This window comes from Bufo bufo, chromosome 2 (assembly GCF_905171765.1).
Source record: "Bufo bufo chromosome 2, aBufBuf1.1, whole genome shotgun sequence".
Classification (NCBI taxonomy): domain Eukaryota; kingdom Metazoa; phylum Chordata; class Amphibia; order Anura; family Bufonidae; genus Bufo; species Bufo bufo.
Window position 1 is genome coordinate 307,646,384 of NC_053390.1, and position 72,089 is coordinate 307,718,472.

General features: G+C 41.0%; 2 protein-coding genes across 5 annotated transcripts; one reads left to right on the top strand and one right to left on the bottom strand.

Annotated features, from left to right (window-relative positions):
- Positions 1–4,753: 4,753 nt before the first annotated feature.
- Positions 4,754–20,161, top strand: THTPA (thiamine triphosphatase). Of its 4 annotated transcripts, XM_040420286.1 has the most exons (5): positions 4,754–4,849; positions 9,628–9,762; positions 10,921–11,144; positions 18,051–18,596; positions 19,777–20,161. In XM_040420286.1, the coding sequence occupies exons 3-5, from the start codon at positions 11,114–11,116 to the stop codon at positions 19,875–19,877; spliced, it is 678 nt and encodes a 225-aa protein (XP_040276220.1). In that variant the 5' UTR covers positions 4,754–4,849; positions 9,628–9,762; positions 10,921–11,113; the 3' UTR covers positions 19,878–20,161. The 4 variants fall into 4 exon arrangements, with proteins under 4 accessions (XP_040276220.1, XP_040276223.1, XP_040276222.1 ...); XM_040420289.1 differs by lacking the exon at positions 10,921–11,144; XM_040420287.1 differs by lacking the exon at positions 9,628–9,762 and having other exon boundaries at positions 4,764–4,849.
- Positions 20,162–43,930: 23,769 nt separating this feature from the next.
- Positions 43,931–58,824, bottom strand: NGDN (neuroguidin). The gene is made up of 10 exons (XM_040416889.1): positions 58,715–58,824; positions 53,202–53,261; positions 52,659–52,730; positions 47,658–47,795; positions 46,398–46,535; positions 46,174–46,288; positions 45,924–46,092; positions 45,657–45,810; positions 44,707–44,767; positions 43,931–44,211 (listed from the first exon to the last, which is right to left on the bottom strand). Exons 1-10 carry the CDS (start codon positions 58,727–58,729, stop codon positions 44,192–44,194), a joined length of 942 nt encoding a protein of 313 aa, XP_040272823.1. The 5' UTR covers positions 58,730–58,824; the 3' UTR covers positions 43,931–44,191.
- Between the last annotated feature and the right edge of the window lie 13,265 nt (positions 58,825–72,089).

The following is a 72,089-nucleotide window of genomic DNA, read 5'->3' on the forward strand; positions in this document are numbered from 1 at the left end:
AATAATGAATGATCATAAAATCATATGTATCCAAAAATGGTACCAATAAAAACGTAAACATTTCCTGCAAAAAACAAGCCACTGCACAAGACGATCGAAAGAAAAAAAGAAAAAAAATTACATATATATTTTTTCAAAAATGCTTTATTATGTAAAACTGAAACAAAAAAACAAAGTAGACATATTTGATATCATTGCATCCGTAACAACCTGCTCTATAAAAATAGCACATGATTTACCCTGTCAGATGAATGTTGTAAAAAATAAAAAATAAACAGTGCCAAAACAGCCATTTTTTGGTTACCTTGCCTCACAAAAAACTTAATATAGAGCAATTAAAAATCATATGTAGCCCAAAATAGTACCAATAAAACTGGCACCTTATCCCCTAGTTTCCAAAATGGGGTAACTTTTTGGGAGTTTCTACTGTAAGGGTGCATCAGAGGGGCTTCAAATGGGACATGGCATCTAAAAACCAGTTCAGCAAAATCTGCCTTCCAAAAACCATACGGCACTCTTTTTCTTCTGCGCCCTGCCGTGTGCCCTTACATTAGTTTACGTCCACATGTGGGGTGTTTCTGTAAACTGCAGAATCAGGGTGATAAATATTAAGCCTTCTAACGTCCTAAAAAAGGAAAATGACATTTACAAAATGATGCCAACATAAAGTAGACATATGGGGAATGTTAAGTAATAAATATTTTATGAGGTATCACTTTCTGTTTTAGGCTCCATTCACACGTCCGCAAATGGGTCCGCATCCGTTCCGCAATTTTGCAGAACGGGTGCGGACCCATTTATTTTCTATGGGGACGGAATGGATGTGGACAGCACACAGTGTGCTGTTAGCACTCGCATTTGCGGAGCGCGGCCCCGATCTTCAGGTCTGCAGCTCCGCAAAAGATAGAACATGTCCTATTCTTGTCCGCAGCTTGCGGACAAGAATAGGCATTTCTATAGGGGTGCTGGGCGGGTGTGTTGCGGATCCGCAACACACCACGGACGTGTGAATGGAGCCTTAAAAGCAGAGAAATAGAAATTTAGAAAATTGTGAATTTTTCAAAATCTTTAGTAAATTTTGTATTATTTCATAAATAAAGGTGAAATATATAGATTCAAATTTGCCACTGTCATGAAGTACAATGTGTCACGAGAAAACAATATCAGAATGGCTTGGATAAGTAAAAGCGTTCCAAAGTTATTACCACATAAAGTGACACATGTCAGATTTGCTAAATTAGGCCTGGTCGGGAAAGAGGGCAAATGAAGATGTGAAGTGGTTAAACAAAAAGCATAAAATTCTACAGTTTTTACACTGGCTATTAAGCCTAATAATAGGCGCCTCTTCTTGGTCTTTACAAATCACTTTACCGGTTAGGCTACTTTCACACCTGCGTTAGGTGCGGATCCGTCTGGTATCTGCACAGACAGATCCGCACCTACAGGGAGTGCAGAATTATTAGGCAAGTTGTATTTTTGAGGATTAATTTTATTATTGAACAACAACCATGTTCTCAATGAACCCAAAAAACTCATTAATATCAAAGCTGAATATTTTTGGAAGTAGTTTTTAGTTTGTTTTTAGTTTTAGCTATTTTAGGGGGATATCTGTGTGTGCAGGTGACTATTACTGTGCATAATTATTAGGCAACTTAACAAAAAACAAATATATACCCATTTCAATTATTTATTTTTACCAGTGAAACCAATATAACATCTCAACATTCACAAATATACATTTCTGACATTCAAAAACAAATCAGTGACCAATATAGCCACCTTTCTTTGCAAGGACACTCAAAAGCCTGCCATCCATGGATTCTGTCAGTGTTTTGATCTGTTCACCATCAACATTGCGTGCAGCAGCAACCACAGCCTCCCAGACACTGTTCAGAGAGGTGTACTGTTTTCCCTCCTTGTAAATCTCACATTTGATGATGGACCACAGGTTCTCAATAGGGTTCAGATCAGGTGAACAAGGAGGCCATGTCATTAGATTTTCTTCTTTTATACCCTTTCTTGCCAGCCACGCTGTGGAGTACTTGGACGCGTGTGATGGAGCATTGTCCTGCATGAAAATCATGTTTTTCTTGAAGGATGCAGACTTCTTCCTGTACCACTGCTTGAAGAAGGTGTCTTCCAGAAACTGGCAGTAGGACTGGGAGTTAGCTTGACTCCATCCTCAACCCGAAAAGGCCCCACAAGCTCATCTTTGATGATACCAGCCCAAACCAGTACTCCACCTCCACCTTGCTGGCGTCTGAGTCGGACTGGAGCTCTCTGCCCTTTACCAATCCAGCCATGGGCCCTTCCATCTGGCCCATCAAGACTCACTCTCATTTCATCAGTCCATAAAACCTTAGAAAAATCAGTCTTGAGATATTTCTTGGCCCAGTCTTGACGTTTCAGCTTGTGTGTCTTGTTCAGTGGTGGTCGTCTTTCAGCCTTTCTTACCTTGGCCATGTCTCTGAGGATTGCACACCTTGTGCTTTTGGGCACTCCAGTGATGTTGCAGCTCTGAAATATGGCCAAACTGGTGGCAAGTGGCATCTTGGCAGCTGCACGCTTGACTTTTCTCAGTTCATGGGCAGTTATTTTGCGCCTTGGTTTTTCCACACGCTTCTTGCGACCCTGTTGACTATTTTGAATGAAACGCTTGATTGTTCGATGATCATGCTTCAGAAGCTTTGCAATTTTAAGAGTGCTGCATCCCTCTGCAAGATATCTCACTATTTTTGACTTTTCTGAGCCTGTCAAGTCCTTCTTTTGACCCATTTTGCCAAAGGAAAGGAAGTTGCCTAATAATTATGCACACCTAATATCGGGTGTTGATGTCATTAGACCACACCCCTTCTCATTACAGAGATGCACATCACCTAATATGCTTAATTGGTAGTAGGCTTTCGAGCCTATACAGCTTGGAGTAAGACAACATGCATAAAGAGGATGATGTGGTCAAAATCCTCATTTGCCTAATAATTCTGCACGCAGTGTATAATGCAAATGCTTGTATCTGTTCAGAATGGATCTGTTTGCATTATTCTTTTTAAAAAAAAGTCTAAGGCCCCTTTCACACGGGCGAGTATTCCGCGCGGATGCGATGCGTGAGTTGAACGCATTGCACCCGCACTGAATACCGACCCATTCATTTCTATGGGGCTGTTCACATGAGCGGTGATTTTCACGCATCACTTGTGCGTTGCGTGAAAATCGCAGCATGCTCTATATTCTGCGTTTTTCACGCAACGCATGCCCCATAGAAGTGAATGGGGTTGCGTGAAAATCGCAAGCATCCGCAAGCAAGTGCGGATGCGGTGCGATTTTCACGCACGGTTGCTAGGAGACGATCGGGGTGGAGACCCGATCATTATTATTTTCCCTTATAACATGGTTATAAGGGAAAATAATAGCATTCTGAATACAGAATGCATAGTAAAATAGCGCTTGGAGGGGTTAAAAAATAAAAAATAAAAATTTAACTCACCTTAATCCACTTGCTGGCGCTGCCGGCATCTCGTCTGTCTGCTTCTTTGCTGAACAGGACCTGTGGTGAGCATTCATTCCAGGACCTGTGGTGACGTCACTCCGGTCATCACATGATCCATCACATGACCCATCACCATGGTAAAAGATCATGAAGAAGTTCGGGTTTGGGTACCAAACATGCGTGATTTTTCTCACGCGAGTGCAAAACGCATTACAATGTTTTGCACTCGCTCAGAAAAATCGCGGGTGTTCCCGTAACGCACCCGCACCTTTTCCCGCAACGCCCGTCTGAAAGAGGCCTAAGTCAAAACGGATCCGTCCTGACTTACATTGAAAGTCAATGGGGGACGGATCCGTTTTCAACTGCACCATATTGGGTCAGTGAAAATGGATCCATCCCCATTGACTTACATTGTAAGTCAGGACGGATCCGTTTGGCTCCGCATCGCCAGACGGACACCAAAACGCTGCAAGCAGCGTTTTGGTGTCCGCATCCAGAGCGGAATGGAGGCGGAACGGAGCCAAACTGATGCATTCTGAACGGATCCTTATCCATTCAGAATGCATTGGGGCTGAACTGATCCGTTTTGAACCGTTTGTGAGAGCCCTGAAACGGATCTCACAAACGGAATTCAAAACGCCAGTGTGAAAGTAGCCTTACCTGCTTATGTCATTCTAATCCTGCATGTTATGATATCACCTCTGTGTATATACCATTCACAATAAGTGATTGTCAGAGCTTATCTATTCTTTCCTTGTACAATGGCCTCTGCAGAGGGCACAGAACATGCCTAGAAAACTCTCCCATAGAAGTCAATGTGGTCCCCTCCTGACCATTCTGTCTATAGACCATGTTGCTGCCGTAAAGCAATTCTCTCAATGCTTTCTAAAAGCTGTTAAGAGCAGCTCAGGCAAGATGGCCGCCCCTATAATAATATTCATGTGAATAAAGAAATCTGTAATCAGGAAATAACAAGAGATTTAAAAAAAAAGGATTTGTGTTACTATCTGGTTTTAACTGGCAGAGAGAATTTTTGGTGACACGTTTCCTTTAAGTCAAGTATGTGTGTATCCCTTTAAACTGATCAGTGTCTTGCACTAATTGTCAGCGGTTTCCTTTAACAAGCATGTTCCTATTTAAACAGACTTCTGGCGCTTGTAGTTTTCATCTCTATCACAGTATATTCATGTTTGGTTGGGAAAAACTACAAATCCCATCAGACATTGCACAGCAGGGAAGTCTCTAACTCCCACCAACAGGAGCAGAGCGGCACCATATTCCCTCCCCCAGCAACTGAACACACTGCTGTATTCTTCGTGAGCAATGTCCTTTGGCTGCAGATTCCCTGCATTATGAACTCAGGTTTGATTTCTACATTTTCAGAAGCAAAAACAAACAAAAAAAAACAAGTACTGTTTTTACTTAACTGGGGGAAGCATACACGCACTGCGTTCTCATCATTTCATAGTAATACAACTACACTCTATATGCAATATAAAAACAAAATTCAATGGACAGCTTGCACATAGCGTTTGATTCTTGCATGGTCACGACGTGATTCTACAATTATTTTTGTTCTATCTTTATAACAATCTTCTACATAAACAAGGGCAGATTTATACAGTATTTTAGTCAAGGTCAGAATTGCTGCCATCAGAAGAAGAGCATATCTGGGATATCCCTACTCCAAATATTCCACCCAAAAGAGTATGTGTTAACATGAAAAGCACAAGTCCTGTATTTCAGCACAAGTCTACTGGAGATACAGTATTTCACCAGAGAGCGGAATTTGTCTGCAGTATGTATACACTGCAGGAACATGCAGGGGGAATGTCTGCTCAGCTTTGAGGATAATGACATGAACCTACCCCCATTGTCTTGTTTCTGATCAAAGCTGATTTCAGGTATGCTCATTTCCAAGAAGGTTTCCTTGGTGTGTTTTTGCCACCATACCAACCTAGGAGTGAACCTATAGAGTTCCTGATATATAAATGCTGTTTTCTCCAGTTGGTTATTGATATACGACAATGTTTTCATTCAGGAAAAATCTAGAATCTAGGTAGGGGCTTTCTGCATAACTAGCGGACTCCACATTTCAGGTCTCCCTTTGTGCACTAAAAGTAGCAACAACCCAAGTAGATGCCAATAACGGCAATTTAGCTACTGGGGCAGATTTATCATGGCGAACATTTTGAAAGCCGGTTCGGCGGGGGTCTACGTTGCTGTAGTCTGCACCAAATTTATCAAAAGGTCGCACAAATTTCATGCATCTTTAAGTCTTCTGTCTTGAGATGTGACTAGTTTCTACATCACACCTTTACTGGAGTAAATCTGTAAAGAATAAATCAAGGCAACTGGACTTACTGTAGATTTCTTGAAAACGTTTCACTCGTCCTTCCAACGAGCTTTTCTCAGTTCTTCCAACGAGCTTTCTCAGTTCTTCCAACGAGCTTTCTCAGAATTGAGAAAGCTCGTTAAAAGAAGAACGAGTGAAATGTTTTCAAGAAATCTACAGTAAGTCCAGTTGCCTTGATTTATTCTTTACAGAAATACAGATATTCTTTACAGATATACCATGACCTGGATAAATGAGAACCTTCACAGACACTTTACTGGAGTAAGTTTACAACAATTTTTGTGACTTTTTAAAAGCAGTTGATAAATGTGGCTGACACCAGCTTGACAGGATAACCCATTACCCCCCTGTCATATGACCCGGGTGCAACTCCCAAGGGTTGATCTATTTCACACATGCAGTTCTGCATGCCCTCGGAACACAACCCAAATGGAATGTCCAGAGGGTGGAGACAAGAGGGATCCCCCTCACATTTTTTGGCCCAGCCTGCTAGGAATGCACTCATTAAACATGTGTACTCCACCTCCTTACCCCACCATGAAATATTAAAAACTATGGGGGTCATTAACTATCAGACAGACAGCAGTTTTCTGGCTTATATCTGCCGCAGATTCCGGCACAAAGGTTATTTGCGCAGAAGTCTGTCACTTTTCTCCGCTCACACCAGGTCTGGGGAGGAAGGGGGGATTGGGCAGGGAAGGGCTGGCAGCCCTGTCTCATTTATCATTTTCTATGCCTGTTTTAGGCGTAGAAAATGGTCTAAATTTAAGCCAGCAACGAATCAGTATAAGGGCTGTTTCACACGAGCGAGTCCATTGCGGGAATCACGCTCCGTGTGTGAGTGTGATCCTCCGTTCTGGACTTGCAGGAGCGCACGGCATTATCATGATTTATAATGCTGTGTGTCTCTGCTTGACCTTATTTCTACAAAATCATACTGACAGCTTTATGTTGCTATGATTCTGTGGAAAAAAGGCCATGCAGAGACACACAGCATTATAAATCATGATAATGCCGTGTGCTCCTGCAATCCAGAGCGGAGGATCACACTCGCGCACGGAGCGTGATTCCCGCAATGGACTCGCTCGTGTGAAACAGCCCTTACATTTAGACTGGTGGTGGATTCGCCAAAGTTATGTAGAGGCCGGCGTCTAAAACACCTGTCTTAATTAATGACCTTCCATGTCTCCCCATTTACTATTGCGGACATACGGGTGCTATCATGTTTTTATATCTTATATTTTATCCTGCCGACCATTTCGCGACCAAATATGACATGTGTATGGGTCCCAGAATGTCAGATCCTCATTAAGTGGTAATGCCAGCCAGAAGGTAATGTTTAGTCCTGCTCCCAGTAACACAGGTACCAGTCTCATCATGCCAGATTTATTGTTAATCTGATTACAACAGGAATTTTTACTGCCACAGTGGCATTGAGTCTAATTGAATTATCACAGTGGATGTATGTTACCCACACTAGGTTCAGACTGAACGGCACTAAGAGCCCTATTACACCTGCAGGCAATTGTGGGGAGTGAAGCGTTCATTGCCTGGCAATCGCCTGCTCGTTAGTGGAGGAGACTGCTGCTATTACATGCAGCAATCTCCTCCTCAGTATGGGGACAATCGATCGCTAATGTCATCGCTCGTACCCATAATGAAGCACTATTTGCCAATAACAGATCGTGATTACACAGCACAATCAGCCACTAACAAACAAGGATTTTTAAGAATGTTAAGATTACCCAATACAAACGATGATCTGAAAGATTATCTTCAGATGTAATAGGGCCTGAAGTTTTTTTTTGTAACAGATAATGTTACACAATGGTGGCATCAAAGTATACAGACTCACACAATATATTTATAACATTACGCAACATATATGTTACTAGATAGTGGAGGGTCTCTAGGACATGATCTTAATATTGCTATTGTGGATATGGCCCACCATCTTCTGAAGCCAAAAGGTATATCTGGCGCTTTACGAAGTGCTGTTATTGCTCGTATTCATTTCTTTCATGTGAAGGAAGAACTAATGCAAAAATCAAGACGGGCTAAACATCTGCCTGAACCATATGAAAATATAATGCTCTTTACTGACCTCTCTCAAGCTACAATTGCAGCCAGGAAGAAACAAGTCACACAAATCCTATGGGACAAAGTCGCACACATAGCAACATAGTATATAAGGCCGAAAAAAGACATCTGTCCATCCAGTTCGGCCTGTTATCCTGCAAGTTGATCCAGAGGAAGGCAAAAAAAAAAAAAACTGTGAGGTAGAAGCCAATTTTCCCCACTTTAGGGGAATAAAAAATTCCTTCCCGACTACAATCAGAATAACTCCCTGGATCAACGACCCCTCTCTAGTAGCTATAGCCTGTAATATTATTACACTCCAGAAATACATCCAGGCCCCTCTTGAATTCCTTTATTGTACTCACCATCACCACCTCCTCAGGCAGAGAGTTCCATAGTCTCACTGCTCTTACCGTAAAGAATCCTCTTCTATGTTTGTGTACAAACCTTCTTTCCTCCAGACGCAGAGGATGTCCCCTCGTCACAGTCACAGTCCTGGGGATAAATAGATGATGGGATAGATCTCTGTACTGACCCCTGATATATTTATACATAGTAATTAGATCTCCCCTCAGTCGTCTTCTTTCTAAAGTTAATAACCCTAATGTTGATAATCTTTCAGGGTACTGTAGTTGCCCCATTCCAGTTATTATGTTAGTTACCCTCCTCTGAACCCTCTCTAGCTCTGCTATGTCTGCCTTGTTTACAGGAGCCCAGAACTGTACACAGTACTCCATGTGTGGTCTGACTAATGATTTGTAAAGTGGTAGGACTATGTTCTTATCACGGGAATCTATGCCCCTTTTGATGCAACCCATTATCTTATTGGCCTTGGCAGCAGCTGCCTGACACTGGTTTTTACTGCTTAGTTTGCTGTTTATTAAAATTCCTAGATCCTTTTCCATGTCAGTGTTACCGAGTGTTTTACCATTTAGTATGTACGGGTGACTTGCATTATTCCTTAACCTTACATTTGTCAGTGTTAAACCTCATCTGCCACTTCTCTGCCCAAGCCTCCAATCTATCCAGATCCCTCTGTAGTAGTATACTGTCCTCGTCAGTGTTTATTACTTTACACAGTTTAGTGTAATATGCAAAAATTCATATTTTACTGTGCAAGCCTTCTACAAGATCATTAATAAATATATTGTAGAGAATAGGGCCCAATACTGACCCCTGAGGTACCCCACTAGTGACAGTGACCCAACCTGAGTGTGTACCGTTAATAACCACCCTCTGTTTTCTATCATTGAGCCAGTTACTTACCCACTTACAGACATTTTCTCCCAGTCCAAGCATTCTCATTTTATATACTAACCTTTTATGTGGTACAGTGTCAAATGCTTTGGAGAAGTCCAGATATACGACATCCATTGATTCACCACTGTCAAGTCTAGAACTTACCTCCTCATAGAAACTGATTAAATTAGTTTGGCATGGCCGATCCCTCACGAAGCCATGCTGATATGGCGTTATTTGCTTATTTTCATTGAGATCCTCCAAGGTAGCATCTCTTAGAAAACCTTCAAACAGTTTACCCACAACAGATGTTAAACTTACCGGCCTATAGTTTCCGGGCTCTGTTTTTGGCACCCTTTTTGAATATTGGCACCATATTTGCTATGCGCTAATCCTGTACAAGTAGGTGTTTCCTACAAAACCTATTATACAAAAAATGACTCATCCACATTTTTTTTTACTATAGATCAAAGCCTTTATGTGCTGCACCTGTGGGGTCTAGAAGTCAATTCACCCTCAATTACTCAAAGAAGCCCCAGATCTTCAACTTCTCCAGCCAAGTCCACCTCAGAATTGACCTTAGTCTAGAAGAAATACTGAGGTACTTTCCTTTTCGTTTACATGAAGCAGATCATTTAATGTGACTCTTTGCATATTACAAACTGATTCCCGAGTTTGAGCAGCATTCTTTACTGATCAGAATGTTTTTCCTATACCAGGAGGATGTATAACGACAAAATGGGTGACCTTGTTAAAGCTTAGCGTTTAATCAACAATAAATATAAGATAATAAAAATATGTGCTGCAGGAGTGTGCCTTGATTACCAGTGCTTAGTAAAAAAGAAACAGTCTTACCACAGGGTCTCAAAGTGGTGCCACCATTGGGGTCTCCAGGATCCAAATGCTGGGTCTCTGACCCTATCTCGCCTTACTTGGCCTGGACTTTTACCTATCAGAGGAGCACCACGATCACCCTATTGAGCGTGACCCCAGAGGACAAAAATAACTCCCCTACCAATTCCCATACGCAGCCTAGTGACTGCCCAGCTTCGTCAGTAGAGGTGGAGGGAAACCCCAGTGCCGGACCTGCCCAACATTTATCATTATTGACCCATTAACTTAGGGTTTTGTTTTCATCATTATATCAGGAGGATAGAACACTATAGAACCCTTGTACTTCAATTTTTTGTACATTTTATTAATATGTTTACCACTGTTTATGGATGGCACCCTTGACTCAACTCAGGCCTTTTTCTTGTCATCCAATTTATACAGAAGTGTATGAGTTGAATCCTGTATATACCATCCTTACCTCCACAGAATCCCGATGTCAGTAAAGTTCTTGTGTATGAGTGTTAGAGGCCTTAAGTGCCCCTACAAAAATCCCTTTTTGGAGAGGGACTCACAGATCTAAAGCAGATGTATTGTGTTTACCAGAATCCCATTTTCAGAAAGAATCCCCTCCAAAATTAACCAATAAACTTCCTTTACATCTACTCCAGTGCCGATAAGAAAAAGGGGTGTTCATTCCTGTCAAAAACTGAGCTTCCTTCCAAATATTAGAGGTCTACATGGATGACAAGGGGAAGTATATTACCCTCATATGCACCATTAACAATACAAGCTTTACAGTCATAAATGTCTATGCTCTGAGTTCCTCTTAGGCTTACTTCCTTAAAGGGAATGTGTCACCAAAACTTTTTCCTGCCATTTATAACAACTCCTTTTTTTATAATCAATTTTTATTTTTTGATTGCAGATTTAGTTATTCAATTTCCTGAACATTATTATGGGGCGGCCATCTTGCCTGAGCTGTTCTTAATAGCATTCATGAAGCCCTTGGTCAGGAGGGGACTTTATTGTCTTCTATGGGAGAATTTTCTAGGCATGATCTGTGCACAGGTCATTGTACAAGAAAGAAGTAGACAAGCTTTGACAGTCACCTATTGTGAATGGTGGATCCTGTGTTATCTATACACACAGGTAATATTATTACAGGCAGGATTAGAATGACAGGTAAGCAGGTAAATGCAGTAAAGTGATCTGTACAGACCAAGAAGTGGCACCTATTATTAGGCTTAGGCCAGGTTTACATCTGCGTTTGGAAAAAAATGCTACACACCAAATTTTTTGTCTGGCCGAAAGTCAGCACATATGCCAGAAAGCAGCTGGATTACCGCTGGGTCCCAGTGAATGGGGATCCGGTGATGCACTGTGGTATCCGACTATGCTGGATATGGTCAACACCGTCAGTCTGTTCTTTCACCGAAACAGACTGCTGGAATTCACAGTGCAGATGTGAACCCAGCCTTAGTGGTCAGTGCAAAAACTGCAAGATTGTATGGATTTTGTTTAAATATGGATATTGACATGGAAAATGAAATATAACATCACCAAAAATTCTTTAAAAATGTGTTTAACATAAAAACATGACTTATACAATAGGTCATTTTCTGTTGACACATTACCTTTAATGTCGCAAAAAAAAAAGGCTTCAGAGAAAAACTAAAGATAACCTTATCATATGTACAAATTGATTCCACAAACAAAGGTAGCAGACCTCCCCCACAACTAAACTGGCGATGCTTACATGCTTCCAAAGGGGACCACAGGCACTATACCTAAACCTGTATAGACATGTTTCTTACTACTAAATAGTCCGTACATAATATTACAAAATGTAAAACAGGATACTTAACTTGGTTGGATCATGCCCCAATGCAACAACTCCTACCTCTATTCTCTTTAATATATACATTATACCCTTTCCTCTGAAATAGAAGAATTTTTTCGTTTTAACACACCTTCCCCCCAAGACCACTCTCATAAAGCGTATATCTGCTTGTTAATTCAACACACTACTAGATTTAAAAATCAACTGCTCACATACCCAACTCCTCTCAGAGAAAATTGCTTCCCCAGAAAGCTTAAACCAAACCAATTCTTCTGCTTTTATACTTAAATATTTGCCTGTTGCCAGACTAGCTCTCAGAACTCTCACACTCGGTTTTAGACTTTGATAAAGACTTTAAGCCTTTGAAAATGTTGTATAATGCTGCTTGCAGCACAATCCAGATATAGAATTTCTGTTATACTCTCGGCTTCTTATTCCAAAATCATGCACCATGATATAGATGACGATTTTAGCTCGTATTATAAAAAAACTTACAACCTTAATTCTGAACCATCCATATTTCAACCTACAACTTTTCCAAATTGAAGATTTATTAAAATCTCTTCATCTTCCTGCTATTACTTCTGAACAACCTCACATCAGCCTCTATCACTTACTGAGATTTCCAGGGCCATACGTGGCCTAAAGTTGGGAGAAGCTCCAGGCCCTGATGGCTTCTCCAATGAATTTATTAAAACATTCAAACACCTTCTCCAGCATATTCATAACTTCTTCAGTCAAGCAATGGAGACCAAGTCCTTTCTGACTGAAATGCTAGAAGCAACTATTCTTACTCTTCCCAAACCTTGGCAAACAGATTTCTTCTTATTCTACTGACTATTGTAAAAAATCACAGCCCCAGAAATCTCACTGACTCATGTTAAAAAAATCCTTAGTCCCATATTTGTCCATGTTCCTTAATATAAGGTTAACGATATAAATGCTAGGGATCAACATTCCTCAAACCCTTAAACAGTGGTTGATATCTTATTTTCCATATCAATTGTCCTCCAACTCTATTACATATTTGGGGATACAAATCACCACCTCTGTCACCAAACTGGTAGGAGCAAACTTTCCAACTCTATTATCCAAAATACAAATAGAATTAAATCATCTTCTACCTTTTGAACCAATCTGGAGTTGACCTATATACAATATTGATACTACCACATATCATGTACTATTTCAGCAAAACTCACAATTCTGATATCTCAATCAACATTTTCAACTTTACATAAACAAATGACAACCTTTATATAGAACCGTCCGAGACAACATATCTCACTTGCCACTATGACCAAACATATGATGCATGAAGGTATGAGCCTTCTTGATCTCTATCACCACCATATTTACATTACATTGACATTAGTCTAGACTAGAAAAGTATTCTCAGATTCCTCCGACAAATCATGAGTTTCCCTGAAATCCATTTTATTGCACGTATCAGATTAGAAAAGCTTTTTTTTTTTACTCTCCCCGACACAACAAAAACTTTCTTCTGTCATCTCCCCAGCAGTTCAAGTTTCTTTCCTGAACATTAGGATGCTCCGTGAACTTGGCATCTAGCCTCACTATGACTCTCCCTATATCATTCTACTCTCTATCCTTCTATATACCTATTATTAGTATTAGCTCCTGGTTAAATAAGGGCATTCACTACATTTCACATCCTTTTTTTTTTTTTTTTTTACAATAGGTGTGCTTTTTCTCATACCTACAAGAGAAATACAATTTACTGGATTCTGATCTCTCTAAATACATTCATGTTAAGAATTTTCTCTCCCAAATCTCTTACTTCCACAAATCCCTTCCTTCTTTATTAGGAGACTTTCCTCAATCTACATCTTCCCTTAAAAGAAAATATACTAGTCAATATTACAAGCTATACGCAGGAGATTTGATTTTCCAATTAAATCTCCTTTACTTAAATGGGAGGGAGACTTTGATAAACAATTCAGCTGTAAGAAATGGGAACTGGCTGCTTGTTGGGCTCGCAGATCCATGTTGTGTGCTTCACACTGGGAGCAATACCAGAAATAACTTTTACGCTAGTAATATACGACTTTGAGATTGTCTACTGTATACCCGATCACCTCCCAGAGGTGTTGGCGAGGCTGCAAAGACATGGCCTCTTTATATCATGTTTTGGAAATGTCCACCTTTTTCTACCTTCTGTATTTAATACATTTTCTCAAGTAAACTCACATTCATATGAGCGATCATCCGAATTTGCACTCCTGCAGCCCTGCTCATTGTTATAGGCGCACAGTACAGTGCTATGCCATATCTTACACTCAGCACATCTCTCCATTGCTAGGAACTGATCTCCACATATCCCATTCACCTTGGAAAAGTTTCCACAAACTGTTTGAACGAGAGGATGTTAGCCAGCCGGAAAGGTAGGTTGGCGCCTTTGCACTGCCTGGGAATCCTGGCTCTCTTTTCATCTTTGGTGGATGGGATATGTGACCTGCATAGGTGGAGCCATACTATCTTTACATTTTCGAAGGGTGCTTTCCTTCATTCATTTATGTTTCTATATTATCCTCTTTACCTTTTCTATACCTTAATGTTGGTTTTCTTTTTCTTATATAAAAAATAACAAATTGGTACTCATGACCGTTTATGAATATCTCATTAGTGTACCATTATCTCTGATGTCACTCGATTATATGTTTATTAAATCAAAACGTGAAACTTCTTGCTTATGATATTTTCTATGTTAACTTCCAATCCTTAAAGGGGTTATGCCATGATTGATGTAAAAAAGCTAGAACCAGCCCTGTACCTGGCATGGATCCAGAGATCTCCACATTCACTGCTCCAATTGCTCTGCTAGATTATCTTCAGCTTGGCAGCTCAGGGGGCGTGTCCTTTCTGCTGCAGCTCTCTCCCTGTAACTGCCCCAGCTTCTAACAGAACATATGGCTGGTGGCAGATAAAGATTTCAACTGAGCGCGTTCGATCAGCTCAGTGAGACGGACAAAAAATAAGCAAAAGCAACAAACAGCAGGTGGCGCTATACAGATACATTTTATTGAATAGGTCACTGGCTATACTAAATTTTTAATTACATGCTATTACAAACATATGCAGATCCAGGTGCTGGTTTGTAAAATGTAGAATATGATTAGTGACACAACCCCCTTTAAATTAAAACTTATTGAAAGTCTTAGAGAAATCCTCTGCACCTAGCTCAAGGGGGAGTGGCTTAATTGAAAAGAGGATGATTGAGTGGGAAAGGGGTGTGGCCTAAAATTTTATTTTTTTTTGTGCTGAAATTGAACCACAATTTTGGCATAAAATTCTGTTGCAAAATAAGTCAACAAATAGCTGGTATAAAGTTAGACACATGTGTCTAGCCTGAAACACTGTGACAAATGTACTCTGAACACACTAAGTTTACATCATTTATGGGATCAGTAAATCTGCCCCACTGTATGACATTCCTGATTTTTGTGCAAAACCAAGAACGCTGTTCATTTTTGTAGGTTTAATTTGCGGTATTTGTCCAGCCGATTCTCTGCATATTTTCTGGGTTGTGGCCGAATCTCCTCTTTTATTTTTTTAATAGTCTTTATTTAAAGCTTTCTTTTTTTTCAAAAAAGACATGAAAAACCGACTTACAACACGGTTTCAAGACTAGAGTTGACAGCATCACTTGTACATGCTCAATATTTGTGTACATCATAACGATACTTCGTTACATACTCTTATTTAACAACATTAGTACATATCAGTTTACGGATTGTTATTCAGCTTCATCAACTCCAGAAGTGATACCCCATCCACTCACACACCACAGCGCTGCAGTTCCTCTTCCTTCAACTAGTTATTGTAAATGGTCAATCATTGAAGGCTCTGTCTATTTTCCGCTCCCAACGGCGGTCTATTGCTAATGGGATCGGCCTAGCAACTACCATATGTTGAGAGGTCTGGCCTACACCTCCCACCCCTGGCCATTGACTGATTGTCTCCCTCAATCCTAAATGATCACTGAACTGGCTCTCAACCAAGGTCCCCAGATTTTTTCAAATTTTTCGGCATTCCCCCTCTCTATAAAGGTCAATTTGTACATTGGTAGAGCCGCATTTATAATCTGAGTCCAGTGTTGAACTGACGGGACTGCCGGAGGCTTCCAATGCAGCAGAATGGATTTCCTGGCATAAAACATCAAGAGTCGATAAAGTATCCTAGCGTATTTTGTTTGGATCAGATCATTTATCAATCCTAACAGACTATTCTCTGGGGAGCAGACTGCTGGTAGACCCAATTTCTCATTGAGGAACCCATGAATTTCCAACCAATACTCTGCTATCACTGGGCAATTCCAAATCATATGAATCAGGGTTTCCCTATCATGGTCACATCTAGTACATTGAGCACTGTCTAACCTACGCATCTGTTCCAGTCTGACAGGTGTCAGATATGTGCGATGTAGCCATTTAGTCTGAATTAATTGATCTCTGGCACTAATTACCGTATTTCTCCAATTATATGTTAGTTCTTTTTCATGTCTATCCTCTAGTTGCGGAATGTCTACCTTCCATCTAGTCAAAGATTTGGATAACGGTGATAGGGCCTGCAACGTAAGCTCCATGTAAAAAGAAGACACTGGTTTACACACCTCTTTTTGTCTTGCAATCTTTTCAATAGAGCTATATTCAAGCTGAATCGGATCCTTGCCAAATTGTGTTTTACATGCGTGCCTGAGTTGGAAGTATCTAAATAGGCCAGATTGTGGGATCTGAAACTCCTCTCTGGCCGGATCTCCTCTGGTCCCCATTATAATTAATGGGGTTAGCGGGCATTCAGATAGCGTCCAGCAATGCCAGATCTCTTTACCGCTAGTGTGAAACTAGCCTTAGGCTAGTTTCACACTAGCGTTAAAGTTGTCTGGTATTGAGTTCCGTCATAGGGGCTCAATACCGGAAAAAAAACGCTTCCGTTTTGTCCCCATTCATTGTCAATGGGGACAAAACTGAACTGAAGGGAACGGAATCCTCCAAAATGCATTCCGTTCCGTTCCCAGAACGAAGAGAAAACCGCAGCATGCTGCAGTTGTCTTTCCGCCCTGGGATGTGGAGCAAAAAGGATCCGTCATGACCCCCAATGCAAGTCAATGGGGATGGATGCGTTTTCTCTGCCACAATAGAAAACAATCTGTCCTCCATTGACTTTCAATAGAGTTCAAAACTGATCTGTTTTGGCAATGTTAAATAAATGTTAAAGATAATACAACCGGATCCGTTCAGGCGGTTGTATTATCTGTAACGGAAGCGTTTTTGCTGGACCAAAAAAACGCTAGTGTGAAAGTACCCTTACAGAGATGTGAATAAGGACTTAATTATGTACTATATAATCACCTAGAAGCAACACTTTCATTAGTATCATAACAGAAAGGCCAAAACGATGAATGGATCCTACAGACAGGAGAACTATAAAGAAATACATTTACAGGAAAAAATCCCTCCCAAACTTGCTCTCACTATTCTATTCATAAGTACAAGCAAGTAAACCTAATAACATAAAAAGTGAACTGCATCAATTAAAGGAAATAATGGGGCTGTATGATAAGTTTGGTGCATCTTTGGACACTTCTAAAACGTTATGCCACCTCTGAGCTTGATTTTACCCCAGTTTGTTTTGCTCCAAAATTTTAGCGCAATGTGGCACATTATAAGCCATACTCTTTCCTCTAAGCCTAACCCCAACATCTAAAACCTATGAATACATTTAAGGTTCAAGGGATGTACTCCAGGATTTGACGCAAACTGAGCTGGAATTCAGGTGCATTTAGCCTAGTAAATCTTCCCCACTGTATATATAATCTTCCTAAACTGTAAATGTATATAAACCAATGCTATTTTCCAATCCTTCATTTCACATTGGGTTATGAGTTATGGCAGAAAACTGATTATTTGGTACAAATATACCATGAAGAACAATTTCTAGGTACACTTCATAAGCATATACTATTATGTAGAAGGTTTTTTTCTTACATATGATTGGACATGGGTGAAAAGATAAAGCTGTATTTGAGCTGTGAAATTTGTCTAGTACAGAACTTTTTTTTGTACAGACCTTGTGACCATGTTCCTTCTCACTATAAATGCGATCGTATGCCTTTATACACAGTTGTACAATTCAGTTTCCTTCTTGGCCCATTCGTTTTCTAGCTGGGCATCATTCTACATTTCTTTTCACAGAAATGTCTCCCTCTTCACAATTACCTGGCCTCATCGAGGTGGAACGCAAGTTTGTCCCAGGACCAGATGTAGAAATAAAACTGTGCGCACTAGGGGCAAAGCTGCTTGAAGAGATAACGTTTCGAGACTCTTACTATGATAGCCCTGATCTACGCCTGACACTGAATGACATGTGGCTGAGAAGGAGGGGAGACAGTTGGGAATTAAAGCACCCACCACAACGAGGAGCCAAAGGCCTTAAAGGAGCTTCCACACAATACATGGAGCTTACTTCTGAAGATGATATTATTCGCAGAGTTAGTGAAGAGCTGGGTGTCCCTTGTCCACTCAACATAGAATCTTTTGGATTAAATGAATTTGCCAGTTTTGTGACACGCAGGCGCAGGTTCCTGTTGCCTCTTGCTGAAAACTCAGATCCTAAAGTTGTTGTTGACCTCGATGAGGCGGATTTTGGTTTTACAGTAGGTGAAGTGGAAGTCCTTGTAAAAACGCAGGAAGAAGTTGAAAATGCTTTCAAGAAGGTGGAAGAAATCTGTAGACTACTAGGTAAGATAAAATGGGAATAGATATATAAATGCACATTAAAGTGGTTGCCTATTGTTGCTGTTACTAAGGCATGATGGGACTAAGTCCTGACCACCAGGTGGTTCCATTTATGTACAATAACTGTCCAGAGTAAATGCACAAAGGATAAATGAGAAGATACAGTATATGTGAACTTTTATTACCTATACATCAAAACTATTAATGTTTCCTAAATTGTAGCTTGTAAGTGACCATCCTCAGGTCTGTTCTACTGTACTGTGCAATCCAATGTATGAACCAAATCATTCATAGTACTTACCGTAGTTGTAACGGTGTGAACAACTTGAGATTGTAACAAATCATTATCTTTAGATACAAAAGTTGTATCTTCTGAATGACACATAAATCTCTTTCCTGCCCAGTCTTCTTTGCAAAATTCACAATGCCTACAAAAATAGAATATAAAAGTGAGGAAAAAAATAATTTCACATTTCTTGCTAAAATCATTGTAAAATCTGTATTATGTCCAAAACATGAAAGTAGATTCTTATCTATAGTGCTGTAGGCTCGGTACACAATGCATGACAGCCTTGTGCTCAGCATATCGTCTGGGAGGGCTCCCAGCATATACTGTATGTTAAACATATCCACAGGGCTCCATTTACCCGACACAGCCCAAGAGTTCTTTTGACCTCCGACCGGTGGTATTCCTTGTCACATCTGTTTTCAGCTGTATAGGATAGCCAAGCAGAAGGATGAATTGTATGTTAAAATGTCAAAATCTTTGAGTACATATAATGTATTGTATAACTTTTATCAGTTTTTGGGTGGGAGATGGGTGTTAGTCCCCAAGCTACTGTAGCAACCCATCAGAACTTCAGAGGGTCTGATGGAATGAGAGATGGAGCTTCCTCCCTCTAACCACGTAGTTGCCATCATCTTCAACCCTGGCAGGGAAAGCCGGGTGCCAGCTGCATAACACTGCAATGTAATAGTACAGCGGCTTGTGCTTACTAGCCGCTTGCCATGATGCCACAAGGTAGAACAATATTAACTAGAGAGTCTAAATACACTAATGAAAATTAAAAAGGGAAACAGCATGCATTTAATTTTCAAAATGTTTATGTTAATGGATCCGTTACTTGCTTATGTGCTAGTTCTGATTTTATTACTGTAGCTAACGTATCTTTCCCTATTGCAGGAGTATTCCGGGAGACACCAGTCCAGGGCAAAGTGTCTACGTTTCTCCAGATGAATCGTGCTGATCTTTACAGACAACTGTTGGAAGCCCATGTGATTTGATCTTTGTATGGACTGAATACAGGAAAAGTCTACTGGACACTCCATTGTACTGTAATAAATAAAGCTGTGTGTGTTGTCTAGAATAAATGCCATGTATGTCAAGCAAGATAACAAGCCTTTCCACTACAAATCACCTTTAAATAATCCTTGTAACAGCCTTACACTGTGAAGTTGCTAGATGTGTAATTCAGCCATACCTTTTTGTCTGGAATGATACTGACAAAGGAAAAAATTTCACTCCATTCCTTAATTGAGCATATGTCTAATAAAGGTGAGAACATCTCTTTGCCTAATTCACTATTTTGTGGCATAAGTCTGCACAATATAATGGGACAATGGAGTTGAAGGGGTTGTCCTACTTTTTTTTTATATTAATGACCTATCCTAAGAATAGGTCATCAATATCACACCAGTGGATGGCCGACTCCCAGCACCGCTGCCGATCAGCTGTTTAAAGAGACCGCAGCGCTTGTATGAGCCTTAGGCCTCTTTCACACTGGCAAGTTTTCTGCGCGGGTGCAATGCGTGAGGTGAACGCATTGCACCCGCACTGAATCCTGACCCTTTCATTTCTATGGGGTTGTGCACATGAGCGGTGATTTTCACGCATCACTTGTGCGTACCGTGAAAATCGCAGCATGCTCGATACATGGATCGGATCCGCAAAACACATAAGGGACATCTGAATGGAGCCTTATAGGGGGGTGATCAATGACAGGGGGGTGATCACCCCATATAGACTCCCTGATCACCCCCCTGTCATTGATCACCCCCCTGTAAGGCTCCATTCAGACATTTTTTTGGCCCAAGTTAGCGGAAATATTTTATTTTTTTCTTACAAAGTCTCATATTCCACTAACTTGTGTCAAAAAATAAAATCTCACATGAACTCACCATACCCCTCACGGAATCCAAATGCGGAAAATTTTTTAGACATTTATATTCCAGACTTCTTCTCACGCTTTAGGGCCCCTAGAATGCCAGGGCAGTATAAATACCCCACATGTGACCCCATTTCGGAAAGAAGACACCCCAAGGTATTCTGTGAGGGGCATATTGAGTCCATGAAAGATTGAAATTTTTGTCCCAAGTTAGCGGAAAGGGAGACTTTGTGAGAAAAAAAAATAAAAATCCATTTCTGCTAACTTGTGCCAAAAAAAAAAAAATTCTATGAACTCGCCATGCCCCTCATTGAATACCTTGGGGTGTCTTCTTTCCAAAATGGGGTCACATGTGGGGTATTTATACTGCCCTGGCATTTTAGGGGCCCTAAAGCGTGAGATGAAGTCTGGGATCCAAATGTCTAAAAATGCCCTCATAAAAGGAATGTGGGCCCCTTTGCCCACCTAGGCTGCAGAAAAGTGTCACACATGTGGTATCGCTGTACTCAGGAGAAGTTGGGCAATGTGTTTTGGGGTGTCATTTTACATATACCCATGCTGGGTGAGAGAAATATCTTGGTCAAATGCCAACTTTGTATAAAAAAATGGGAAAAGTTGTCTTTTGCCAAGATATTTCTCTCACCCTGCATGGGTATATGTAAAATGACACCCCAAAACACATTGCCCAACTTCTCCTGAGTACGGCAATACCACATGTGTGACACTTTTTTGCAGCCAAAATGTGTGACACTTTTTTGCAAAGGGGCCCACATTCCAAAGAGCACCTTTCGGATTTCACCGGCCATTTTTTTACAGATTTTGATTTCAAACTACTTCGCACGCATTTGGGCCCCTAAAATGCCAGGGCAGTATAACTACCCCACAAGTGACTCCATTTTGGAAAGAAGACACCCCAAGGTATTTCGTGATGGGCATAGTGAGTTCATGGAAGTTTTTATTTTTTGTCACAAGTTAGTGGAATATGAGACTTTGTAAGAAAAAAAAATAATAAAAATAAAAAAATAAAAAAAAATAAAAAATAAATCATCATTTTCCGCTAACTTGTGACAAAAAATAAAAAGTTCTATGAACTCACTATGCCCATCAGCGAATACCTTAGGGTGTGTACTTTCCGAAATGGGGTCATTTGTGGGGTGTTTGTACTGTCTGGGCATTGTAGAACCTCAGGAAACATGACAGGTGCTCAGAAAGTCAGAGCTGCTTCAAAAAGCGGAAATTCAAATTTTTGTACCATAGTTTGTAAACGCTATAACTTTTACCCAAACCATTTTTTTTTTTACCCAAACATTTTTTTTATCAAAGACATGTAGAACAATAAATTTAGAGAGAAATTTATATATGGATGTCGTTTTTTTTGCAAAATTTTACAACTGAAAGTGAAAAATGTCATTTTTTTGCAAAGAAATAGTTAAATTTCGATTAATAACAAAAAAAGTAAAAATGTCAGCAGCAATGAAATACCACCAAATGAAAGCTCTATTAGTGAGAAGAAAAGGAGGTAAAATTAATTTGGGTGGTAAGTTGCATGACCGAGCAATAAACTGTTAAAGTAGTGTAGGTCAGAAGTGTAAAAAGTGGCCTGGTCATTAAGGGTGTTTAAGCCCTGGGGGCTGAGGTGGTTAACTATCCTAATTCATTGCCAAAAGTGAATCTCAATAAAATTGACTTGTCAGAGTATTATAATGACTAGAGAACTGCTCAATCAATTACCAATACTTTTTAACTGATAAGCTATGCTCTGGCTTGGTCATCAGTATCTGATAGGTGACGATCTGAAACCAGGGACCTCCGACGATCAGTTCTTTGGGAAGGCACCGACGCTCCTTTGAGCACTGTGGCCTTCTCGCAACTTACCATGCACAGCGCCATACATTGTATAGCAGCTGTGCTTGGTATTGCAGCTCAGATGAATGGGGTTGAGCTGTGCCTAGGTCATGTCACTGATGAACTTGACGTCATGTGCCTAGGGAAAGCTGTGAGAAGGCCATGGTGAGATCAAACAGCTGATCAGCAGGGGTCCCACTTGTTTGAACCCCACTGATCAGACACTGATGACCTACCCCATTGGATAGGTCATAAGCAGGGCCGGTTTTAGACAAAGTGTGACCCGGGGCAAAATTTATAAGTGGGGCCCAAAATCCTGAAATATTGGACCTGACATGATTTTGAAGGCACAAACAGCGGTTGCAACCACAGCAGCTGATTGTAGACTGCCACATTGTATCTCTTTTCCACTGTAAGCAGAATCTGCATCAGGCTTTTTTGGATGTGTTTTTTCTGATGCATTTTATAACACACTTTTTGATGCAGTTTTGCTGTGGATTTTCATTAATGCCCATTTTCAAAGGGAATTCTGGACATGGAACCCACATGAAGAATGGCCAGGTCAGTTCATTTTTTTTTCATGGTGCAGTTTATAAAACCACAGGCAGAAAAAAAAGGGGTTGTCCTATTCAGGAGGGAGAGCACAATGTGCATGCATGGTCATCCTCCATTATGCTATAAGTGTTCTGTAAATAGCTGATCACTGGCAATTCCATAGCAGTGAATGAAGATAATGCTGCGCATGCACACTGTTATGGGGGAATCTATGGATGACACACTGTTATGGGGGGGGGGGGATCTGTGGATGACACTGTTATGGGGGGATCTGTGGATGACACTCTGTTATGGGGGGGGAATCTGTGGATGACACACTGTTATGGGGGGGATCTGTGGATGACACTCTGTTATGGGGGGGATCTGTGGATGACACTCTGTTATGGGGGGGATCTGTGGATGACACTCTGTTATGGGGGAATCTGTGGATGACACACTGTTATGGCCACAATGTGTGACATAGCTTTACAGATGCTTTTATTAGCAGTCCTGGTCTGCTCCCCCCAAGTACTGTGGGGGGGGGGGGGGGGGGGAGACACTGCTAATTTGGACGTCAAGTTCTTAATCTATACTCCAATGCCCCCCCCCCCCCCAAAAAAAAATACCGTAAATAAAAAAATTAACAATGCAGACCACCTAAACAATGCTTCAATAGTTTAACTAGAGCCCTCTATGGCCCAGACAGCCTGCGGTAATTGAATGCAGCACGGCCACATCACAAGCACACTGTTTGGTGGTGTACTAAAAGTGCTGCAGACCTAGCTCTAACTGGAGTCACAGGGAGCACACACTGGGGGCACAGGAAGCTCACAGAAGGGACACACGCCGGGAGCAGAGGGGACACAGAGAGTAAATATGAGGGACAGAGGAGGCACAGGGAGCACACACAACTCACACAGGAAGCTCCCACTGGGAGCACAGAGTGCACAGGGAGTACACACAGGAAGCGCACACAGGAGGCACAGGTAATGCGCGCAGGGAGCTCACAGAGGAAACTGACAGGTAAGTGACCATCAGTACTTGAGGGCAGTGCAGGGCTGTTACAATGAGAGTGTGACCCCAGCAGCTCTGCACCCCCTCCTCCAGAGACACTGCTGCATGCCTTTTACTGGATGGACTAACCAGCTGGAGAGGGAACAGGCCAGGTGTTTTGGTAAGAGGGTCCTGGGAGCCCCCTGCAGTCCAGGAGCTGAGGTCAGAGCATGGGGGTCGAATGCACCAGAAGGCCCAGTCATCCCAGTCTGGTTTGGGCCTTGCAGCCTGGAGCTAGTGTAGGCAAAGGATGCTTGCGGAGCTATGTTATCTCCGCCCACACCGAACGTCCGATCTCTGTGGCAGCAGGATGCTAATGCTGTGCAATTACCAAGGTCTGGGGAGACTGTGGGGGGTGGACAGCAGCATGTTAGAGAGGCAGTCAGGGAGCAGGGGGAGGAAAAAGGGCTCCCACCGTCGGCCCACTTAAGTTTTAAACAGTAGGGGGCACCAGGCAATTGCCCTGTTTGCCCCACCCTAACGCCGACCCTGGTCATCAGTTAAAAAGTCCCGGAAAACCCCTTTAAACTTGAGACAGTGCAAACCTAAAATTGCTGTTCTCTAGTGTCTAGCTGTACAGTTAATACATCCTTCCTTCCTCTGCTCATTGCTTGGCTAAACATGTCATCAAGAAGCCATAGAAATCTTGGTAACAACCCCTAGCAGAATTACAATTAGGCTATACTATTAGTTGCCTGGTATTCCCAGAAAAAGATACAGGGGGAATTTCTCATTAGGGAAATTTTTGAAGTCAGTTTTGCTTGAGTCTGCAATACTTTTACGCCAAGTTTATCAAATGTCACAAGTTGTGTGATAAGTTTGGTGCATCCTTAAATATGTCTAGAGATGTTTTTAAAAAAGTTAAAAATTGTGTGACATTTTGCAGTTTTACACCACTCAGTGCAGTTCTGGGAAGTGGTTTTAGGCCTCTTTCACATGAGCAAGTTTTCCGTCCGGGTGCGATGTATGAAATAAACACACAGCATCCGGACTGAATTCTGATCCATTCATTTCAATGGGTCTGTGCACATGAGGGTCATTTTTCATGCATCATCTCTGCCTTCAGGAAAAATGTCAGCCTGTTCTATATCCTCCATTTTTCACGCAGCCCTCGCTCCATAGAAGTGAAAGGGTTTACAGTGAAAAACGTGCAATCCGTTTTTCACTGATGGTTGCAAGATTGTTTCAATTCAGGTTTTTTTTTCACCTGCCTGAAAACTGCATCAAAAACAAATTGCAGCCGCGCGGAAAAACTGAAACACTGAATGCAATCGCTGACAAAACTGACTGAACTTGCGTGCAAAACCATCCGTTTTTTGCTGAACAGACCCAGAGAGAATCTGTAACGCTCGTGTGAAAGAGGCCTTAATCAGCTCAATAGGCTAAGCACGGCCAGTCAACTACAGCATTATAAAAATTCACAAAAATAAAGCAATGGTATCGAAAGTGGAATAACCTCTTAAGATGGAAGTGTTAAAGTCAAAGATGCACTGAAATGAAAATTGTGCAACATTTCATAAATTTGGTACATATTACGACAATGCAGACTGCTGCAAAACAGACTTAAAAAATTTCCGCTCATGATAAATCTCCCCCAATGACTTTTCAAACACTGATTAATGATGGATGGTTTGGAAGGTTGTTGCCAATGATATAAGGGACACTTCTATCAGTACGATCCTTACTGATGGCGATGCTAAAACTCACCAGTGAGAATGGAGGATCATCTTTGTGTAGAGGCAGCTCTCACAAGATGCCTGTGCACGGCTTATGGTAAATGCCAATACAAGCACTGGCCAATTAATGTTACAATAGCTCAAGCCAATATAAACAGCCTTAAAAGGGATTGCTTGACTTTAAAAAAAAATTCCACCAAGCCAACAATTGTGATAAAACAATAAAAGAATCATACATATCAAATTTTATTCCCCTCTGCTTCCAGCATTGCAGCCCCAATCCTCCCTGCTAGGCTTTTTGATTGTTTTGCTGCGGCGATCATGTGCCTGTAGAGACCACATGACTGCTGCAGTCAATCACTAGCCTGAGTGCTCTTCTGTAGTAGAACAGAGGCCAGTAACTGTGATTATCAGTGCATATAATAAAAAAGATCTTATGGACAAAATATCCACAAAGTATTTATGGATGCATCTATGAAATAATATTGTTATTTTAGGGTAATCCTGAAAAAACTGCTACTTGCTAGTGTTTAAATTGGTGAATAAAACTTTCACATGAGTTTGTCTTCAGTGTCAGACAGAGCTAATCGATTCAATTCAAGATTATTTCTGGAGATTTTCTAATGAATTAATGGCTATAACTCCTCTGTCTATGCACATGAATTAGACATGCAGAAAATCATGGGACAATCATTTGATACTATTACATTTTATAAATACATGGCAAAGACGGGCACATTAGGTTCAGTCCAATGAAATGCTCTGCAGTCTCTACACTGCTAATCATGTACATAATCTATCTTTTGTACCTTGTGTCACTTCATCTCATTTAGTCTCTCCCACACACCATCCCAGTCTCTCCCTCTCACACCCTCCCTCAGTCTCTTTCTCTGCCCTGCATTGATTTCCCGCTTGTGCATATTGACTTTCACTTAGCGCTGATCAGTGTTTAAGTTGTCTGAAATCCGCTGCCTTCTACTCGCTCAATACCTTCGATCCCACTAGTTCCTCCTAATAGCCTAACAAGATTGTTCTTTCACGGGAGGTGTGCAGCCAGGTCCAGGACTAGAAGTTGTGGAAGGAGCAGATATGTTGATATAGACACCGATTCCATTGCCTTAGCCAAAACCAGCAGATTGAAGAGGGGACATCACACTTTCGAAAGAATTGTTGCCTGAATCTCTGCCATTAGCATAGACACATAATTATTCAATTCCCTCATAGATATGTATAGGATCACCAAAGGCTAAAAAAAACGGAGCTCAGGTATAAAACACGAAGAGCACATACATACATCTTCTGCAACAGCAGCTTTTCTGGGAGAACCTACAGTACAATTCACAACTCATTTTTGTTATATCTCTAATACAGTTAGAAAAAATACAAAGCAAGTAGTCTTGATGTGTCTACAGCTCCCGTGCAGACCTATCTGTCTCTAAGACCACAAGAAACACTAAGTAGATCCTGAAGTCATGCTTCGTCTGTCAATATGCAAGAAATGACAGCACGCACCTTCCAAATGCCAATATTAGTGTATCATTTACTCCAGTGATGCAACGTTTCGGCTTGAAGAATGCTTACCAAGCCGAAACATCAAGTCAATGAAGTAAATAGTGCACTAATATTGACATGTTTTTTTCATATTTTTCTGTTTATGTTGGTGGGTGAATCGGACTAAGCTCACTTACAACGAGCACCACATGAACTTATGACTATAGCAGTGCGGTTCCTATGAATTTCTGTTGGCTCTCATCCCTCTGTCTCCTACATTTTGTTAAATATTTGGATTAAATTCTGGAGGTGCCTATATAATTAGGAGAAGAACAAGGATCTTCATCCCAGAGGAAGGAAAACATGACCATTTTCTGACATGCCTTGGACTGTTTGATCCTTTAGAGATTCCAGCTCAGGTGATGTCACTGTGCGCTCTGTATAGAGCCCAAGCTCCTGGCCGACGCACGCTTTAAGCATTATCCAGAAACGCAACATACATAGGACTTCTTCTTTCTCTCCAGTGTCACCAATACTGTTAAGTGCCTGATTGGCTTGTTTATGTGGGAAATATCCTGTGTGTATTATGAAGAACTGTACATACCTGTAGTTACTAACACATAGTAGAATAGGGAGAAGCAGTCGGGCATGTTAGTTGGATTCTGGAGATTTATGGCACAGTCACTATAAATACTCTAGATTTGGCCAATATTTGAAAGGTTAGCATGACGAAGGGATCAGATGGGAGTATGACTGCAAGATTAAACTATATGCCTTGTATATACAGTAGCTGGATTTCTCAAAGATTTTGATTGAACATGATTTGGAAAAATACACCCCTTTCTATATAAGGTTTTACAGCTGACAATGCATGAGAGCAAAAACAAAGCCATGAAGAGAAAAGAACTGCCTGTAGAGCTACAGAGACAGAATTAAGCGGAGCCACAGATCTGGGGAAGGGAGCAAACTGAAAGTTCCCAAGAGTACGGAGACCTCCAAACTTCTTAAATGGAAGAAGTCTGGAATAACTAGGACCCTTCCTAGAGCTGGTCGCCCCATTACACTAAGCACTCAGGGAAGAGGGGCCTTTATACAGTTAGAGAGATGACCAAGAACCCAATGGTCACTCTAGCTAAGCTCCAAAGATCCTGTGTTCAGATGGAAGAAACTTTCAAAAGGTCAACCATCCCTGCAGCACTCCACCAATCTGGGCTTTATGGTAGAGTGGCCAGAAAGAAGCCTCTACTCTGTAAAAGACACATGTCCATCTGGAGTAAAAAAATAATAATATATATATATATATATATATATATATATATGCACCTAAAGGACTCTCAGACTGTGAAAAAAGAGATTTTTCGGTCTGATGAAACCAAATTTTAACTTTTTGGCCTCAACTCTAAGTGTCATATCTGAAGGAAACCAGGCACTGCTCATCACCTGCCCAATACCATCCCTACAGTGAAGCATGTTAGTGGCAGCATTACGCTGTGGGGGTGTTTTTCAATGGATGGGACAGGGAGACTTGTCAGGGTTGAGGAAAAATTGAAATGAGCAAAGTACAGAGATATTCTTGTTAATTCCATCACTCTGTGATTAACCCCTTCAGGACACAGCCTTATTTCACCTTAAAGAGGACCTTTCACTAGAATAAGTTTTTTTTTTTCTCTCAGGCTATGAGCTGAGCGCTGCGATAGGCAGATTCCACTGGGTGGAGCCTAACATATGAAGATACCGGAGCCTATACCGGGCAAACGGAGCGGCGCCCAGGGATAATAGTAAGTGCAGGGAGATCCCTGGGCGCCGCTCTCCATGTCTGTATAGTTAGTTTAGATTTTTTATTCTAGTGAAAGGTCCTCTTTAAGGACCAGGCCATTTTTTGCAAATCTGACCAGTGTCACTTTAAGTGGTGATAACTTTAAAAAATTTGACTTATCCAGGCCATTCTGAGATAGTTGTTTCGTCACATATTGTACTTCATGACACTGGTAAAATGAAGTTAAAAAAAATCATTTTTATTTATAAAAAAATACCAAATTTACCCAAAAAAACTTTTAAATTGCAAATTTCCAAGTTTAAATTTCTCTACTTCTATAATACATAGTAATACCTCCAAAAATAGTTATTACTTTACATTCCCCATATGTGTACTTCATGTTTGGATCATTTTGGGAATGATATTTCATTTTTTGGGGATGTTACAAGGCTTAGAAGTTTAGAAGCAAATCTTGAAATTTTTCAGAAATTTTCAAAAACCCAATTTTTAGGGACCAGTTCAGGTCTGAAGTCGTTTTGTGAGGCTTACATAATAGAAACCACCCAAAAATGACGCCATTCTAGAAACTACACCCCTCAAGGTATTCAAAACGTATTTTACAAAATTTGTTAACCCTTTATGTGTTCCACAAGAATTCATGGAAATAGAGATACAATTTCAAAATTTCACTTTTTTGGCAGATTTTTCATTTTAATAATTTTTTTCCAGTTACAAAGCAAGGGTTAACAGCCAAACCAAACTCATTATTTATGGCCCTGATTCTGTAGTTTACAGAAACACCCCATATGTAGTCGTAAACCGCTGTACGGGCACATGGCAGGGCGTAGAAGGAAAGGAATACCATACGGTTTTTGGAAGGCAGGTTTTGCTAGACTGTTTTTTTTTGACACCATGTCCCATTTGAAGCCCCCCTGATGCACCCCTAGAGTAGAAACTCCATAAAAGTGACTCCATCTAAGAAACTACACCCCTCAAGGTATTCAAAACTGATTTTAAAAACGTTGTTAACCCTTTAGGTGTTCCACAAGAATTCATGGAAAATAGAGATACAATTTCAAAATTTCACTTTCTTGGCAAATTTTCCATTTTAATCAATTTTTCCCAGTAACAAAGCAAGGGTTAACAGCCAAACAAAACTCAATATTTATGGCCTTGATTCTGTAGTTTACAGAAACACCCCATATGTGGTCGTAAACAGCTGTACGGGCACACGGCAGGGTGCAGAAGGAAAGGAATGCCATACGGTTTTTGGAAGGCAGATTTTGCTGGACTGTTTTGTTTTACACCATGCCCCATTTGAAGCCCCCCTGATGCACCCCTAGAGTAGAAACTCCAAAAAAGTGACCCCATTTTAGAAACTACGGGATAGGGTGGCAGTATTGTTGGTACTAGTTTAGGGTACATATGATTTTTGCTTGCTCTATATTACACTTTTTGTGAGGCAAGGTAACAAGAAATAGCTGTTTTGGCACCGTTTTTAATTTTTGTTATTTACAACATTCATCTGACAGGTTAGATCATGTGATATTTTTATAGACCAGGTTGTCACGGATGCGGCGATACCTAATATGTATACTTTTTTTTTATTTATGAAAGTTTTACACAATTTCTTTTTTAAACAAAAAAAATAATGTTTTAGTGTTTCCATGAGTCTTTTCAGTTTTTGGGCAATTACCTTGGGTAGGGTATGATTTTTTCGGGATGAGATGACAGTTTTATTGGCACTATTTTGAGGTGTGTGTGACTTTTTGATCGCTTGCTATTACACTTTTTGTGATGTAAGGCGACAAAAAATAGCTTTTTTTACACCGTTTTTATTTTTTTATTTTTACAGTATTCATCTGAGGGGTTAGGTCATGTGATATTTTTATAGAGCAGGTCAATACGGACGCGGCGATACCTAATATGTATACTTTTTTTTATTTATGTAAGTTTTACACAATAATATCATTTTTGAAACAAAAAAAAATCATGTTTTAGTGTCGCCATATTCTGAGCCATAGTCTTTTTATTTTTTAGGCGATTGTCTCAGGTAGGGGCTCATTGTTTGCGGGATGAGGTGACGGTTAGATTGGTACTATTTTGGTGGGCAAACCCCTTTTTGATCGCTTGCTGTTGTACTTTTTGTGATGTTAGGTGACAAAAAAATGGTTTATTTAGCACAGTTTTTATTTTTTACGGTGTTCATCTGAGGGGTTAGGTCATGTGATATGTTTATAGAGCCGGTCGATACGGACACGGCGATACCTAATATGTATACTTTTTTTTTTTCCCCTATTTTTTACCAATTTTTTTTTTACTTTATTTGGGGAAAATGACGTTTTTGTTTATTTTTACTTGAAACTTTTAATTTTTGGGGGGGAAAACTTTATTTTTTCAACTTTTTTTTTCACTCATACAGCTTCCGGCATGTGAGATCCATGGGGCTGGATCTGACAGGCTCGTCACCGGAAGGCAGTGCGATGCCTTCCTTAGGCATTGCGCTGCCTTTCATGCTATCGGGTCCCCCCTACAGCCGCATGGGGACCCGATGGCACCGCCGATCGCCGCCGCAAACCGCATGTAAAGCCGTAAACCGCAGGTCTGAATTGACCTGCGGTTTGCGGTGATCGTCCACACGGGGGGGTCACGGGACCCCCCCGCGCATTTAGCCAAGGTGCCTGCTCAATGATTTGAGCAGGCACTGGGTTCCGGGCGGCGGTGATCGGAAATACACAGGACGTACCCGTACGCCCTGTGTCCTTAAGTACCTGGACATCAGGGCGTACTGGTGCGCCCTGTGTCCTGAAGAGGTTAAAGGGGTTGTCCGGGTTCAGAGTTGAACCCGGACATACCCTTATTTTCACGCATGCAGCACCCCTGATGTTGGCATCGGAGCATCTCATGCTCCGATGCACTCCCTTGCCCTGCGCTAGATTGTGCAGGGTGCGGTCTCTTTTGTTTATCATAACACACTAAAGCCCGCCCATCAGTGCCGGTAATGTCACCGGGCTTCCTGGCAGCTCCATGGAGAGCCTGGTACGTTACCGGATCTCCAAAAAATGCCTTTGCCCTGTGCGATTTAGCGCAGGGCAAAGGAGAGCAAAGGAGCATGAACTGTTCCGATGCTCAAGTCAGGGGGCTGCCTAGGTGAAGATGGGGATATGTCCGGGTTCAGCTCTGAACCCGGACAACCCCTTTAAGGGTGGTATATCTGCGACCTACCCCATGTGTGTAGTCAGAATTAAAACATAACCTTTATTAGAGTAACACAAAAACACAGTGAGTGTATGCAAATGCATTAATCGTTTCCACATTAAAGAGGTTATCCCATGATTCATTTAAAAGTGAAAAACAGACATCATATAGTACATGTATAGATATATTAACAGGCACTCATTCATCAAGAGATGTATCAGGGACCAATATATATCAAAAACAGGTATTTATTACGGTATTTTTACATATATCTGAACCAATCAAATGTATAAACCAATAAAAACATTAAAAAAATAATAATAATAATAATAATAATTACACACAAGTGATAGTGTGTTTGTCCGTCTGGTCCAGTAAAAACAGTAAATTCCTGTAGATATACAGTGCAGACCAAAAGTTTGGACACACCTTCTCATTCAAAGAGTTTTCTTTATTTTCATGACTATGAAGGCATCAAAACTATGAATTAACACATGTGGAATTATATACATAACAATACATGTATACATATACATAACAAACAAGTGTGAAACAACTGAAAATATGTCATATTCTAGGTTCTTCAAAGTAGCCACCTTTTGCTTTGATTACTGCTTTGCACACTCTTGGCATTCTCTTGATGAGTTTCAAGAGGTAGTCCCCTGAAATGGTCTTCCAACAGTCTTGAAGGAGTTCCCAGAGATGCTTAGCACTTGTTGGCCCTTTTGCCTTCACTCTGCGGTCCAGCTCACCCCAAACCATCTCAATTGGGTTCAGGTCCGGTGACTGTGGAGGCCAGGTCATCTGGCGCAGCACCCCATCACTCTCCTTCATGGTCAAATAGCCCTTACTTTCAAAGTTTTCCCAATTTTTCAGCTGACTGACTGACCTTCATTTCTTAAAGTAATGATGGCCACTTTCTTTACTTAGCTGCTTTTTTCTTGCCATAATACAAATTCTAACAGTCTATTCAGTAGGACTATCAGCTGTGTATCCACCTGACTTCTCCTCAATGCCACGGATGGTCCCAACCCCATTTATAAGGCAAGAAATGCCACTTATTAAACCTGACAGGGCACACCTGTGAAGTGAAAACCATTTCAGGGGACTACCTCTTGAAGCTCATCAAGAGAATGCCAAGAGTGTGCAAAGCAGTAATCAAAGCAAAAGGTGGCTACTTTGAAGAACCTAGAATATGACATAGTTTCAGTTGTTTCACACTTGTTTGTTATGTATATAATTCCACATGTGTTAATTCATAGTTTTGATGCCTTCAGTGTGAATCTACAATTTTCATAGTCATGAAAATAAAGAAAACTCTTTGAATGAGAAGGTGTGTCCAAACTTTTGGTCTGTACTGTATATCCTGAGACAGACTGAGACCCACACCATCAATCGTAACACAGAGGGTCCTCTATTAGAACATATTCTAGTCTTCCATAAATAAAAAAAATATCTCTCTTTTGTAAATTAATGAATATTAGTATAAAAATAATAAAAAAATGTATAATAAAAAATAGATCAAATAGCTGCAAATGCCACACAGGAAAGTCTATATTTCATAATTCCATTTGATTTAATTGATAACCATGATTATAGATTTCAATAAGTTTATAAAGATGTTGATATAACTACTCCAATTTCATTCTTGAATCGAAACACTTGATTAGATAGATAAATCCGTGTACATGATTGTAGAGGAAAATTGATTGCATATTAGTTAAAAGAGGTATTCAGTTTCATTCATCGATCAGTCGTCTAGCTCACTCCAAATGTGGCTAATCAATGTTCATGATTCTTAATATAAAATATCTTGCTTGTTCAATACAAGTAACGATGTAGTTAATAATAATGTTGTTACCACTGCATTTTTTTTCTCCGGAATAGGTCTTTTCCTGAGTGATATTGCTTTCTAAGAGCAGGCCTCCTGACTCTACGCGCTGTAACCGGGATATGCCCTTGTTTGGAGTCCCACGTGATCAGGCTATTTGTTGAATCACTGAAGAGGCGCGCTTAGCTTGATATGCTTCGGGTCTTTTGAGAAAATTCAGGGTTGCTCTTAGGTTACCGGGATCTCATAGCGGCTCGGTCAGGGGTCTTTCTCGATTGCGTTAGGTCCCGAGCTACTTGAGAAACCGTGGAGCGGTGCTCGGGCTCAGACATGTCCTCCAAGCAGGATATGTTGGCTAATTCTCAATTTTACACCAGTACGAGGGTTAGTAAGACCGCAGAGTGCACCTGTCTTCGTTTTTGTTATATTACTTTTACTATTTATCACATCTGCAGGCATCCTCCATTGTATGCATTTTTGCTGGGGATTGCCATTAGCAGCGGACCACAAGTGCAGGATCTGCTCCTCCTGTATAGATGCACCACTGCATATGGGGTTGAGCACTTCCTGCTTTTTAATACCACGCCAATTTGTAGTTTGTATTTTGAATTTTTTGGAGGTGTAGAAACTCCTAGTCTGAATGTGCCTTTATTTCCATCCACAGGCAGCATTCTGGTGCACATATGAGGCCCGGGCTATATCAGCCAGTCTTGGGTGGGGCTCAGAGCTCTCTGCCTCCTCACATTGTATGCATGGTCACATGTTGGAGGTTACTGGGAGATTGCTTTGAGTCGGACCTTGCGCTCCTGTAATTCGCCCACTGGCTCCTGGTATTGCCCATACGGCCCAGGTAGGTTTAGCGTTAGGTCCCGAGCTACTTGAGAAACCTTGGCGCGGTGCTCGGGCTCAGACATGTCCTCCAAGCAGGATATGTTGGCTAATTCTCAATTTTACACCAGTACGAGGGTTAGTAAGACCGCAGAGTGCACCTGTCTTTGTTTTTGTTATATTATTTGGATTGCTATGGTACCAAACGTGTTTCGGAGTAACAAGCTCCTTCCTCAGTGGCTCCTACTAGCAATCCCCATGTTGATACTATTTATACCCACAAAGCTATGGGTTGGACAGATTTCTTTCTTGGATTTCACTAAAAAGTGGAGTGGATCTTGACATTAATGACCATTTGATTACAATCTGCATTGAAAACATATGGGTCACATTTATAATTTCTGATTCATTTTGATACATATTAAATTTCCTCCAAAAAGGAACGCATCTCCCGAAAATGACAACCAGAAAAGAACATATAATTCAAACCGAATATAAAGCAATTATCCATTCATCTTCAAATAACATCACTTCACTCTTTCTTATTACTTGCATTCCTTTTTGACCAGTGGACTATGCAAATACAAGATGTTATTGTCCCCCTATAGGGCATCTATTGACACAATATACTGTATAAAAGAAAACGCATCTGCATAAAAAAACGCATATGCGTTTCTGATGCGTTATTTACATATATTAGGTCATTTGTCTTCCTTAATCTTCACATATTTTTTATTACTAAGATTGGATTCTTATGTCCTATAACTCCCATATTTTGGAGAAAGACATTTGTGGTTCCCCATTGGGAGCTCTCCCAGCTTTCTTATTTTATTTTTATCTCTTTATTTGTTTCATTCTTTATCTTTCATTCTTTTATGGTTTCTGCCTTTATATTATAGGTGTGAATCAATCTGAACAGGTGGACTTCAAAAGGTACTTATGAAGGTTGGGGATGGGGGCCTCCCACGGAGGCGAGATCGGGGTGCTGGTAGACAGCCGGACCACGATGGCACGTCCACGAGGGGCACCCATCCCAATTCTACAAGAATCCAAAAAGTTCAATTTCTGCATTTAAACCATTGGGGATTAAAGTGTCGAACTCAAAGATTCTTCTAGATTCCCTTCTCGACATGGATGCTATGTGATCTCCTCCCCTCCATTGTTTCCTCACTTTTTCCAGAGCTACAAATGTAAGTGATGACAGATCTTTGTTATGGAATGTTTTGATAAGGAATGTTGGTCTAAGCCATTTTTAATGTTGTTAATATGTTCTGATATTCTCTTTTTCAATGTACATTTGGTTCTCCCAATATATTGCTTGCTTCATGGACAGATCATGTATATCACATCTGTTGAGTTGCATGTTAAATTATCTTTGATTTCCAAACAGAACGAATGCCCGGTAGATTGTACCTTAATTGTTTTCTTTGGAAATCTAGTGATTTTACAGTTAATGCATACTCCACGTCTGAAAAATCCATTTAATTCTAGCCAACCATGTCTCTTCATTGTTTTAATCTTTTTATATGAAGTTGCAATTTTTAGCTCTAAACTCGGTGCTCGTGTATATACTATCTTTGGGATAGGAGTTAATTTTGGGCCTATAATTGTATCCTCTTGATTTTTTTCTATTCCTTTATATTGGCTAATTGGGTAGAATTATTCTTAGAATATCTTCATTTTTCTCTTTTGCATTTTCCATTAAAAAAAAGATTCCCTTTCCATGGATCTCACTTTATTTAAACTTAAATCAATTATTTTTTAGGGGTAATCTTTTATTAAGAATTGTTTACTTAATTGTTGTGCCTCCTGCTCAAACTGTTCTTCTGTTGTACAGTTCCTTTTTAATCTTCCAAACTGACTAGTTGGTATGTTAATCAGCCATCTAGGTAGATGGCAACTAGAGAACAATATATAGCTATTTTTACTGACCGTTTTTGATAGGTATTACAAATTAAGTTATGATTCTGTTTTTGAATAGTAATATTCAAGATAGCCACCCTTTCTCTACTGTTTGTGGTGAAAGTTAAATTTCTTTCATTGATGTTAATGTCTTGTATAAATGTATGCAAGTCCTCTTCTGATTTCTGCCAAATAAAGATATCATCTATCTATAGACGCCAGAGTACCAGGATGTGGAATTCATTGCAATACACACGATTCAAGGTGTGTGTCTCAGGATATACATCTACAGGATTTTACTGTTTTTAATGGACAAGATGGACAAACACACTATCACTTGTGTGGATTTTTTTTTACATGTTTTTAAATTTTATTGGTTTAAACATTTGATTGGTTCAGATATAAGTGGATATAATACATACCTGTTTTTTTTTATATATATATTAGTCCCTGATACATCTCTTGATGAATGAGTGCCTGTTAATATATCTACACAATTACTAACCCAGTCACAGACTGAGGGGCAGTGTGACAACAGTGCACCTAAATCTATAAGTCAGAACGGGAGAGCCACTATACCTATTACAAATCATATAGTACATTACAAGCTCTTTCTAAGGCTACATGCAAATGAACGTTGTTTGTTTCCGTGTCCGTTCCGTTTTGTTTGCGGTTAGGATGCGGACCCATTCATTTCAATGGGTCTGCAAAAAACGCGGACAGCACACCATGTGCTGTCCGCATCAGTATGTCCATTCCGTTGCCCCGCAACAAAAATAGTGCATGTCCTATTTTTTTCTAGTTTGCGGACAAGTATAGGCATTATTACAATGGAACGTCATCCTTTTTTTGGCGGATCCGCAATTTGCGGACCGCAAAACACATACGGTCGTGTGCATGTAGCCTAACAACGCTAGAACCTGTCCTGTAACTCGCATGGATCCAGAGATCTCCCCATTAATCTGCTAGAGTTATATCAAGCTGACAGCTTAAGGGGAGTGTACTTTCTCAGGGGGCGTGTCTCAGCTCTCCCTATCACAGCTCAGGAGGCAATTTAAGGATGAAACTGAGCATGTGCGGCCTTCTCAGTGAGCAGGTCAAAGAAATAAGAAAGAAAAATAAACAGCAGGTGGCGCTACACAGATACATTTAATTGAATAACTCAGTGGCTATACTAAATGTTTGATGGTTTGAAAACTGTAGAAAATGTTTCATGGGACAACCCCTTTAAATACATTGAGGCCGGGTTAAATAGCTGGTTCCTAATTAAGGAGGGTGACGGGGCACTATTCAGCCCTATTACTGTTTGTCTGCAGTGGAGTCTGCTTAAAGATATGCCCTAATTGTGGCTCAATGTAGCAACACTGGAACCTATTCCAAAGACTCTCTATATAACCCTGCTCTTAATGAAGCATCTGATCCTACGTGTTTCACCAGGGAGATAACCTGGCTCATCAGGAGGTTGGGCAGCATGTTCACATATGCAGGGAAAAACAGGCAGTAGCAAGTTGCCTGCTTGACTACCAGACTTTTGTAGCACTAGTTCCACCCCCAGAGGGGGCTCATCCTGTTCAGGGTCCTATCATCAAGCGGTAGGTGTGAGTTTACCTCTGCTGTGCCACCCATTGACCGCTCACTGTGGGAGTTGATTTCAGTAGCCAGGGAGACTGTGTTCAGCGTCCTTCTCCCTGTATCTGTGTTATAGTAGTTATTATACTTCTATTATGTGCTCTCAGTACTGAATGTGCGTTGTGAAGCAGGGAGTGCTTTAATACTTGATCAGGCATATTAATGCCCTCATTTCTTGATCTAGTATAAAGTGCAGAATTATGATAATACACATCCATATAGCATATGGAGGGAAGGATGAAAAGAGGGGAACAATGGAAAAGTTCAATAACTGGAGTATGTACAGTTGGAGGAGTTTTGGTTTCTGCCAATCTAGATACTTCTTAGATAAAGCATTTGAAGCTCAAATTTTAATTCAAACCATAGAGAGTCACTGATTTCATTTTTTTAAATCCACTGGCATTCCACTTGAAGGATCCTTTGATCCCAGTCACGGCTTCTCTTTTTTTCTGAGACTAGACATATCCCCTGGAATGAGATTGCGCCAATGTACACATTATGTATTGTGCTGTCTAGAAATTGGCATATCTCTCGTTAGTGATGTTGTTTGCATGTTCACAAATCCAGCACCTGAATTTGTGTTTCGTTTTACCCACAAAGTCTAGAGGGCATGTACATTTTGCTAGATATATTTCTCCTGTGGATTTTTATTGCAGTTATTGAAGTCACATATCTCATGTGTTTTCTCCTTCCAACAAGACAGTGACCCTAAACACCCACCAAGACAACACAGGAGTGACTTAGGGACAACTCTGTGAATGTCCTTGAGTGGCCCAACCAGAGCTCTGAATTAAACCCAATCGAATATCTCTGGAGACAACTGTAAATCTCTGTCCACCATCTGCAGAGAAGAATGGCAGAAAATCCACAAATCCAGGTGTGCAAACCTTGTAGCATCATACCCAAGAAGACTGGAGGCTGTAATCGCTGCCAAAGGTTCTTCAACTCAGTACTGAGTAAAGGGTCTGAATAACTATGTCAATGCAATATTTCCATTTTTCCTTTTCAATAAATTAGCAAAGATCCCAAACATTCTGTTTTCACTTTCTCACTATGTATTGAGTGAGGAATGATGGGGAATTTGTTACTGAAATAAACCTTTTAAGTACAGTGTAAATACCTTTGACTTCGAGACTGTCTTCAGCTAACTAGGAAATACTGCGCTTAACTGAGCGCTTCTGCCTCCTTGTCTCAGCAAGCGGTGGGGTCTCAACACCATCTATCACGTTAAATGAACTTTCACACAACAAACTTTGAGACTTCCAATAAAGGCCTGCAAGGATATCCTTATATCTGTGCCAAACCTGTACATTTCTAAGTGCTAGTCAATGTTTGAACATTTTCGCCAACACACAAACATGGCTAGTTTTGGGTTACTCTAGCCGGAACACATAAATCATAGGGACAGAACAGAAATCATCCTTCACGCTTATCTAGCAATAACAAACTGTACTCAATGCTAATAAACACAAATAAATACATCTCTCAGAATAACCAGGCCAATAGCTGTGTCCATATTGCATATGAACTCTACAGTGAGCAGTCCTCCTATCCGACCACGCATCGGCACTTCATGCTCTCATATAGTGAATATGGGCTCTGTCACCTCCATAGTGGTCACTGATAGAAAGATTCAGGAGATGCAATAAGCAGCTCACAGTCCTCATGTTCTGACTCCACTGCGTCTGAGAGATTGAAGTTCTCATTATGATGATCCTGTTCAGAAGATTTTTTTTTTTTTTGTTCAATATGAGAATAGCACCTTGGGTAAAGATTTGGAGACAATCTGAAGTACAACAACATTGGTCTATTAAGAAGGTATTTCTCCTGTCATTATGGCTGCAAGAGCGAAGATCATACATGGTTAGAAGTTATTTTAGGTAGATGCATTTTGCAGACAAGGTTTAGGCTTTGCCACATTTCACCAGTTTTTCTTGAACCATAAAAATCTTTGCATCTCATCAGAAGGTATTACCTATGTAGATGTGTTATTTCAGGCTCTAAGGAACTTGATCTAAGTCAGTTTCTCCTGTATGTTACCGATACTCCTACCAGGAAAGGATGTATACTGCATATTACCCATGCAATATGTGAATAAGTGTAAAAACAAAAAAAGCAAAAAACAAATGTCTAGAGTATCAATAGTTATATAATACCTCACCTGCTTGCCTCAAAGGGGACTTTTGTTTATGTCTTATCAATACTTATTCCCCTTAATCCGTTCAGAGAGTACTCAATAGTCACATCTCTGTTTCAGGACAATGCATATAACCTACAGTTCAGAGCCCTCCTTTGGCTTCTTTACAATTCCTAGCACCTTTATGGAAATGGCTATTATGATGCCATCAGCTATCTACAATTCATTGATGTGGCATTAGTCTAAGATGACTACCAGTATCACTGCCATCTACTAGCTAATTAAGTGTATAGTCATTCTGCCATGAATGAGCATGGCCATTTCTCTTCATCCACAGATGACTGGCAAAGAGCTACATTAGAAGATCTCCAGCAATGTATCCTGAGAGCCTGGCATCAAAATCCTTTCTTCATGTTCTGAGCAATTATTCCTTAGCAGACCTTTTTGATGGCTGAGGGAGAAGAACTTTGGAAAAGGAAGAAGTTCATTACAAAAGCAATTTCAAGAAACCATCTCCTATACATCCTTCTGCCAGATCTCAAGAGGTGAAACCAGCACTGATTGATCATTCCGTTGGCTTCGCTGGGCCATGTTACCACTACAGTTATGCCTCTCTAGAGGAGAATTTTGGATATTTTCTCAGTATCAAGTCCAACTTTTACAGAAGAGTTATTATCTTCCTTAGGTCTACAAGCTTCAGTTGGTAACTTGGAAATTAGGAAAGTAAGCACTGAGAAATAAAGTGTAATATGATGCTAACACTCTGCGTTAGAAGAACTGCTGCAAATAAGATCTATTTGTGTCTTTAAAGGGAATCTGTCACCTAGATACTCAATATTAAAGCAAACTTATATCCGTACAGCACTTCTTTCCATACGTTTTTCTTTTTCCTTGGAGCTCACTTTATATCTTCATAAAATCCACTTTTATTCTTATGCTAATGAGGCATTATGGTGCCCAGAGGGGCGTTATTTTCTTGGAACCTATGGAAAGAAGGTCTGAATTTCTATGAGGACACACGTTTGCTTTAATATTGATTATCCAGGTGACAGATTCCCTTTAAGAATCTTTTTACCCTTCTGTTTATGGTCTAGTGATACTTCTATTCCTGTAGTAAAGCTTCCAGAAGGAATGAAAAAGTCATCTAAAAGTTCACGTCTGGTATAATGGCGATAGATTGTATACCCTCAAATCAGTAACTCATCCCCAGATTCCTTAAAGGGGTTCTCCGGGAATGTGGGAAGAAAATGGAAATACTTAATACTCTTTTTACCCTATAGAGATGCGGACATGCACGACTAGATCGCCGCTAGCATGTCCGCAATATACCGGTCCCATAGCTCTGTGTGGTTTTATTGAGTGTAAAAAATGATTATATATATATATATATATATATATATATATATATATATATATATATCTCAACCTGGTAAGGAGCCCAAGGGGCTGTACTAACCGTTCTGAAGCCCAGCCACACACCCCTGTGAAGGAGCCCAGCACTGCCTGCATCCTCCGAATCTCATCCTTGCTCACAAAGTCAGATCGCCGCAATTTCGCGATGTGCAAGCTCGCGCATGCGCAGTGCCGGCATAGTGTTCCTTCCCTGTGCTAAGCCAGCCTCAGGGAAGGAACTGCGCATGAGCGAGCTCGCGCACCGCGAGATTACGGCGATCTGACTTTGTGAGCAAGGAGGAGATTCCTGGATACAGGCGGGGCTGGGCTCCTTCACAGGGGGGCGGGGCTGGGCTCCAGAACAGTTAGTACAGCCCCTTGGGCTCCTTACCAAGCTTATTTACATATATATATATAAAAAAAAATTACACTCAATAAAACCACTCAGAGATATGGGACAGGTATATTGCAGACATGCTAGCAGCGATCTAGCCATGCATGTCCAAATCTCTATAGGGTAAAAAGAGGTGACAGAATCCCTTTAAATATTGCTTTATTATAACTAAATTACCAAATACCTTTCGTTAGTTATAATACCTTGTTTTGTCTAGGGAGGAATCATTAGGAGAAATAAAATGTCCGCCTTCCTATTAGTACACACAAAACCTGTCCTAATCACACAGGAGGACACATTACTTCACAACACTGAGCTAAAGAGCTGCCTCAGCCTCCTTTCTGCTCTGCTTGTCAGGGATTACGATCCTGAATACAGTTTAATATGATCTTCAGCTGAATCTCTGTAGGAATGGAGGTCATGAAGAGACATGAAGTACAGCAAGGACATACAGAATAGACTGTGGTGATGTGGAGCTGTGGTAATGGAGACTGCATACAAGTGCTGCTGGTTGGCCTCATTCGCACCTCTTCTCTGTACTTCATGTCTCCTCATGAACTCCATTCCTACAGAGATTCAGCTGAAGATCATATTAAACTGTATTCAGGATCATACTCCCTGATTAGAAGAGCAGAGAGGAGGATGAGGCAACTCTTTACCTCAGTGTTGTGAAGTAACTTGTCCTGCTGTGTGATTAGGACAGGTGTTGTGTATTTTAGGATGGTGGCCATTTTATTTCCCGATGATTGCTCCCCAGACAAATCGAGCCACTATTACTAATGAAAGGTATTTAGCAATGTATTTAAAATAAAGTATTTAAATATTTTCATTTTCTTAATTCCCAGAGAACCCCTTTAAAGTGGATTAGAAACTTTAGACCAGATGACACCTTATCTTCCTTCCTGGCATAATGTTTCATGGTCTTGCGCTCAGTGATACTATTGGTCCTTTCTATAGAAGACATTAATAGGAAAGCATGTCTACCTGCTCTTTTCCCTATCCGCCAGATAATCTTTGGAAAGAGTTTTCATTTTTGGGATGTCAAGAGACCAACAGTTCTATTGCGCGGAAGAAGCGAACCTGTCCTTCTGTTCCAGAAAGGGCCCACACTACATGCTCTATGTAAATGCTTCTAAGTTCTAGTCCTGTTCTGAAAGATTAACCCTTCTTTTGCGATTAACATACCGCTCTGTGCCATCTGATGACAGAGGAAAGAGAATATTTGTTTTACCTGTAATTTTGCTTTCCTCGAGCCCGAAGTCACAGATATATACCCACCATTAGAGAAGGGTTCATATAGTGCCAGCATTCAATTATGCAAATTCTTAATTTATTATTCTAGGTAGGTTGGTCCTAGGGTGGAGACTGGGGACAGAAAATCCCACTCTGTGCTGCCTTCGGACTCGAGAAAAGCAAAATTACAGGCAAGGCAAATTTTCTCTATTTTAAGGCATTGGAAATATAAGTTAGCTAGGACGTTGTAAGTCATCATATCTCAGTGAAAAGTGTATTTTAAAAATGTTTATTGCATAAACAAAAAAATAATAAAAAATCATTGCTCAGGATAAATTGTACAAATCCTCATGTAAATTAAAGTAATTTTGTGCACTAAATCCTCCACATTTTCCAGTGCAACCAAAAACAAACCCATGGATACATAAGACCCCAGTTATTTATCGTAAATATTCCTGATAGCAAAACAGTATTACTTTGAAACTGTTGGCACAGTACACTCATAGAAAGTTATGGCTGCCTGGTGGTTGCTCCTCAGTGGCGCTTTCTAAAGCCTAGAAAGACAGGAAAGAAGTGAAATTAAATTAGCGATAAACAGTTATATTTTTTAAACTCAATATTCATAGAAAACTATTTTAGAATCTTTATCTGTTGTTGATTTTGGCAGCATTATTCTGCTAAAAATTTTAAAAAAATTGCCTCTGTATCAGGCAGAACAAATGATTTGATATCTTAGATAGGTAATCCATTGTAAACCTGCTGCTCATGTGTGGGGATAATATCAGTAGCACATTCCTCATGATAATAGTAGGTGTAAAATTGGGGTGACAGCTGTATTGTTCTCGATAGGCCTAGATAAAAATGCCCCCAGAATCGTAACGTGTCATGTCCTGTGTCACTCAACAACCATAGAATATTCACATATAGTCTGGTAAGAATGTGAAACATTTTTTGATGGTAGTGCCCCATTAGGAAGCACTGAGTTTATGCCTGTAAACAGACCACGCAAATGCCTAAAAATACATAGAAAAAACTATAGAAGTACAAACCTTTCTTCTTTTTCCCTTTCTTGGAGCCTCTCTTCAACTTCTTGGCAGAAGGCAGGAAGTCCTACATAAAAAAGATTTAAAAAAATAAAATAAAATGAACAGGCCAAGTAATAGCTTTCACATACACAACTTCAGTAGATATGCATAACACAGACTGCCCCTCAAGATTCACTACAGGGCATTTTGACCACATTTATTTTGGGCACTGTACTTTCAGATAACTTTTCATAAATCCATAGTACAGGTGAATATAAGAAAATTAGTAATATATTGTATCATAGAAAAACGCTTTTTTTTAGAGTTACCAGCTGCCCCATCTCCTTTTCTAAACGAAATGTCTCTCTGGGCAAAAGTTACCAAGTTAAAACCAAGACAGGCTTCCTGATCACTGAAGAATTATGTTGCATCATCCTACAGAATTTTTTTGGAGGGCAGCGGAGAAAGGAAGAAGTGCTGAGAAACAGAGACAACACAACCATGCCTCAAGCAGCTGATCATAAGTGGCATATTTCACACCAAGTGCTTTCTTCACATCAATGCTGCTGAGTACTTCTCTATAATGTCCTATATGGTGCTTCTGAATTGAGTGAGATTTAAGCAGTAAAATCTGTCAACATGTGTATTCTATGGGCAGACATCATTACAGCTAGTCTCCACCTACAAGCTTAGAGACAGCTAAAAATTAGAGATGCACCATGCGAAGGAGAAAACTCCCAGATACAAGTCATATAATAGTCAGATATAGTACTATCAATCATGTATGGACAATGGACAGCTAATTTTGAAAAGTTATTTGAAAGTGTAGGTGTTTTTCAAACCCCGATCTGCAAGTTCATGCTGAAATGCTTAAATAATTTGTATGAACAATCCCATGTTAGGATGCATGAAGGATGATCTAAACTGAATGTTATGCCGAGCTTAAGATGTCCAATACACAGTCCTGCTCTCACCTCTGTTCTCGCTTCTCCTCCTGTTAGAGCACTAATATCTGCGAAGTGTGTGAGTGAATTGAGCTGTGATGTCATGGCAAGCGATCTCTTCTTACGGGCCTTTTCCTTTCGAGTCAAATTTAATCGCACCATCATAGACTCTTCATAGTTTACCCTTTAAGAAAGACAGAAACAGAAAATCAGAATTTCATATAGAAAATCAAGCACAGTGGGTAACTGCTGTCCAAGACTGACCAAGGTAACAGCAGCAACATGAAAGCTACTCACCGATGATCATCTTCTTTCTGATGCTGCATCATGTGATAAGCTCTTCCTTCTCGGATTTCTTCAGGAGCATCTGTATACTGTTCTTTTAACTCACGGATGACCGAGCTGCTCAAAGCTCGTTTCTTAGCCCGCTCTAAAATTCTGCGTTCTTTCTCTTCTTCAGTGTCATCTGTGAGAAGATTTAAACTCAGAGCAACAAAAACTACCCCAACACTAGGGATACATGTAAGTCCCACATTATACCACTTACCATAGTGTACTGGTGCAAGTTTAGGAGGTATGTATTTCCTGGTCTGGCTGCGAGACTTCTTTCCTACACCACTCTCATCTTTGTCACTACCCGAATCCTCCTTGTCAGACTCCAACTGTAAAATTGAGAGAAAAACATATTAGATAAGGATACAGTAACTGGATTACAGAAAAAAATGCATTAAATGTGCAAAATATTTCCACAACTTCACTTTATAGTCTTACCTTACTCAATAAGTTCTGAGGATTGGGTCTGAAACGCAGTGGATCATTCTCAGCAAGACTTCCAGTCATAGCAGCTCTTACCAGCTTATCTATTTGATATTTAAGCTTTTGCTCTATGGGACGCATTTTTTCCAAAACCTGAGAAGTGCACAAAACTTTGAAGGTACCAACATTAAAAAGACTTTTCAACAGTTAAAAATAGGACAGCCTTGTTCCATTTACTAAGCTATGAAAGAACTTGCCAGAAGATGCTTGAAATGTATAAATACATTTTATAGAACAACCATTATTGGCACACTATATGCAAGCATGTTTTTGTATTACAAAAATAAAGCACTCACGAAATATGGTGCATTTAACCATCTGAGCCTGAAGACCCCTTTTTGAACCTCATGTAGACTGAAGACCAATTTTGTACCCTACCTCACGTAGACCAAAAACCCTTTTGTACCCTACTTCACATAAAGAAAATACCCTTTTATACCTATACCTCATGTACACTGAAGACCCTTTTGTACCCACAACTCATTTGGAGTGAAGTCCCATTTTGTACCCCACCTCCTGTAGACGGAAGACCCTTTTGTATTCTACCTCATGTAGACTAAATAACTTGTTTTGTACCACACCTCCTGTAGATTGAAGACGCTTCTGTATCCTGCCTCATGTAGACTGAAGACCCTTCTCTATCCTGCCTCATGCAGACTGAAGACCCATATGTACCCTACCTCATGTAGACTGAATACCCTTTTTGCACCCTACCTCAAGCAGGATGAAGTCCCTTTTGTACCCTACCTCAAGTAGGCTGAGTAAATAACTACTGGCATACATTTATAACACAGCTGTCAGTTACACAACTGCTCTCTACACAGTAAATGGCTTGTTACACCTCTCAAGGATACGTTTACATGGCAGAATGCAATGTATTTAAGCATCTAAAACACTCATAATATGCACCAAAATAGGTTTAAAAAAATTCTTGAAAACTTTGTTTTCTATTGAAAATGTGCGATGTTGGTCAATCAGCACATATTTTTACACTGCTTTTTCGAACTGGCATGTCACTTCTTGAAGCATTGTAGGCAGTGTTTTTTCCCCATTAGTTAATGGGAGGGCATAATATACTCTCCTAATACACTGGTGTGCTATGTAGAGTGTATTTTGCAGCCTTTTACGTGGACGATTTTGAAAAAGTTCAGCTAGTGTATTACGCTGGGAGAGCTTGCCCTAAAGGTGAAGCATTATGATTGAGCGTCTACTTACTGTGCGGTTCTCAACCAGTCTCATGATGGCTGGATTTTCCGTCAATGACTTCCCAGAAACTTTTTCTAAGATGATGTGGGCAAGATCCTGCATATACAGCATAAGCAGCTGATCCTTCAGCTCTAGGAAGCTAAGACCCTATAAGAAACGGCTAGAGATTCAGTCACAATGTACTAGACACACACACTTTGTTGGATAGACACTTCTCATTACATTTTTCTAATAATAAGACTGTGAAACAGAAATCAAGCAATTCACTATCTTTCCCCCGTTATAGTTTTAAATTTTCAGGTTTACTCAACCATCCATGTCAAAACTTATTCCCCTCCAAGTCCAAATTAGGGGGTTGGGCTGACTTACAATCCAATATTTAAGCTTTTGTGACCCACACCTGCTTTGGTTCGAAAGGTAAAAAAAAAAAAAAAATAAAATAAAATTCGGTTTCCAGAGATTTCCTCATGACAGCACCACAGGAGGTTGTTCCTCTTTGACCTTCTTGGGACAGGAAACAGAGGTTAAAAAGGTCCCTCCCACATCCACCCACCAGTGTGTTTCCAGATTACTACACCGATTCATTAAAATCAGAAAATCTTATATGCAATATTTACATAGTAGTTAGTAAGGAAGGGAATTTACGGGTGCTGTCATGAGGGAATCTCTGGAAACCGAATTACCGTTAAGTCTAATTCCTATTTTCCAGCTCATCCCTCAGGAGACATACCAAATTATAATTTAGGGGGGGACCAAGTCTAAAGACAACATATCTCAGATATTTATCATTAGATAAAAATACCATTCCATAGGATCAGGAATAAACCCGAGACAGAAACTTTTTATTCGGCCAGAAAACGAAATCTTGATGACAGAATTTGTGAACCCAGTCGTAACTCTGAAATGTCTCTTTATCTGCATCCTTGATCAACGGTCCTACCTCTGTTTATAAACTAAAATATTTAATTAAAAGGAAGAATAATCGTCTTATTAGACATCGGCCATAAAAGGGATGCCCTTTACCTGTAAGCCTATGTGGTAAGTATTGTGTAAAAGCGACTCGTTCTAAAACCAGATAAAATATTGTAACATCATATATAACCACTGCACCGAGTAAAAGTTTACTGTAGACCCCCATTGCAGTTCATTCCCAAGAGCTTAATCGTTAAAAAATGATAAACAGCTAACTCCGGAAAGTCTACAAGGTATATGTAAGAAAACCGAGCCAAGCTGACAGCACTGGCACACGGCAGCATGGACATCAACGATGAGGTAATTAAACTGTACCGTTAACTTCCTACTGGTCCAGAACAAGCTTGAGATCCCGAACCAGGAGGTGTTGGTATGAACTCAAGGGAGAAGAAAGGAGAAAGAATCCACCCAACTAAACCAGGCCAAACGAGAACCCAGCTGCCCGCATAACTTCAAGGTCAGAGGCAGTCTTAAGGGTTTCACAAGATCTTTACATGGCACTAGCCAGAAGACACAGGGACCGAGGAGTGGCAAATGGTTACAGGACCTGTACAGCGTACATAGCCGCAGCTTATATGTGCGAGCATGGCAGAAAGTGTGAATGTGGACAGAGGAATGCACAGTCTATATTGCCGTTTTGTAGCTCCCTGGGTTGGCGTGCAGTGAGGGAAGTCTCCTTCCCGGAGGCGACAGAGGTGCCCTTGAGGTTATGGGTATTAGGTGCAATGAACGCAGGGTCCCTAATGTTCATGACATCAGCACCATTAGATGCAAATAGATAGAGAACAGTTTAGTTGGGCATAAGTTGACATTTAGTCAAATCACTTGTCCTGAGGTAGATATACCAATTTATTGCCGTATAAGGGACAGCTGTAATCGATACAAGAAGAATTCCCAGCCAGGATTATGCTGCCTCCCATTATAACAGGTCTGGGTAGGATCTTTACAAAATTTCAGTGCTCTGGTCACATTAATGTTCCTTTAACTTCAGGCTGACCCATACTACCTCCAGGTGTAGAGTATACTTTACCCGTACACATATATGTCTAGTACTCCTTGAATTACATACAATTTCTATTAATATTGTCCACATTGTCCCTGGTGGAATGTGGCTCCAATACAGCTTTGCGCTAAACTGTATATCGTAAATAGGCACTGTAGGCTACTCCTGTCACACTGGGTCCTTACCTGAGGTTTTCGCCTTAGGACCCCTTTAGCTTTAACTTAACTTCCTGCCTATCTTGTTACTTTTATGTGTCCTGACACCAGTAGGAGGCAAGTGTCGGCAGGCCCGGCACCGAAGCCACGAGGCGGCACGTTTCCAGGCACCGAAGGCACGAGGCGGCACGCCAGCCACAGTGTAAATTTTTCCTAGATAAGGAATCAAGTCAGACATACTTTAAGCCAGGTTGCTAGCCTGAGAGATTTAAGTCTGCGACCTTGTCAATTAAATGCAACCTGAAAACTTTAACTCCACATTCAGTCCTCATTAAAGAAACAGGTGATGCTACTATTATCTGAGCTCCCATTTAGAGCCACACACAGATTCTCAATTAAAGTAATTAGAACTGTTAAGGCAATCCAGCTGGTTAAACACATGCATGGTTTACTTACCTGACAAATAGTTTGCATGGTTTACTTACCAGTCTTAGAGTATGTGCTGCCAAAGCAAGCACCAATATTGTCATGCAGCATCTGTCAACACTTGCATATGGAGCATTGGTAAGGAGACAAGGCCCCATCCAGCTACCGTCTGTTTTAGGCGCACTGAGGCGCGATCCTGCTGAACTCCATTAAGGAACAATAGATCTAAGCTCCATAACCACCAGCTACATTACCCACTAGTCAGGGTTAGGAGCAAGCCAGAGGGACCCACATAAAGGGTTTATTGGCACGGCCACTTTATAGGGTAGGAAGGATGAGGATAAACCCACCGATCGAACCTAGGCCATCAGAGAACCCACCTATAGGCTCAGATTCCGCCAGGTGGGTTCCGGGCTGCTAAGGGACCTCTTCTCCGAGGTGTTAGCAGGGCTATTCGAGGTCTGGAAGGAGAGGCCGGACACCCCCCGATCCTAATCCCAGCCTTAGGCCCTAAGGCTGGGTTCAGACCTGAGCGTATTCGATATGCGCTTTTTACAGGCGTTTTTATCGGGCGTTTGTATCAGGCGGTTTTAATGGGCGGAAACAAGCAAACGCCCATTTAGGCGCGTTCCCGCTGAAGTCTATGGGCGGGAACGCGCGACAATACGCCCTAAAGAAGCTCCTGTACTTCTTGAGGCGTAGGACGTTTTACAGCGCGTTCGTACGCGCTGTAAAACGCTCAGGTGAGAACCATGCCCATAGGGAAACATTGGTTTTTGCCTGTTGAGCGTTTTACAGTGAGTAGGAACGCGCTGTAAAAAGCTCCGGTCTGAACCCAGCCTTAAGATTCTTGTAGAATCTCTTCAACCCTAGAGCAGGGAACCTCTCTGCGTCTATCCCCTGTAGGGTCAGGAAAAACTCTGGTGGGTGGTGGTGGTAGGGACCTTTTAACCTCTCTGTTTCCTGTCCCAAGTAGGTCAAAGGGGAACAACCTCCTGTGGTGATGTCATGAGGGATGAGCTGGAAAAAAACATTTATGAATGCACTGTAATGAGGGAGTATTCTGGTACTGCCATGGTCGTAATGTCCTGTAGAATAAAGTTAAGATGCTATTTATACTGCACAGTTTAAAGATTCTTCCGGGACCCAGCAATCCATTCTTAACCCCTTCTATCCCAGGCCAGTTTTCACCTTCCTGCCCAAGCCATTTTTTTGCAAATCTGACGTGACATTGGTACATTTGAGTTGATATATTTCACCTTTATTTATAAAATAAAAATCCCAAATTTACCAAAATTTTCTAAATTAGAATTTCTCTACTTTTAAAGGGGTTCTGCAGTTCTTCTTAACTGATGATCTATCCTCTGGATAGATCATCAGCATCTAATCGGCAGTGGTACGACTCTTGGGACCCCCGCCGTTCAGCCATCCTGTAGCGCCACGGTCTTCTCTGAGTTTCCCTCAGGCCCAGTGACGTTGTGACTAGTATCACTGGCCTGGGAGGGGCTAAACCCCATTCAAGTGAAACAGCTGATTGGAGGGGGTGGTGAATTGCTGTAGGGGCACATGGCAGGACTCAGAAGGGAAGGAGCGCCACATGGCTTTTTATGTAAAACTTTTTTTTTTAACTTCTTTTTTGTCCCACTGTGGGGCTTCAACTTTTGGGGGTCTGATCCCCTCTGCAATGCATTACAATACATGTGTATTTAATGCATTGGCTGTCAGTGTATTACCATTGTAACACACTGACAGCTTTCTTGCCTATGAGATCAAGGGGGCTGGGTTACACAGGATTCCGTAGAAGGTAGCCACGATGCCTACAGCAGGCATCGGGCTGCCTTTCCAGCCATCGAGTCCCCGTCACTGCAGGGTGGGGACCCGATGAGGACAGGGAGGGAGTCCCCTCCACTAACCACGTACATGCCACGGTCAGCGATGACCGCGGCATAGCAAAGATTAAAGCGCTAGCATAGTGTATTCCTGCATCCACTTTATCAGAGCGCCGTACCTATACAGCGCTGGGGCTTAAATCACATCCCGCAGCGCCGTACATGTACGTTAACCGATCAAGAGAACGGGGTCCCGTTTCCCCTACAGGCCCCTTGCTGCTCCTTAAAATTACTGGAGCGGCTGGTCACACATGTGCACGGCTGCTTTATTCATTTCTAGGGGAGTTCCAAAGATAGCTGAGTACGGTGCTTAGCAATCTCTGGACCTCCCACAGAAATGAATAGAGCACCCGTTCTTGTGATCATGGAGGTTCCAGTGGTAGGACCCCCACTGATCTGGTAGTTATTCCCTATCCTGTGGATAGGAGATAACTTGTACCTACCTGAATACCCCTTTCAGTGTTTCCTGCATTTTTTGAGCCATGCATATAACCATGGAAACTAGCACTTTTGAGATCAGAAGGTACAATGCTACTAGGGATCTCATGATAGGTTTTCCCCTCACCTTTTCTGTTGGGTAGACCCCATTGCGGATCTTCTCAGTTAGGTTCTGTACATGTGCTGTGACCGCTGTTACCTGGCAAGGCAAACAAAGTGTCAAAACACAGTAATAGAATTCACTGAAGAATTAACCTTCTTTAACATTAGGGAATCACAGACAAGACATGCATCTGTTGACCTTGTATATTCACACATCAGTGGTTTTCCACGGACCATAGGTCAGGGATGACACCAGGGAAGCACATCCTATTTTTGGTCGTGAGTGAAGATCTCTCATGTACATTATAGTCTATGGGCCATGAAAATCATGGAGAAAACAAGGATGCCATGCGCGCTTGGTCCATAGTTTTCACTGACCACTGGTAGAATAAACCCTGGAAATTGATTTTCAGCCTAGCAGTGAGTGGATTAAGGATGCCACAAGGGCAAAAAACTGACAAACGGACCAAACATGGATACTTCACGGACGAACCACTGACCACCTTGTCAAGGATGTCACCACAGACATGGACATGTAAAAGAGGCCTTAGAGCACCACCTCACCTACCTGTTCTTGTATTGTACTAAGCAACGCCGTAACTGCTGATAGATCTTCAGATATTATACCCTACAGCAATAAAAAAAAAGGATATCAATTAATACATTTAAAATGTCGACAGCCCCTCTTCCCAGATTTTTTTTTGTATTTTTTTTTAAATATACCCATTATACCTTATACCTATTTAGAGGATGTCATTAATTTCAGATTGTTGGATGTCAGAATCCCGGCACCCCCGCCGATCAGCTGTATGAAGGGGCCATGGCACTAGAGCTGCGTCCTCTTCAGGGTTTGCCTGCTTCGGTGGACGTTGCAGTGCTGCAGTGTGATTACAGCTTCTTCTCCCGTTCACATGAATGGGACACACTGCAGCACTACAACGTACACCGGAGCAGGCAAACCCTGAAGAGGACGCAGTTCTCACACTAGTGCCATGGCCTCTTCATACAGCTGATCGGTTGTGGGGCCCAAGAGTTAGATCTCCACTAATCATATACTGATGACCTATCTTGAGAATAGGTCATCAATATCAAGAAACCAGAATACCACTTTAATTTTGACAATTCTGGAATCACTTAAATTGGCAAATCTACTCTAATACATTTTTTACTGTACTGAAGACGGCTGAAGTCAATGTGACAATATGCACTGACAGATGCAATACGAGGGGATCCTCAATTTCCAACACCCAAAGTTAAATGTGTTTTTCAGGAGTACAATACTGATGACCTATCCTCAGGATAGATCGACAATATCTGATGGGCGAGGATCCGACTCCTGGCACCCCCACCGAACAGCTGTTTGACAAAAAAAATGCTGTTAGACAAAAAAAAAAAAAAAACTTGCCTGTTTTTTCAATTTTCTACTGACTTTTAGCTAATATCTGGAGCCTTCTACCGCAAAAGATACATGTGCCAAAAAAAAGCACTAAAGCTGCAAACTCAACATGGGTGTTTTCTGCACAGTCCGTAAAAATAGGAAACTTTTTTCCTGTGTCAGTGGAAAAAAAAAAATATAGATGTGTGTGATTTTTTTGAGGCTGGTGGTACATGACTAGATTATTTTGGTGGTAATTATTTTACAGCTCACAGTAAATGCTGGTAATGAGGTCTAATCAGTATATTGAGCTATAGATCACTGATAAACCTTTATCATTCATTATGGTTTTCCAATTTGTCCGGTAAAAATTTTTGGCTGCCCGTGATTTTGCAATCCAGAAAAAAGAAAAATTCTGATTGCTAACCTTGCTGCAACATGTCCTGCTTTTCTTTTCACTGTAGCCAGGCATTTGCTTTAAGTTAAAAAAAGTATAAATAAATAAATATATACACTGCTCAAAAAAATAAAGGGAACACAAAAATAACACATCCTAGATCTGAATTAATTAAATATTCTTCTGAAATACTTTGTTCTTTACATAGTTGAATGTGCTGACAACAAAATCACACAAAAGAAAAAAATGGAAATCTAATTTTTTAACCTATGGAGGTCTGGATTTGGAATCACCCTCAAAATTAAAGTGGAAAAACACACTACAGGCTGATCCAACTTTGATGTAATGTCCTTAAAACAAGTCAAAATGAGGCTCAGTAGTGTGTGTGGCCTCTACGTGCCTGTATGACCTCCCTACAACGCCTGTGCATGCTCCTGATGAGGTGGCGGACGGTCTCCTGAGGGATCTCCTCCCAGACCTGGACTAAAGCATCTGCCAACTCCTGGACAGTCTGTGGTGCAACGTGACGTTGGTGGATAGAGCGAGACGTGATGTCCCAGATGTGCTCAATTGGATTCAAGTCCGGGGAACGGGCGGGCCAGTCCATAGCATCAATGCCTTCGTCTTGCAGGAAGTGCTGACACACTCCAGCCACATGAGGTCTAGCATTGTCTTGCATTAGGAGTAACCCAGGGCCAACCGCACCAGCATATGGTCTCACAAGGGGTCTGAGGATCTCATCTCGGTACCTAATGGCAGTCAGGCTACCTCTGGCGAGCACATGGAGGGCTGTGCGGCCCTCCAAAGAAATGCCACCCCACACCATTACTGACCCAATGCCAAACCGGTCATGCTGGAGGATGTTGCAGGCAGCAGAACGTTCTCCACGGCGTCTCAAGACTCTGTCACGTCTGTCACATGTGCTCAGTGTGAACCTGCTTTCATCTGTGAAGAGCACAGGGCGCCAGTGGCGAATTTGCCAATCTTGGTGTTTTCTGGCAAATGCCAAACGTCCTGCACGGTGTTGGGCTGTAAGCACAACCCCCACCTGTGGACGTCGGGCCCTCATATCACCCTCATGGAGTCTGTTTCTGACCGTTTGAGCAGACACATGCACATTTGTGGCCTGCTGGAGATCATTTTGCAGGCCTCTGGCAGTGCTCCTCCTGTTCCTCCTTGCACAAAGGCGGAGGTAGCGGTCCTGCTGCTGGGTTGTTGCCCTCCTACGGCCTCCTCCACATCTCCTGATGTACTGGCCTGTCTCCTGGTAGCACCTCAATGCTCTGGACACTACGCTGACAGACACAGCAAACCTTCTTGCCACAGCTCGCATTGATGTGCCATCCTGGATAAGCTGCACTACCTGAGCCACTTGTGTGGGTTGTAGACTCCGTCTCATGCTACCACTAGAGTGAAAGCACCACCAGCATTCAAAAGTGACCAAAACATCAGCCAGGAAGCATAGGAACTGAGAAGTGGTCAGGTCACCACCTGCAGAACCACTCCTTTATTGGGGGTGTCTTGCTAATTGCCTATAATTTCCACCTGTTGTCTATCCCATTTGCACAACAGCATGTGAAATTGATTGTCACTCAGTGTTGCTTCCTAAGTGGACAGTTTGATTTCACAGAAGTGTGATTGACTTGGAGTTACATTGTGTTGTTTAAGTGTTCCCTTTATTTTTTTGAGCAGTGTATATATATTAGTGTTGGTCCAACACCAAAGTGCTCGAGTACAACACATCGGGATGCTGGGGTGCTCTACCGAGCACCCGTGTATAATGGAAGTCAATGGGAGAACCCAAGCATTAAACCAGGCACCCCCTGCTCTGAAGAGGGGAGTGTGCCTGGTTCATAGGAAAAATGACAGAAATTGATGGAAACACCACCGAAATGGTTCGGGAACAGCATGGGGAGGATGTCTGGATGCATCTTGGACTCACAGGTCGCTGCTGGGAAAGATGTTGTCCGAGTAGTACGCCACTTTTACAGACTGACAATAATACGCACAAAACCGAAGAAGAAAAATCGATTTTAGAGGAAACATTGTTAGGAAACATTCCTTTCTGTATATTTACTTGTATGTAAAGTGCAAGTGCTGCCAAAAATTACAAGGAAGAGGCACTCCGATACAACCTGTATATCACATAAAAGAGGGCCTCATTCACATTGTGGTACAATTGTTTCAGGTAGTGGGACTCCTACACTCATAAAGCCTATGCACTAAGTGAAAGGGCTGCCAAAAATTACAAGGAAGCGGCACTCCAATACACCCTTTGTTACACATAAAGGAGGGCATCATACACAGCCTTGAAAAATTGTGATTGATGGCCTGCTGGTGACCCTCAAAAACATTAGAAGCGAGAGCCTGCTGCCCATCTGACAATCTAAAAAAATTATGACCGAGGGCCTGCTGCCAAGCTGACCATCTAAAAAATTATGGCCGAGGGCCTACTGCCAAGCTGACCATCTAAAAAATTATGGCCGAGGGCCTACTGCCAAGCTGACCATCTAAAAAATTATGGCCGAGGGCCTACTGCCAAGCTGACCATCTAAAAAATTATGGCCGAGGGCCTACTGCCAAGCTGACCATCTAAAAAATTATGGCCGAGGGCCTGCTGCCAAGCTGACCATCTAAAAAAAATTTGTGGATGCGCTTATCAGTTATTATGCCCCCAGCAGCACTAAATACCCACTCTGACAAAACGCTGGCGGCAGGGCAGGCAAGCACCTCCAAGGCGTGGAGCACCAGTTCGTGCTATCTAGGGCTGCAGCTAACGATTATTTGAATAATCAATTAGTTGTCGATAATTTCATCGAAATATCGGGAAAAAACACCAAAATGACCAAAAAAGGGGTTTATATGATTTTACTTGAAAAAATTATGTTCAAAGGCCATATTAAAACAAATTATGGATGGCACTGTTATGGGGGATCTGTGGGTGGCACTGCTATGGGGAGGGGGATCTGTGGGTGGCACTGTTATGGGAGGGGGATCTGTGGGTGGCACTGTTATGGGGAGGGGGATCTGTGCACTGTTATGGAGGGGATTTGTGGATGGCACTGTTATGGGGAGGGGAGCTGTGGGTGGCACTGTTATGGGGAGGGGGATCTGTGGATGACACTATATAGCATCTTATGCTATATGTGTCATCCACAGATCTCCCCCATAACAGTGCCATCCACAAATCCCCTCCCCATAACAGTGCACAGATCCCCCTCCCCATAACAGTGAAGCTAGGTATCGTGGATGAGTGTGTTTCTTGTGCTCTAGCAGCAGGCACAGTTTCACTGCACCCAGGGCCACGGCCTCTGCGTGCACCATCAGCAGCACGGCCACTTCCCCATCCCTTACTGCTCCATGTGATCACGTGATCCATGCGTGTGGGGCGCCCTGACGTCACTCTGGAGCACCCGGGGAGCCGCACGGACGGTAAGTATACTGCTCCCCGCTACACTTTACCATGGCTGTCAGGACTTTAGCGTCCTGGCAGCCATTGTAACCACTCTGAAAAAGCTAAACGTTGGATCCGGCAATGCGCCGAAACGACGTTTAGCTTAAGGCCGGATCCGGATCAATGCCTTTCAATGGGCATTAATTCCGGATCTGGCCTTGCGGCAAGTGTTCAGGATTTTTGGCCGGACCAAAAAGCGCAGCATCCTGAGGTATTTTCGCGGCCAAAAAACGTTCCGGTCCGGAACTGAAGACATCCTGAACGGATTTCTCTCCATTCAGAATGCATGGGGATAATCCTGATCAGGATTCTTCCGGCATAGAGCCCCGACGACGGAACTCTATGCCGGAAGAAAAGAACGCAGGTGTGAAAGAGCCCTAAACCATTCCTATTTGACTCCCTACACTGTCTGTTCCTTCTGCTGCAGCCCTCCCTAAGACTGGGGTGAACATATATAGCACCCGATGACGCGTTTCAGCCAGCCAATCACTGCAATGCCAGTAGCCGACATAACTACTCGAGCACACGCGGTATTCGGGTGAACATCACGATGCTCGAGTAAAATTTGTGTTCGGCCGGGCATGCTCGCCCAGCACTAATATATATAATATACATACACACACATACTGGTGTCATTCCGTATGGCATTTTTTGGGATAAAAAAAACATAAAATTCGTCATTTTTTCACAAGTTTCCATCCGACCTGCTTTCAGTAAAATAAAAAGAGCACCAGAAGAAACCACGCTCTAACCATGAAGGGGCTGCTGAGCGGACTACCCGTCACCTATGAAGTGTGGCAGTCGGCAGAGCTGGCCTAGACGCACTTCACTCTAACTAATGTACACGCTGCTCACCTGCACGGCAGCCATGTCTCCACATTCCAGTCCTCCGTACAGTAAGTCACATGGCGAGTTTGGGATCGAGGCCTGCAATGTCACGTGACCCTGTGCCGTCAAAAGGTCCTTACGGTGCATGGAGTTTAGGCACTATGCGCCGTAAGGACCTTGTGACGCTAAAGGGTCACGTGACATTGCAGGCCTCGAACCCAAACTTACCGTGCGACTCCCCGTAAACATCATAATTGGGATTAGTTATTATTCTTTTTTATATCACTTATTATTATTACCAAAGCGCATGCGATGTAGCTATTACCCCGCTGCTACATCCCGCCTCGGCTGCTTTAAACCCACGTGACTGTGACATGTCACGTGGCTCTGTGACGTCAGAACATCCTTTACTGTGCGCGGAGTTTAGACACAACCGTAAAAACCCCAGGTGCTAATAAATAGTAGAAGAGCAGACAGAACAGTGGGGCTTTATAATATAAAGCGGGTGTGTAATGGTCACATTCACGTGGTGCTGAGTACAGCATACCTAGCGGGTGTGGATGCCCCTTTCTTTTTCCTCAGACGTGTTACTTGGGCGCCCTCTGCTGGGCAATACTATGTAATTATTGCAAGCCAAAATGTGGGTTGGTAAAAGGGCTCCTGCAGCATACGGCCATTGCCGTATTTGCGGATACCAGCCGTGTGTGTTCCGCTTTTTACAGAACATAATACAACAGTCCTATCCTTCTTCGCAAAACTGACAAGAATAGGACATGTTCTGGTTTTTTTTCGGGGCTGCGGAAGGGCTATACGGATGTGGACAGCATGCAGTGTGCTGTCAGCATCTTTCACGGCCCCATTGAAATGAATGGGCTTGTATCTGACCCGCACTAAAACCACGGTTGTGTGGATGAGCCCTAAAATGAAGATCTCGATCTTTTTCCCCAAATTTAAGGACGATTTTTGCTATCCATGGTAAAGAGATACAAAAAAAACATTTTTTAACATGGCGACACTACATTCACAGCCACTCGCTAACCCCTTCCGGATGCTGCAGGTTTTGGAAATTATGCTTTCACTTTTTACTGTTTTCCAAGGGCTTTAACCCCTTAATTTTTTGTCTCTCCCTTCTCATAGTTTATTTATTTTATGCACTTATATAGCGCTACTATATTCCACAGCACTTTACAGACATTAGCATCCACTTATATAGCGCTACTATATTCCACAGCACTTTACAGACATTAGCATCCACTTATATAGCGCTACTATATTCCACAGCACTTTACAGACATTAGCATCCACTTATATAGCGCTACTATATTCTGCAGCACTTTACAGACATTAGCATCCACTTATATAGCGCTACTATATTCCACAGTGCTTTACAGACATTAGCATCCACTTATATAGCGCTACTATATTCCACAGCGCTTTACAGACATTAGCATCCACTTATATAGCGCTACTATATTCCACAGCGCTTTACAGACATTAGCATCCACTTATATAGCGCTACTATATTCCACAGCGCTTTACAGACATTAGCATCCACTTATATAGCGCTACTATATTCCACAGCGCTTTACAGACATTAGCATCCACTTATATAGCGCTACTATATTCCACAGCACTTTACAGACATTAGCATCCACTTATATAGCGCTACTATATTCCACAGCACTTTACAGACATTAGCATCCACTTATATAGCGCTACTATATTCCACAGCACTTTACAGACATTAACATCCACTTATATAGCGCTACTATATTCTGCAGCACTTTACAGACATTACCATCCACTTATATAGCGCTACTATATTCCACAGTGCTTTACAGACATTAGCATCCACTTATATAGCGCTACTATATTCCACAGCGCTTTACAGACATTAGCATCCACTTATATAGCGCTACTATATTCCACAGCGCTTTACAGACATTAGCATCCACTTATATAGCGCTACTATATTCCACAGCGCTTTACAGACATTAGTATCCACTTATATAGCGCTACTATATTCCACAGCGCTTTACAGACATTAGCATCCACTTATATAGCGCTACTATATTCCACAGCACTTTACAGACATTAGCATCCACTTATATAGCGCTACTATATTCCACAGCACTTTACAGACATTAGCATCCACTTATATAGTGCTACTATATTCCACAGCGCTTTACAGACATTAGCATCCACTTATATAGCGCTACTATATTCCACAGCACTTTACAGACATTAGCATCCACTTATATAGCGCTACTATATTCCGCAGCACTTTACAGACATTAGCATCCACTTATATAGCGCTACTATATTCCACAGCACTTTACAGACATTAGCATCCACTTATATAGCGCTACTATATTCCACAGCCCTTTACAGACATTAGCATCCACTTATATAGCGCTACTATATTCCACAGCACTTTACAGACATTAGCATCCACTTATATAGCGCTACTATATACCACAGCGCTTTACAGACATTAGCATCCACTTATATAGCGCTACTATATTCCACAGCACTTTACAGACATTAGCATCCACTTATATAGCGCTACTATATTCCGCAGCACTTTACAGACATTAGCATCCACTTATATAGCGCTGCTATATTCCACAGCGCTTTACAGACATTAGCATCCACTTATATAGCGTTACTATATTCCACAGCACTTTACAGACATTAGCATCCACTTATATAGCGCTACTATATTCCACAGCCCTTTACAGACATTAGCATCCACTTATATAGCGCTACTATATTCCACAGCACTTTACAGACATTAGCATCCACTTATATAGCGCTACTATATTCCACAGCACTTTACAGACATTAGCATCCACTTATATAGCGCTACTATATTCCACAGCACTTTACAGACATTAGCATCCACTTATATAGCGCTACTATATTCCGCAGCACTTTACAGACATTAGCATCCACTTATATAGCGCTACTATATACCACAGCGCTTTACAGACATTAGCATCCACTTATATAGCGCTACTATATTCCACAGCACTTTACAGACATTAGCATCCACTTATATAGCACTACTATATTCCACAGCGCTTTACAGACATTAGCATCCACTTATATAGCGCTACTATATTCCACAGCACTTTACAGACATTAGCATCCACTTATATAGCGCTACTATATTCCACAGCGCTTTACAGACATTAGCATCCACTTATATAGCGCTACTATATTCCACAGCGCTTTACAGACATTAGCATCCACTTATATAGCGCTACTATATTCCACAGCGCTTTACAGACATTAGCATCCACTTATATAGCGCTACTATATTCCACAGCGCTTTACAGACATTAGCATCCACTTATATAGCGCTACTATATTCCACAGCACTTTACAGACATTAGCATCCACTTATATAGCGCTACTATATTCCACAGCACTTTACAGACATTAGCATCCACTTATATAGCGCTACTATATTCCACAGCACTTTACAGACATTAGCATCCACTTATATAGCGCTACTATATTCCACAGCACTTTACAGACATTAGCATCCACTTATATAGCGCTACTATATTCCACAGCACTTTACAGACATTAGCATCCACTTATATAGCTCTACTATATTCCACAGCGCTTTACAGACATTAGCATCCACTTATATAGCGCTACTATATTCCACAGCACTTTACAGACATTAGCATCCACTTATATAGCGCTACTATATTCCACAGCACTTTACAGACATTAGCATCCACTTATATAGCACTACTATATTCCACAGCCCTTTACAGACATTAGCATCCACTTATATAGCGCTACTATATTCCACAGCCCTTTACAGACATTAGCATCCACTTATATAGCGCTACTATATTCCACAGCGCTTTACAGACATTAGCATCCACTTATATAGCACTACTATATTCCACAGCGCTTTACAGACATTAGTATCTACTTATATAGCGCTACTATATTCCACAGCACTTTACAGACATTAGCATCCACTTATATAGCGCTACTATATTCCACAGCACTTTACAGACATTAGCATCCACTTATATAGCGCTACTATATTCCACAGCGCTTTACAGACATTAGCATCCACTTATATAGCGCTACTATATTCCACAGCGCTTTACAGACATTAGCATCCACTTATATAGCGCTACTATATTCCACAGCCCTTTACAGACATTAGCATCCACTTATATAGCGCTACTATATTCCACAGCGCTTTACAGACATTAGCATCCACTTATATAGCGCTACTATATTCCACAGCACTTTACAGACATTAGCATCCACTTATATAGCGCTACTATATTCCGCAGCACTTTACAGACATTAGCATCCACTTATATAGCGCTACTATATTCCGCAGCACTTTACAGACATTAGCATCCACTTATATAGCGCTACTATATTCCGCTGCACTTTACAGACATTAGCATCCACTCATATAGCGCTACTATATTCCACAGCACTTTACAGACATTAGCATCCACTTATATAGCGCTAATATATTCCACAGCACTTTACAGACATTAGCATCCACTTATATAGCGCTACTATATACCACAGCCCTTTACAGACATTAGCATCCACTTATATAGTGCTACTATATTCCACAGCGCTTTACAGACATTAGCATCCACTTATATAGAGCTACTATATACCACAGCCCTTTACAGACATTAGCATTCACTTATATAGCGCTACTATATTCCACAGCACTTTACAGACATTAGCATCCACTTATATAGCGCTACTATATTCCGCAGCACTTTACAGACATTAGCATCCACTTATATAGCGCTACTATATTCCACAGCACTTTACAGACATTAGCATCCACTTATATAGCGCTACTATATTCCACAGCACTTTACAGACATTAGCATCCACTTATATAGCGCTACTATATTCCACAGCCCTTTACAGACATTAGCATCCACTTATATAGCGCTACTATATTCCACAGCCCTTTACAGACATTAGCATCCACTTATATAGCACTACTATATTCCACAGCCCTTTACAGACATTAGCATCCACTTATATAGCGCTACTATATTCCACAGCGCTTTACAGACATTAGCATCCACTTATATAGCGTTACTATATTCCACAGCACTTTACAGACATTAGCATCCACTTATATAGCGCTACTATATACCACAGCACTTTACAGACATTAGCATCCACTTATATAGCGCTACTATATTCCGCAGCACTTTACAGACATTAGCATCCACTTATATAGCGCTGCTATATTCCACAGCGCTTTACAGACATTAGCATCCACTTATATAGCGTTACTATATTCCACAGCACTTTACAGACATTAGCATCCACTTATATAGCGCTACTATATTCCACAGCACTTTACAGACATTAGCATCCACTTATATAGCGCTACTATATTCCACAGCACTTTACAGACATTAGCATCCACTTATATAGCGCTACTATATTCCGCAGCACTTTACAGACATTAGCATCCACTTATATAGCGCTACTATATTCCACAGCACTTTACAGACATTAGCATCCACTTATATAGCGCTACTATATTCCACAGCACTTTACAGACATTAGCATCCACTTATATAGCGCTACTATATTCCACAGCACTTTACAGACATTAGCATCCACTTATATAGCGCTACTATATTCCGCAGCACTTTACAGACATTAGCATCCACTTATATAGCGCTACTATATACCACAGCGCTTTACAGACATTAGCATCCACTTATATAGCGCTACTATATTCCACAGCACTTTACAGACATTAGCATCCACTTATATAGCACTACTATATTCCACAGCGCTTTACAGACATTAGCATCCACTTATATAGCGCTACTATATTCCACAGCACTTTACAGACATTAGCATCCACTTATATAGCACTACTATATTCCACAGCACTTTACAGACATTAGCATCCACTTATATAGTGCTACTATATTCCACAGTGCTTTACAGACATTAGCATCCACTTATATAGCGCTACTATATTCCGCAGCACTTTACAGACATTAGCATCCACTTATATAGCGCTACTATATTCCACAGCCCTTTACAGACATTAGCATCCACTTATATAGCGCTACTATATTCCACAGTGCTTTACAGACATTTGCATCCACTTATATAGCGCTACTATATTCCACAGCACTTTACAGACATTAGCATCCACTTATATAGCGCTACTATATTCCACAGCACTTTACAGACATTAGCATCCACTTATATAGCGCTACTATATTCCACAGCGCTTTACAGACATTAGCATCCACTTATATAGCGCTACTATATTCCACAGCGCTTTACAGACATTAGCATCCACTTATATAGCGCTACTATATTCCACAGCCCTTTACAGACATTAGCATCCACTTATATAGCGCTACTATATTCCACAGCACTTTACAGACATTAGCATCCACTTATATAGCGCTACTATATTCCACAGCACTTTACAGACATTAGCATCCACTTATATAGCGCTACTATATACCACAGCACTTTACAGACATTAGCATCCACTTATATAGCGCTACTATATTCCGCAGCACTTTACAGACATTAGCATCCACTTATATAGCACTACTATATTCCACAGCGCTTTACAGACATTAGCATCCACTTATATAGCGCTACTATATTCCACAGCGCTTTACAGACATTAGCATCCACTTATATAGCGCTACTATATTCCACAGCCCTTTACAGACATTAGCATCCACTTATATAGCGCTACTATATTCCACAGCCCTTTACAGACATTAGCATCCACTTATATAGCGCTACTATATTCCACAGCACTTTACAGACATTAGCATCCACTTATATAGCGCTACTATATTCCACAGCACTTTACAGACATTAGCATCCACTTATATAGCGCTACTATATTCCGCAGCACTTTACAGACATTAGCATCCACTTATATAGCGCTACTATATTCCGCAGCACTTTACAGACATTAGCATCCACTTATATAGCGCTACTATATTCCACAGCACTTTACAGACATTAGCATCCACGTATATAGCGCTACTATATTCCACAGCCCTTTACAGACATTAGCATTCACTTATATAGCGCTACTATATTCCACAGCGCTTTACAGACATTAGCATCCACTTATATAGCGCTACTATATACCACAGCCCTTTACAGACATTAGCATCCACTTATATAGCGCTACTATATTCCACAGCTCTTTACAGACATTAGCATCCACTTATATAGCGCTACTATATTCCACAGCGCTTTACAGACATTAGCATCCACTTATATAGCTCTACTATATTCCGCAGCACTTTACAGACATTAGCATCCACTTATATAGCGCTACTATATACCACAGCCCTTTACAGACATTAGCATCCACTTATATAGCGCTACTATATTCCACAGCCCTTTACAGACATTAGCATCCACTTATATAGCGCTACTATAATCCACAGCCCTTTACAGACATTAGCATCCACTTATATAGCGCTACTATATTCCACAGCCCTTTACAGACATTAGCATCCACTTATATAGCGCTACTATATTCCACAGCACTTTACAGACATTAGCATCCACTTATATAGCGCTACTATATTCCACAGCGCTTTACAGACATTAGCATCCACTTATATAGCGCTACTATATTCCACAGCACTTTACAGACATTAGCATCCACTTATATAGCGCTACTATATTCCACAGCACTTTACAGACATTAGCATCCACTTATATAGCGCTACTATATTCCGCAGCGCTTTACAGACATTAGCATCCACTTATATAGCGCTACTATATTCCACAGCACTTTACAGACATTAGCATCCACTTATATAGCGCTACTATATTCCACAGCACTTTACAGACATTAGCATCCACTTATATAGCGCTACTATATACCACAGCACTTTACAGACATTAGCATCCACTTATATAGCGCTACTATATTCCGCAGCACTTTACAGACATTAGCATCCACTTATATAGCGCTACTATATTCCACAGCGCTTTACAGACATTAGCATCCACTTATATAGCGCTACTATATTCCACAGCACTTTACAGACATTAGCATCCACTTATATAGCGCTACTATATTCCACAGCACTTTACAGACATTAGCATCCACTTATATAGCGCTACTATATTCCACAGCACTTTACAGACATTAGCATCCACTTATATAGCGCTACTATATCCCGCAGCACTTTACAGACATTAGCATCCACTTATATAGCTCTACTATATTCCACAGCACTTTACAGACATTAGCATCCACTTATATAGCGCTACTATATTCCACAGCACTTTACAGACATTAGCATCCACTTATATAGCGCTACTATATTCCACAGCACTTTACAGACATTAGCATCCACTTATATAGCGCTACTATATTCCGCAGCACTTTACAGACATTAGCATCCACTTATATAGCGCTACTATATACCACAGCGCTTTACAGACATTAGCATCCACTTATATAGCGCTACTATATTCCACAGCACTTTACAGACATTAGCATCCACTTATATAGCACTACTATATTCCACAGCGCTTTACAGACATTAGCATCCACTTATATAGCGCTACTATATTCCACAGCACTTTACAGACATTAGCATCCACTTATATAGCACTACTATATTCCACAGTGCTTTACAGACATTAGCATCCACTTATATAGCGCTACTATATTCCGCAGCACTTTACAGACATTAGCATCCACTTATATAGCGCTACTATATTCCACAGCCCTTTACAGACATTAGCATCCACTTATATAGCGCTACTATATTCCACAGTGCTTTACAGACATTAGCATCCACTTATATAGCGCTACTATATTCCACAGCACTTTACAGACATTAGCATCCACTTATATAGCGCTACTATATTCCACAGCACTTTACAGACATTAGCATCCACTTATATAGCGCTACTATATTCCACAGCGCTTTACAGACATTAGCATCCACTTATATAGCGCTACTATATTCCACAGCGCTTTACAGACATTAGCATCCACTTATATAGCGCTACTATATTCCACAGCCCTTTACAGACATTAGCATCCACTTATATAGCGCTACTATATTCCACAGCACTTTACAGACATTAGCATCCACTTATATAGCGCTACTATATTCCACAGCACTTTACAGACATTAGCATCCACTTATATAGCGCTACTATATACCACAGCACTTTACAGACATTAGCATCCACTTATATAGCGCTACTATATTCCGCAGCACTTTACAGACATTAGCATCCACTTATATAGCGCTACTATATTCCACAGCGCTTTACAGACATTAGCATCCACTTATATAGCGCTACTATATTCCACAGCCCTTTACAGACATTAGCATCCACTTATATAGCGCTACTATATTCCACAGCCCTTTACAGACATTAGCATCCACTTATATAGCGCTACTATATTCCACAGCACTTTACAGACATTAGCATCCACTTATATAGCGCTACTATATTCCACAGCACTTTACAGACATTAGCATCCACTTATATAGCGCTACTATATTCCGCAGCACTTTACAGACATTAGCATCCACTTATATAGCGCTACTATATTCCGCAGCACTTTACAGACATTAGCATCCACTTATATAGCGCTACTATATTCCACAGCACTTTACAGACATTAGCATCCACTTATATAGCGCTACTATATTCCACAGCCCTTTACAGACATTAGCATCCACTTATATAGCGCTACTATATTCCACAGCGCTTTACAGACATTAGCATCCACTTATATAGCGCTACTATATACCACAGCCCTTTACAGACATTAGCATCCACTTATATAGCGCTACTATATTCCACAGCTCTTTACAGACATTAGCATCCACTTATATAGCGCTACTATATTCCACAGCGCTTTACAGACATTAGCATCCACTTATATAGCTCTACTATATTCCGCAGCACTTTACAGACATTAGCATCCACTTATATAGCGCTACTATATTCCACAGCCCTTTACAGACATTAGCATCCACTTATATAGCGCTACTATATTCCACAGCCCTTTACAGACATTAGCATCCACTTATATAGCGCTACTATAATCCACAGCCCTTTACAGACATTAGCATCCACTTATATAGCGCTACTATATTCCACAGCACTTTACAGACATTAGCATCCACTTATATAGCGCTACTATATTCCGCAGCACTTTACAGACATTAGCATCCACTTATATAGCGCTACTATATTCCACAGCCCTTTACAGACATTAGCATCCACTTATATAGCGCTACTATATTCCACAGCCCTTTACAGACATTAGCATCCACTTATATAGCGCTACTATATTCCACAGCACTTTACAGACATTAGCATCCACTTATATAGCGCTACTATATTCCACAGCGCTTTACAGACATTAGCATCCACTTATATAGCGCTACTATATTCCACAGCACTTTACAGACATTAGCATCCACTTATATAGCGCTACTATATTCCACAGCACTTTACAGACATTAGCATCCACTTATATAGCGCTACTATATTCCGCAGCGCTTTACAGACATTTGCATCCACTTATATAGCGCTACTATATTCCACAGCACTTTACAGACATTAGCATCCACTTATATAGCGCTACTATATTCCACAGCACTTTACAGACATTAGCATCCACTTATATAGCGCTACTATATTCCACAGCACTTTACAGACATTAGCATCCACTTATATAGCGCTACTATATTCCACAGCACTTTACAGACATTAGCATCCACTTATATAGCGCTACTATATTCCGCAGCGCTTTACAGACATTAGCATCCACTTATATAGCGCTACTATATTCCGCAGCACTTTACAGACATTAGCATCCACTTATATAGCGCTACTATATTCCGCAGCGCTTTACAGACATTAGCATCCACTTATATAGCGCTACTATATTCCACAGCCCTTTACAGACATTAGCATCCACTTATATAGCGCTACTATATTCCACAGCGCTTTACAGACATTAGCATCCACTTATATAGCGCTACTATATTCCACAGCGCTTTACAGACATTAGCATCCACTTATATAGCGCTACTATATTCCGCAGCACTTTACAGACATTAGCATCCACTTATATAGCGCTACTATATTCCGCTGCACTTTACAGACATTAGCATCCACTTATATAGCGCTACTATATTCCACAGCACTTTACAGACATTAGCATCCACTTATATAGCGCTACTATATTCCACAGCACTTTACAGACATTAGCATCCACTTATATAGCGCTACTATATACCACAGCCCTTTACAGACATTAGCATCCACTTATATAGCGCTACTATATTCCACAGCGCTTTACAGACATTAGCATCCACTTATATAGCGCTACTATATACCACAGCCCTTTACAGACATTAGCATCCACTTATATAGCGCTACTATATTCCACAGCACTTTACAGACATTAGCATCCACTTATATAGCGCTACTATATTCCGCAGCACTTTACAGACATTAGCATCCACTTATATAGCGCTACTATATTCCACAGCACTTTACAGACATTAGCATCCACTTATATAGCGCTACTATATTCCACAGCACTTTACAGACATTAGCATCCACTTATATAGCGCTACTATATTCCACAGACATTAGCATCCACTTATATAGCGCTACTATATACCACAGCCCTTTACAGACATTAGTATCCACTTATATAGCGCTACTATATACCACAGCCCTTTACAGACATTAGCATCCACTTATATAGCGCTACTATATTCCGCAGCACTTTACAGACATTAGCATCCACTTATATAGCGTTACTATATTCCACAGCGCTTTACAGACATTAGCATCCACTTATATAGCGCTACTATATTCCGCAGCACTTTACAGACATTAGCATCCACTTATATAGCGCTACTATATTCCGCAGCGCTTTACAGACATTAGCATCCACTTATATAGCGCTACTATATTCCACAGCACTTTACAGACATTAGCATCCACTTATATAGCGCTACTATATTCCACAGACATTAGCATCCACTTATATAGCGCTACTATATACCACAGCCCTTTACAGACATTAGCATCCACTTATATAGCGCTACTATATTCCACAGCCCTTTACAGACATTAGCATCCACTTATATAGCGCTACTATATTCCACAGCCCTTTACAGACATTAGCATCCACTTATATAGCGCTACTATATTCCGCAGCACTTTACAGACATTAGCATCCACTTATATAGCGCTACTATATTCCACAGCGCTTTACAGACATTAGCATCCACTTATATAGCGCTACTATATTCCACAGCACTTTACAGACATTAGCATCCACTTATATAGCGCTACTATATTCCACAGCACTTTACAGACATTAGCATCCACTTATATAGCGCTACTATATTCCACAGCACTTTACAGACATTAGCATCCACTTATATAGCGCTACTATATTCCACAGCACTTTACAGACATTAGCATCCACTTATATAGCGCTACTATATTCCGCAGCGCTTTACAGACATTAGCATCCACTTATATAGCGCTACTATATTCCACAGCACTTTACAGACATTAGCATCCACTTATATAGCGCTACTATATTCCACAGCACTTTACAGACATTAGCATCCACTTATATAGCGCTACTATATTCCACAGCCCTTTACAGACATTAGCATCCACTTATATAGCGCTACTATATTCCACAGCACTTTACAGACATTAGCATCCACTTATATAGCGCTACTATATTCCACAGCGCTTTACAGACATTAGCATCCACTTATATAGCGCTACTATATTCCGCAGCACTTTACAGACATTAGCATCCACTTATATAGCGCTACTATATTCCACAGCACTTTACAGACATTAGCATCCACTTATATAGCGCTACTATATTCCACAGCGCTTTACAGACATTAGCATCCACTTATATAGCGCTACTATATTCCACAGCACTTTACAGACATTAGCATCCACTTATATAGCGCTACTATATTCCACAGCACTTTACAGACATTAGCATCCACTTATATAGCGCTACTATATTCCGCAGCGCTTTACAGACATTAGCATCCACTTATATAGCGCTACTATATTCCACAGCACTTTACAGACATTAGCATCCACTTATATAGCGCTACTATATTCCACAGCCCTTTACAGACATTAGCATCCACTTATATAGCGCTACTATATTCCACAGCACTTTACAGACATTAGCATCCACTTATATAGCGCTACTATATTCCACAGCACTTTACAGACATTAGCATCCACTTATATAGCGCTACTATATTCCGCAGCACTTTACAGACATTAGCATCCACTTATATAGCGCTACTAT

Coding starts and splice junctions, on each gene's coding strand:
- THTPA (XM_040420286.1), top strand. CDS start 11,114: ATGGTGGATCCTGTGTTATCTATACACACAG. Junction 11,145..18,050: donor TGTGTTATCTATACACACAG/GTAATATTATTA, acceptor TTCTTTTCACAG/AAATGTCTCCCTCTTCACAA. Junction 18,597..19,776: donor AGAAATCTGTAGACTACTAG/GTAAGATAAAAT, acceptor TCCCTATTGCAG/GAGTATTCCGGGAGACACCA.
- NGDN (XM_040416889.1), bottom strand. Junction 47,796..52,658: donor GGGTCTACCCAACAGAAAAG/GTGAGGGGAAAA, acceptor CGTTTCTTATAG/GGTCTTAGCTTCCTAGAGCT. Junction 46,093..46,173: donor ACTTGCACCAGTACACTATG/GTAAGTGGTATA, acceptor ATCTTCTCACAG/ATGACACTGAAGAAGAGAAA.